Below are 72,089 nucleotides of genomic sequence, written 5' to 3'. Positions count from 1 at the left end.
AGAGAAGTTAAGCATGAGATCAAACTTGTTGCAGGAGCTGATCTAGTTGCAAAAAGACCTTACAAAATGTCTATTCCTGAAGCCATCGAAATAAAAGAGCAACTCAAATAACTGCTAGAACAAGGGTATATTCAGCCAAATAGTTCACCATGGGGAGCCCAGTATTATTCCAAAAGAAGAAAGATGGAACTCTTCATCTTTGTACCGACTTCTGAGGGCTAAACCAAGTAACAATGAAGAATAAGTACTCGATCCTAAGGATAGACGATCTTCTTGATCACCTATAAGGAGCAAGGGAGAACACACAAGTTGTATGCCAAGAAGAAGAAATGTGCCTTCTTCAAAAGGAAGATTGAATACTTGGGATTCATAGTGTCTGCTGAAGGTATATCAGTAGATCCTACCAAGGTAAAAAATGTTCAAGATTGGCCACCCCCAACCACTATCAAGGAAGTGAGAAGTTTTCTATGTATAACAGGATGGTAGAGGATATTCATCGAAAAGTATGCCCAAATTGCAGCACCTCTTACAGACCTACTCAAAAAGCAAGTTGCTATTATCTAGATGCCAATTGAAGAATCTAGCTTTGAGCAACTAAAGTATAGTTTGATAACAAATCCTATCTTAAGGCTACTTGACTTAAGCAAGGAATATGAAGTTGTTACAGATGCCAACTCTCTTGCATTGGGATGCGTACTAATGCATGAAGGTCATCTTGTAGCTTACTCTTCAAGAAAGTTGAAAGCCCATAAAAAGAGTTATGCTACTCATGACCCAGAGTTGTTAGCTGTGATTCATGCTCTCAAATTATGGATACATTACTTGCTTGGAAATAAGTTTTCCTTAGTCACATATCATAAAACTCTTAAGTGGATTTTTACTCAGCCTGATCTTAATATGAGGCAACGACAATGGATTGAAATTTTGCAAGAGTATGACTTTGAAATTAAGTTCAGACCTAGTAAAGAAAATGTAATAGTAGATGTCCTTAGTCATAAAGCCTTCCTTAACGCTCTTATAGTTGAAGAACCATCTAGGGCAGAAACTCTGGCTACAATGGTATAAATGCTGACTAATCCTATCATCAAGTTGACTAAGGATGAAGCAAATAAGGGCCCAAATGATCAATAATTGTTTTGGGAAGTTTAGAATAAGGAACAAGATCCCAAATTCAAGACTAAGTATCAAGAATTCTCTACAAATGAAGATGAAGGACTTATTTATTTCAGAATCAGACTATGCATTTCTTCAAGTTAGACTCTCAAGAGAAGAATACTTTGGGAAGCACATGACTCTCCTTTTTCAGGACACCTAGGGTATGCAAAAACTCTTAATGCTATCAAGAAAAGCTATTACTATCAAAGACTTAAGGATGATGTACTTAAGTATGCCATTGAATATCTAAATTGCCAAAGGGTAAAATCTGAATGTGTCAAGTTGCCAGGAAAACTCCAGCCACTTGAAATTCCCCAAATGAAATGGGAGTTTATTAGCATGGACTTTGTAGTTGGGTTACCTTGTGTGCAAGGAGGATATAACTCAATGATGGTGATAGTAGACATGCTAACAAAGGTCACTCATCTTATTCCAAAAAAAACCAATTACAAAGCTTCAGATATTGTAAGATTTTTTGTAAAAGATATTTTTAGGTTACATGGGTTAGTTAAAAGGATCATTAGTGATCGTGATTCTCTTTTCACATCACATTTCTGGAAAATTTTATTTGAAGCCATTGGAACCCAACTTTGTTTCAGCATTGCTTATCATCCACAAACTGATGGGTAGACACAATGAGTTAACCAGGTGATTGAGGATATTCTGTGTGCATGTTGCAGCAAAGAAACCAAAAATGTGAATTCAATGTCTACCCTTAGTGGAATTTTCTTATAATGTCTCCTATCATTGAAGTATTCAGATGACTCCATTTCAAGCACTATATGGGCAAGATTTGTAATATCTCCCCTCCCCCCCTCCCCCCCCCCCCGGGTGCCTCCCCGCCCATGAGAACCCCCCTTTAAAAGATTTTTTAAAAATTTAGTACAAATTTTTTTACTCTCCCTCTCTCTCCCCGCTGATAGCATGTCGAGGAGAGAGAGTGTGTGTGTGAGTAAAGAGAGAAAGGAGGGCATGCAGCCCCCCCCAGGTGGAGGGGTGGCGGCCGTTAACAGCCATTCCCCCCCCCCCCCCCCCCATATACCACCCCTCCCCCCCACTTTAAAATGGGAGCCCTCCCCTCCCTTGTGGCCCTGGACAGCAGCCCCCCCTCCCTCGTCGCCTATCCATCACGCCCCCCTCCGTCGTCAGGAAATGCAGCTGCCACCCCCCCCTCTGTGATAAAAAAAACCCCCCTCTCCTCATCATCATCACAAGAGAGAGAGAGAGAGAGAGAGAGAGAGAGAGAGAGAGAGAGAGAGAGAGAGAGAGAGAGAGTGAGTGAGTGAGTGAGAGTGAGAGAGAGTGAGTGAGAGTGAGTGAGAGAGAAAGAGAGAGAGGGAAGTTTTTGGAAGTTTAAAGGGAGGTCACACACCCCTCTATTATTTTTGAAAATACACTCCCCTTCATTATCTTTTCTCCATTCAAGGAGAGGCGGTGAGAATTTTGCATAGGAGAGTGTGAGAATTCTACCTCTCATACACACATCTTTGAGTATGGCCCCAAAGCGTAGTTCCACAAGGATGGTCGGAAACCCTGCAAGTGTGGATGGCGGTTCGAATCAAGATGGCACCGCAACCGCAAACGGTTTATCAGGCATAAATAACACTGGAATCAAGACATCACTCCAAACCCAGGTTTCTCTATTATTAAATCATAGATTATAATTATCGTGGTGAAAATCATATTCACATGCATCACATTAATTGCGTGATTGATAATTTTCTAGGTATGAACTTGGTTGTGATGTATGTAACAAACAAGATAATTTTCGTTGTAAGATGACTTCATAATAGGTGAAATTGATTAGATAATTGCATCGTAAATTACCAAAAACGTCTTGCATGAATTCCTGCATAAAGTGCATTGCTCCTTGCACAAGTTCTTGCAAAATACATTTCAGAGGACATCAAAAGAAGTAAAGTGCATCTCCATATTGCAAGATGGATTCTAAGGTACATATAATAAACTGCAGAAAAGATTAGAGTGTAGCTAGACTCATACAATAATCATATAAAGTTATAAAGATCAGATCATTCAAGAATATTATAGATCGAGTAAATAATTACATAGAGGATAATATTAAGACTGCATGCATAGAAAGTACCTTTCCATGTGTGGCATAAAAATATCGTATGGATTATATCAAAATTGTAAGCATTGAAATGAAGGCATGTCATTACGTTGCGTGCATTAAAGTTGTTGGAAAAATTCAACGTTTTTTGTAATTTACCAAATGGGTCTACAATCCATGAGTCCCATGTCAAAGCCCTTGGTGACTTCAAGAGGGATAGATAAAAGCTTAGTGCATGTGAGGATTATTAAGAGGGCTTAAGAGGATTATACTTAAGACGAAGTAGGAACTGTTCTAAATAGAACCATCTTGACCAACCATAGTCAAGGGAATAGACAATCGTGACCAATTAAGATCAAAGATAAAGGTACATAGGTACTTCAAGGGATCTAGGAGATAACCAGCAAGTTGGCCAACCGAGGACGATGGGGTCGTCCATGATCTATTTCACAAGGAGACCTAAGGTAATGACAATTAGGGTCGGTAGGGTACAAACCCTAACCCAAAGAAAAAGGAAAAATAAGAAACCTAGCTTCCTAAGCCCCTGGAATCTTGCCAAGTCACGAATGATCCAGGATCGAATGCTGGGAGTATTCGGCGAAAAGGAATCACACCTTAGCAGTTGGTCGTACGAACAACCATAGAAATGATCGTGATTGTACACTTAGGTACATTGTTTGAACTTCTTTTCTCAAGGAACTAATTCAAGGCCAAACACTTAATGCTTTAGGTTAATAGCTTGGAGGGAGAGGCAGGTTCAGTTACCTCCGACTACTTGCTTGGCCCTATCCAAGGGGGTTGATAGCCGCGCTGGGTATATGGACCGAACTCACCGCGAGAGGTCTCTCCATGGTGTTGAGATGACAAGCTCAACACATGCGGACATTAATGATGGACCGCCTGGTTAGATGGGTCCACACATCTACACTTAGCACGTCGGTGGTCATTATGACTCTCACATGGCCACTGACTCATTACTTATTATATTCAGGTTGTTACACCTATTTACAGCTGGCATAGTTATAGCGCCAGTCAACTAGTGTAGTTGGTTATGCATTGTTTGACTTAGTAGGCCACTTTCCTTTATGTTATATCTTATCTATACTTTGTGTACATTGTAAAGTGTATGGAAGAAGAAGAAGAAACTAGCAAGAAAACGTTTTGGCCTCCATCTCTCTTCTTGTCTCTTGAGTGAGCTTCTCCTTGTGCATTCTGTGTGAGTTCCACGTAGCATCTTGAGCAAGTCCCCCCACCACACGATTCTTGACATGGTATCAGAGCCGCGCCATTGAGAGAGGCTAATTTCAAAGGCTGAAGTGAAGGAAAAGAAGCAAGGTTTGAGCAAGCAAACCACGGGTAAGAAGCTCTCCCATTCTTCCACTCTTTCTCTTGGACAGTGCCTGTGGAGGCACCAGAAGCAGGACTGAGCAAAAATCTCAGATTGCAATGAGATTTGGTGTGCACGAAGAGCACGGCGTATTCTACAGATTATCCCTTCAAGGCTCTCCTGCTGCTATTTTGGCCATCCGAGGTCATTTCAGGACCCATTTTAGAGCCGCAAGGTTGCACGGATAGCAGTTCCAGATACCCTGCAATTTTAGCTGTGTCTACCATATACAGGTGCACAGGTTACAGATTTCAGATCTGTAAGTTCAAAGGTGTTTACCAGCGAATAAACACAAAGTTTATCTGCAAACTAGTTGCAGATTGCATGTATTGTTGAGCAGACAGTAAAAAAGACAGTCTGGTGTATTGTTGTGCACTACAGGTCGAGGGTTGCAGAAGATTTGCTTGTTGTTTGGTATTAGTTTTGTGATAATGGCAGAGAACAGTGGAAACCCCATCATTGAGAAGCTCAACAAGAACAACTAGCCTTCATGGAAGTTCTATGTCACGAACTTCCTTCTTGGAAAAGGCCTCTACGAGTTTGTGTCAGGTAAAGAAAAGGAGCTGGAGGTGAGTGATCCTCCAGCTGCAGAAGAGACAAAGGCACGAAATGAATGGAATGCAAAAGACAAAAAGGTCATGTATTGGCTATCTACAGTAATTGAAAATAATATGCTAGGACATATTAGAAATGTAGAGAATTCATATGCAGCTTGGACCATACTTGAAAGTATGTTTTTCGTAAATACAAAGGCATGAAAGATTCAATTCAAGCAAGAGTTGAATACATTGAAGAAAGGGAAGTTGTCTATCAATGAGTATGCACTGAAGGTAAGGAGCATTGCATATGCCTTGGCAGCGATTGATGCAATGCCCGATGATGATGATTTGGTGTCATCTACCTTGGGTGGACTTAACAATGAAAAGGCTTGGAAGTCTTTTGTAACTTTTGTATATGTCAGAAAGCCATTTCCAGATTTCGATGAGTTGGTCTCCCTTATGATCACTGAAGAGATCAACATGCAGAGTGAGACATCTGAAAGAAGTAGTGAACAGGTCCAAGCTTTCTACTCCACTTCAGGAAGGGGATGTGGCAGGTTCTCTTCAAGAGGCCATGGTACAGGACGTGGTAGTGACAACCAACAAAATAGATTGAATCAGCAATTTGGCGATATGCAGGTTTCAGGAGGTCGTGGTAACTTTAGAGGCAAGGGGAGCTTTAGAGAAAGAGGTGGATGACAAAACAGAGGCTCTAATAACTCTGCTATTATGTGCCACTACTGTGGCAAAACAAGTCATATTGCAGCCCAACGTTATGCTAAGAAAGATGATATTCGTAGTGGTACGTTGCAACAAGGAAACTATGCATCGTCTTCACGACAGAATGAAGACAAAAATGAACGTTTGTTTGTTATGCAGCATATGCTGAATGCTCTTACAGAAAAGAGAACACATGATGATATTTGGTATGTTGATTCAGGTGCATCCAATCATATGACCAGCCATGCAGAATGGTTTGGAGAGATGCAAGATTTGCAAAATACAGGTTATGTGCAGACGGGTGATGATTCATGCCATCCAATTTCACACATTGGAAAAGTTCCCTTGTCCTTGCATGATGGTAAGACAAAGAGTCTTTCAGATGTATTACATGTGCCATCTATTACAAAGAACTTGGTGTCAGTCAGTCAGATGGTAGAGCAAGGGCTGCAAGTTAGATTTAATGCAAAGGGCTACTTTGTAGAAGACTTCAATGACAAGTGCAGGTTGGTTGCAAAGGGAAGTAGAGTTGGACGTATGTTTACTTTGGGTACTCGAATTCCTACTATGAATGCTGCTATGTATGCTAAAGGAAAAGGTGTTGTTGCAGATATTGAAATTTGGCACAAACGCATTGGACATGCAAATGTACAAAGGCTGAAATAAATGCAGTCCAAAGGGTTGGTTACAGGGTTACCTACATTTAGAGTTGCAAAATTTCATAAGGTATGCGAAGCATATCAGTTTGATAAGCAGGCAAGACAACCCTTTTCACATAACAGAGATGTAAGCAGAAATATCCGTGATGTTGTGCATACAGACATTTGGGGGCCTACACAAAATGTGTCTCTTGGAGGTAGTTCATACTTTGTCACATCCATTGATGATTGTTCTAGAAAGCTGTGGGTATATTTTATAAAGGAAAAGTGTGAAGTGTTTGAGCACTTTAGAACTTTCAAGGCTGCAGTTGAAAGAGAAACAGGCTTGAAAGTAAAGTGCTTGAGGTCAGATGGAGGGGGAGAGTACCTTTCAAATGAGTTCAGTGATTTTCTGAGGTCTCATGGGATAAAGAGACAGTCCACATGTAGGTATACCCCACAACAAAATGGGATTGCAGAAAGGAAAAACAGGCATATTGCAGAAGTTGCACTTGCCTTGATGGCTGAAAAGAATATGCCTAAGCATTTTTTGTCTGAGGCTGTTCATACTGTTGTTTATATTATGAACAGAACTCCCACAGCTGCAGTTCATGGTATGACCCCCGAAGAATGTTTTATAGGTAAGAAGCCTGATGTCTCACACTTGAAAGTGTTTGGTTGTATTGCGTATGTTCATGTGCCAGATGAGTTGCGGAAGAAAGTGGATCCAAAGGCTAAAAAGTGTGTCTTTATTGGATACTCTTTAGAGCAAAAAGGGTATCGTTGTTATAACCCTATCACATGTAAGTTCAGAGTGAGCAGGGATGTCATCTTTGATGAAATGAGCAGTTGGTATGCATCTAGTGGTGATGCATTGGATGATGATGATGATCATGACACTCATGTGCAGGCTGAAAAGCAAGAATCACAGACTCTTAGTGGACCAGAGACATCATCTGGTAATCCTTGGTCTGGGAGACTAAGAAGTAGCTCAACATCTTCAGGTGCATCTAGTAGCACTATAGTTAAAGACAAAGGAAAGAATAAAGTGTCAGATGGCATTGATGCAGTTCTTGATGGAGACTCGAGTGGCTCAGAGAGCTTGGATGATGAGCTTGGTATTCCTTCTGTCAGAACACCAGGTGTACAGAGAGCTCATAGTAATGTAAAGGCTCCATTGAGTGATCCAGTGGTACGCAGATCTAGCAGGGTCAGATACCCTGTTAAAAGGTTTGGTTTTGAAGGTTATGCAGCTCACCATTATGCTCATATGGTGAAACTAGTTGAGGATGTTGAGCCCACTTGTTTTGAGGATGATGTTGGTCATAGTCATTGGGATGCAACAATGGATGAGGAAATGGCTGCATTAGAGGCCAATAAGACTTGGGATCTAGTATCATTGCCGAAGGGCAAGAAAGCTATTGGATGTAAGTGGGTTTATAAGATTAAGCACAATGCAGATGGTTCTCTTAGTAGGTACAAACCTAGGCTGGTTGCAAAAGGCTATGCTGAGAGTGGAGTTTTGAGCCCGGGATGTGCCTAAAATTTGCCAAAAAATATGGAATTTAGGGAAAAATTATATTAACATCGAAGGCAGCGGCTCCAGCTAAAACGGTTTTAAGCACCAAGTGAAAGACGACTTTTAAAAGGCGCCCGAGTGACACTTGTGGATTTTTGATAATTTTTCAGACTGTTGTGCGGGTTGTCAAGAGTTTCCAGTCAATGCGGGACTTCAAGCCGGACGCCCAGGATTTTTCAGAGCTCGAATTGGATGCCGGACGGGGAAATGGCCACAAATTGGGCAAGATTTAAAAAGGTGGACTTGTTTTTGCCAAAGTGGGTAGTGACCTTTGGGGCTTGGGGGCATTTTATGCCACATAAAATCGTGGTGAGAGAGAGGAGATGAAAAAAATGTGAGAAAGAAAGCGCCATGTCTGCGCCCGAAATTTTGCTTGATGGAGATGGAGAGGGTGATTGCTGCCTGTGAACAACCTACCCAATCTCGATGATACCCCCGATCTTCTCCTTCCTTGCTAATCATATCGCTGTCCTTCACTCATCCAATGGTGGCCTGAATGCAAAGATGGAAATCTAGTCTTTCTCTCTCCTCCCTCCTAAGGGGTTGTTCTTGTGTGCAAGAGGAAAATGAAGAATGGTGAAGGAAAGCTTGTCCGGTTGGGACTGGATTGCTTCCGGATCGATGTAGATATGAAGATTGTTGATTGTGAAGATGCAAAACATTGAATGTGGGCTGACCCGCAGTCCCGCACCAAAACCGAGATCCCGAAACACGGAACCTAAGCGGTAATTCAATTTTTATGAAGAAAAAATGAGTTTTTTTGCTATTTGATTGATGAAACATTGTTCCCATGGGCTGATTATGCATCATGATGATGTTTTCTATGAGTTTCAACAATTTTTAATCTAAAAATCAGAAAATCATAAGTGATATGGCTGAAATTAATGTTATAAAACCCGAAAAACACGCGTTTAAGGGATAAAAATGGAGTTTTTGCAAAACGGGAAATAGGAGACACAATACCTACAAAACCTGAAATTTTGCTGTCAAGGAACCTAAGGGCCACAGCCCACAATCAATCTTAATTTTTAGTCATTTTTTATTGAAGAAAATAGAGGAAAAATACCAAAAATGGTGAAAAATGGTTTTAAATGGGAGAAAATTAGGAAACGGTAAAAGAAGAATTCCAGAGAATTACATTTGTGTTTGTGCAGCGTATAATGACGGTAAAGCACGAGGTCGGCCTCAGTTTACCCTTGTTTTTATGTTTTCGTTCATGTTTATTGCTTTCTTTGTAAGGAAATACACATAAAATGACCCTTTCACCTATTAACGAATGCAAAACATTAAACGATAGGGTGAGAGGGGAGGTTGAGTGTCAAAATATCAAATCTGGTTTATGTATTGCATCATGCCTATAGGATGTTGTTTTAAATTAAAGAGAAAGGCAGCATGAGAGTAAGGCTTGGTGTCTTTTCTCTTTGCATTACATAAACGCTAGCATGGAAATCTTGAAAAGATTGGTTTCGCACGATGCACAATGCTGATTTTCTTTTGTTTGTGCACTAAACCGTTCACATTATGCACTATGCATAGTTCATGGTATCAATGGAAAAGCTCCTGGACTGCATAGCAATTGTTTTCCTAGGAATTTGACCCACGATTGAGAGTATAAGGTTATCCCTTACTGTAGGGTAGAGGGTCGGTTTCCTAAGGGACTGTTAAGTAAGGACACATGGTACATCTCCTGGATTCAAAATGAAGAGTGGAGTGTGTTCAATTGTTTTATATAATGAGCAGCGCATCAAGGGGCCAATCCCTTGCGATGTAGGAGAGTTGCAGTGGGGCCGCAGTGTTTCAACCGAGAGGTTGCCTCCATGTATGTGATCGTGGTATTTATTGCCAATGTGTATGGATTCTCCCTGTATGGAGTTTAGAAAGGAAAACGTTGGACTATAAAACGATGAAACTATCAACGCATAGATTAGGCTTTAGGGCAGTTTGTCCTTTAGCATTAGATTGACGCTCCTGGTCCACGAGGCCGTGAGGGTGTGTTTGTCTGTTATGAGCATGAGGTCTGGCTAGTGCCATAGCCAGTGCCGGCCCATGTCAGGTCCCATCATATGCCTAGACATATGGTATAGATTATGAAGAAACCTTCAGTCCAATTGCTAGGATGGCAAGTGTCAGATGTATGATTGCTTTGGCAGCAGCCAAAGGTTGGAGGTTGCAGCAAATGGATGTGAAGAATGCCTTCTTGCATGGTGATTTGCAGGAAGAAGTGTATATGGATCAGCCAGTAGGTTATGAAGATTTAGAGCATCCCACGTATGTGTGCAGGTTGAAGAAGGCGCTCTATGGGCTCAAGCAAGCACCTAGATCATGGTCTGACAAGATCAGAGAGTATCTTGTTAATATTGGCTTTTATGTTTTTGATGCTAATCACTCACTTTATCTGAGAAAGAGAGATGCAGGTCTGGTCATCATAGTCATCTATGTGGATGACTTGATTATTACAGGTGATAGTGATAGTGTGATTGCTGAAGTCAAGGACTTTTTGAAGAAGAAGTTTGAGATGAAGGATTTCAGTGAGCTAAGGTACTTCCTTGGCATTGAGGTGATCAGATGTGATGATGGTATATGGCTGTCCCAAAGATAGTATGTCTTGGATATGTTGTCCAAGTATGGTATGACAGCATGCAAACCACTTTCAGTCCCATTGGAGCAGAATGTAAAGTTGAGTGCTAATGTTGGGGAGGAGATAGAAGACCCTACTATGTTCAGGAGGATAGTGGGGAGTTTGATCTACATGACCATTACAAGGCCAGACTTGAGCTACGTTGTTGGTCTTGTGAGTCAGTTTATGCAAGTACCTAGAAAGCCACATTTGGATGCAGTTAGACACATATTGAGGTATGTGAAGTCCACATTACATTATGGACTTTTCTATGAGGCAGGTACAGATGTACAGCTGTTTGGATACATAGATGCAGATTGGGCTGGTAGTATGTCTGATAGAAGATCTACCAGCGGATACATGTTCTCTCTTGGTAGTGCAGCAGTTACTTGGAGTAGCAAAAAGCAATCTACACTTGCTTTATCGAGTACGAAGGCTGAATATAGAGGTGTTGCTATTGCAGCATGTGAGGTAGTATGGCTGCAAAAGTTATTGGCTGATTTAGATGTGCAGGTGGAAGATTCGGTTGTCATTTATTGTGACAACATGAGCGGTATACAGTTGGCTAGGAACCCTGTGTTCCATGCCAGGACAAAACATATTGAGGTACACTACCACTTTGTGAGAGAGAAGGTACTAGCAGGTGAGATTGACTTGGCGTATGTCAGCACACAGGATCAGATAGCTAACATCTTCATGAAGGCATTGGGTACAGAGAAGCTTCAAAAGTTTCGAAGCTTACTTGGAGTTGCAGAGATGCAGTTGAGCTTGAGGGGGAGTGTTGAGATAACGAGCTCAACACATGCGGACATTAATGATGGACCGCCTGGTTAGATAGGTCCACATGTCTACACTTAGCATGTCCGTGGTCATTATGACTCTCACATGGCCACTGACTCATTACTTATTATATTCAGGTTGTTACACCTATTTACAGTTGGCATAGTTATAGCACCAGTCGACTAGTGTAGTCGGTTATGCATTGTTTGACTTAGTAGGCCACTTTCCTTTATGTTGTATCTTATCTATACTTTGTGTACATTGTAAAGTGTATGGAAGAAGAAGAAGAAACTAGCAAGAAAACATTTCGGCCTCCATCTCTCTTATTGTCTCTTGAGTGAGCTTCTCCTTGTGCATTCTGTGTGAGTTTGGCATAGCATCTTGAGCAAGTCCCCCCACCACGCGATTCTTAACACATTTGTGCTGCTTGGAGCGGGAGGATGCTTGGGTGCCAGGGGAGGCTCTGGCTGTAAATTCCTTGCCTCCGAATCCCGCACAAGAGGCCAACGTGACTCGAGATGGGATCTCGAGGCCTGTGTACTAGTCTACGGGCAAAACTTGGAGCAACAATCCTGTTGATTGTTGCTAGGATAGCCTTCGGGCATGATACTTGATGTATTCCAGGACTATGATAAATAAAGATCAGATATTTGAAAAAGAAACTTGCTTGACATTGTTTTTGTGTCAGTGCCTAAGTTACGTGAAGGAACTCGTGTTTAAATTGATTAATTAAGGAAGCTGCCTTTGCATGTCAAACATAATGTGGTAGGTAATTAGATAACTAAGCAAACCGAGGAAAGTGCAGTGGACGTGACTTGGGTCCATCCTATGGAAGGGTGGTCCTGGTTAGCTGGGAAATTTTCTCAAAAGGCATGATAATGAAACTGTGAAGACCTAGTGTTAGTAGATTTAGAATCCTGATTTATGCTATTTTAGGGGAGCGGAATGGGACTATGCCTTATGGGTAAAGAGGTTAAGCTTCGCATCCCTCTCGCTTCCCTTTCTCCATGAACCAAGTGCAGCATAAATTCGCTTTGACTCTGTTGTTCCTACTCAAAGTGGGTCATCTGGAGCTCAATGCTAGCTACTTCTTATTGCTGATAGGAAAGAAACCTTGACTTCAAGTTGGTCCTAAGTGAAAACGGTCGGATACTTTCGCTCAGGGTAGACTTAGAAAAACCTAGATCACAAACCCTATGACATTCCTTGCGAGTGCCAGGTGGTGCTTTCTAGACTCTCTTCCCGATGGGCTGCTAAAACATATCCCACAAGTGGACGAGCGAACATGTTACAGTTGGTATCAGAGCGAACCAACAAGATCTAAAGATTATAAGGGTGCGTAATGGAGGAAAATAAACGGAATAAGGGGATAAATAGGGAAAGGTGAGTAGAACAGAGTAGTGTTTTCTGTTGAAAATATTTCTTTACTCACTTATGTATGCTGGGCTGCAGAGTCACGAAGCATGGAGCAAGTTCTTGGTGTTCCAGGTCATGTACATGACTGTAAGGCATGCTTCAAATTATCATCAGAGGCTTGGCATGATGGATATTCTGGACCACATCTATAATCCTTCGCCCCTGTATGCGGAGCGGAGATGGACGGGAGACTCAGGAATATACTATATAGCAGACCACTGACTCGCGTACCTTCAAACCAACTTGAAGAGAATCAAGTGGATGGAGGATTTAAAGATAGCTGTTCATCTTTGTCGAAGCTCGCGTAAATGCAACCTTGCATGTTAGCGGTCAGAAAGTCAAGCAGAACAAGTATGTCTATGAAGAAGTGACCCGGGTAATCTCTGCTGGACAGAATCAAAGTGTTAGGGCGCTATGAGAAGAATGGATATCAAAGGAAGGGATACCCCAAGCTTCCTATGACTTACCATTTCCTGAAAATCCATGACTCCACTCCATATTATTATTACGTCCCTGTAGCCGATTGTAACACAATCCTATTTTCCCCAAACTAATGTATCAATTAGCCTATCCTACTTATCCAAAATAATGTACTCAATGGGTTATGCCTTCATGAATAAAATAGACTTTTTACAATTATCTATCTTGATCATAAATGTTAACTGAGGTGTTAAGTGATTAAATCACTTAGCTAAAAAGCTGTGCTAGTTATATTTAACATAATATGGGAACGTATGATAAGATGGGAATGTATGATAAGATGTTAACATAAGGAATCTTATTGTTCAGATGCAACCCCAAGCACAGATTCCAAATCCGACTCCTGCACTAAGTCCAGCTATGATTCAAGAGAAGAAATTCCTTCTCAAATAAATTAAGCCACCCGAGTTTGATGGCAAGGGAAGGACTGTTCAAGCCAACGCCGAGATCTGGATTGAGTCCATGGAGGAAAATTTTGAGGCAGTAGGAACTGCACCTACTAACCAAGCCATGCTCGCCAAACTTAAGCTTACAGGCGAAGCGAGACTTTGGTGGAAACAGTGGTGCAGAGACCAAGCAATCTCGGAGGGGACAGCCACTTGGGATAAGCTTAAGGAAGCTGTGCGAGGGAGGTATCTGCCACCTGTCTATCACACACAAAAGATGAATGAATTCTATGACTTGAAGCAGCTAGGATTATCCCAGGAAGCATATTATTCAAAGTTTATTTCACTCCTAAAGTATGCATCCCCAATGGATATGACACAACAGGTGTCAAAATTCTGTGTTGGGTTGAATCCATCTATATACACTCGATTGGAATTAATGCGCCCAACAGACCTACAAGACGCACTCATTCAAGTTGCTCCAATAATACAGGAGATGCAGACCAAACCAAGGAACAACAGGATTTGGCCTTACAAAGATCAGAATAAGGGTATGTCTAAGGCTCACACTAAGAGAGCACAGGGTCAAAATCAGGGCCAAAGAAAGAAAGCTAGGGTCAATGATGTTAACAACTTTGTTTCAACACGAAGCAATGATCGTAACCCACATTGCTTCCATTGCAATGAGCCTAGACACTTCAAGAGGGAGTGTCCCAAGCTTGGTAGAGGCCATCGCCAGGGGCAATTCCAAGGTCAAAATAGAGCTACTCATGGCCAAGGAACCACCGTTATGGCCAGAGGGAGAACCTCCAGTGTTTCCAACAAGGAGCTAGACAATGAAAAAGATCCATCCATGGATGCTAACATTGAGAGGGCAACAGTTCACGGCACTCTTCACAAGAAGGGTCCAAATCGCCAATTCTATGTGATTCAAACTCCATCAGAATATCGAGGTAAAAGCTTCAAAACCTTGATTGACTGTGGCAGTACGCATTCCTTCATCTCACCAATCTGTGCAAAAAGATTAGGGATAGCCACGATAGATGCACCTACCTTACTTGTGGAATTAGCAAATGGTCATGAGGTCACTTGTACTAGGCAAACTACTAATGTGAAATTCCTACTAGGTGGGAAGCCAACTTCTATGAGATTCAGGGTAATGAACCTAGGTGTCCATGAATGTTTACTCGAAATGGATTGGCTAATATCCAATGATGCCCACATCCACTGTGGGAAGGGCCAAGTCTCCTTTCACAATTCTGAAGGGGAACTAGTCATGACTCAAGGTGAGGCTGGTAAGCCAAAAATATAGTTGGCAAAAGCAACACGGATAATAAAAGGTGTTCAAAAGAGTCTACCTGTCTATCTGATTAAACTAAATAAGCTAGATCAGAATCAAGAATCTGGAGAAGAACCTTCATGGTTAAAGGAATACGTAGACGTATTCCCTAAAGATCTTACGAAACTTCCTCCCCAAAGGGAAGTCGACCACGAAATCAAACTTGTGCCAGGAGATGCACTGGTCGCAAAGAGACTGTATAAGATGTCCATTCCGGAAGCTATCGAATTGAAAGAGCAACTCAAGCAACTTTTAGACCAAGGCTACATCCGTCCTAGCAGTTCTCCATGGGGAGCTCCAGTGTTGTTCCAAAAGAAGAAAGATGGAACGCTTCGCCTATGCATTGACTACAGAGGGTTGAATCAAGCAACCATACAAAATAAATACCCCATTCCAAGAATAGATGAGTTACATGACCGTCTTCAAGGGGCAAAGATCTTCTCAAAGATAGATCTTAGATCTGGATATTATCAGATAAGGATCAAAGAAGAAGATATTCCGAAGACTGCATTCAGTACAAGGTATGGACACTTCGAATTCCTAGTGATGTCATTCAAGCTGACGAATGCTCCTGCTACCTTCAATAGGTTAATGCAGGATATCTTTAGACCCTATCTTGATGACTTCGTACTCGTCTTTTTTAGATCATGAACCCTAGTTTCACATTGTTCTTGAAACAATGAGAGCACACAAGCTTTATGCCAAGAAGAAGAAGTGCGCATTTTTCAAGAGATAGATTGAATATCTGGGATTCATTGTATCAGCAGAAGAAATTTCAGTAGATCCAGCTAAGGTCAGAGACATTTTGGAATGGCCAACACCAACTTTTGTCAAAGAAATACGAATTTTTCTTGGGTTGACAGGGTGATACAGAATTTTCATCAAAGATTATGCTTTGATTGTAGCACCTCTGAGACTGATCTACTAAAGAAGCAAGTAGCGATTGTACGGTCACCTGTGCTAAACAAACCAGCTTTGACAAACTAAAGCAAAGCTTAGTATCAACACCCATCCTAAAACTTCCTGATCTTAGTAAGGAGTTTGAAGTGGTAACTGATGCTAACTCACTTGCTTTAGGATGTGTACTTATGCAAGAAGGTCATCTCGTAGCATATTCTTCAAGGAAATTGAAGAGCCATGAAAGAAATTATGCTACCCACAACCGGGAGCTGTTGGCTGTCATTCACACTCTCAAACTTTGGAGACATTACTTGCTAGGAAACAAATTTTCCTTAATAACAGACCACAAGAGTCTTAAATGGATTTTCACTCAGAATGAGCTCAATATGAGGCAACGTCAATGGATCGAACTGCTGGAAGAATATGATTTTGAAATCAAATATAGGCCTGGAAAAGAGAATGTAGTTGCTGATGCACTCAGTTTGCAAGGCATTTCTAAATTCTCTCATTTTGCAAGATCCATCAATAGCAAGGTCTCTAGCCACAAAGGTATCAATGCCAAACAACCCGATTCTTGAGCTAGCAAAAGAAGGGGCATATCATGACCCAGTCTATCAAAAAATGCCAAGCGAGATCCCCATCAAGGATCAAGACCCGAAGCTAAAGATGAAGTATCAAGAATTCTCCATCACTAGTGGACTTGTCTAGTTTAGGACAAGATTATGTATCCCTGCAAGCCAAAATCTCAAGCAGAAGATACTTTGGGAAGCCCATGACTCCCCTTTCTCAGGACATCCTGGTTATGCCAAGACCCTTAACTCGGTTAAGAAGAGCTATTTTTGGGAAAGGCTCAAGGGAGACGTACTCAAACATGTCACAGAATGTTTGTCTTGTCAACGCATTAAGGCGAAAAATGTTAGAATGCCTGGGAAATTGCAACCACTTGACATTCCCCAAATGAAATGGGAATTCGTTAGTATGGACTTCATTGTTGGCTTACCCCAAGTTTAGGGAGGATATAACTCTATTATGGTTGTAGTAGATATGCTCACCAAGGTCGCACATCTCATCCCTATCAAGACGAACTATAAAGCCTTAGACATCGCAAGATTATTCATCAAGGAAATACTCAAAATTCATGGATTACCCAGAAGAATCATTAGTGATCGTGACTCTCTTTTCACATCACACTTCTGGAGGGCTATCTTTGAGGCTATTGGAACTCAACTCTGTTTCAATACAACATACTATCCCCAAACTGATGGTCAAACAGAATGAGTCAATCAAGTCATTGAAGATATGCTTAGGGCATACTGCTGTCGCGAACCCAAAAAGTGGATTCAATACTTACCCTTGGTTGAGTTTGCCTACAATGCTTCTTACCAACAGAGTATTCAGATGACCCCTTTCCACGCATTGTATGGGCTTGATTGTCATACCCCTTTGAACTTCTCGGATCCAACTTTGAGGATAGAAGCTTCAAGACAGATGCTGGAAGACATGGATGATCAAATCAAATCAATAAGACAAGACATTCAAGCTGCCAAGGATAGACAAAAGGCCTACGCTGACTTGAAATGACAATAAAGATCCTTCGTTGAAGGTGATATGGTCTTCTATCCCTGGGAGAGTACAAGAAGCTAAGTCCGAGGTATTGTGGATCTTATAAGATCACCAAGTGCCTAGGGCCTAATGCTTATAGACTACAACTGCCTGCAACTCTAAAGATTCATAATGTATTCCACGTTTTCCTATTGAAAAATTATCTACCTAATCTGAATCATGTACTTGATGATCAGCAAATTGTAATGCCTAGCTAAGGAGTCCTTGAGCTACGGCGTGATAGAATCCTAGATGTTAGGGAGAGGCATTTGAGATCAAGGACCTTGAGAGAATACCTCATCCAGTGGAAAGATTATCCAAAAGAGGATGCCACTTGGATGGACGAAGATACTCTCAACCAACAATACCCCTAGGTCTTCTCGAGATGAGGACATCTCGATTCCTCTAAGGGGGAGAGGATGTAATATCTTCCCCCCCCATGCCTCCCCCCCATTTAAAATATTTTTTTAAAATTTAGTACAAATTTTTTTACTCTCCCTCTCTCAGAGAGAGAGTGAGTAAAGAGAGAGAGGGGACATGCAACCCCCCCAGGTGGAGGGGTGGTGGCCGTTTAACGGCCGTCCCCCCCATATACCACCCCTCCCCCCACTTTAAAAGGGGAGCCCTCCCCTCCCTTGTGGCCTTGGACAGTAGACCCCCCTCCCTCGTCGCTTACCCATCACACCCCCCTCCGTCTTTGACCGCAGTCCCCCCCCCCCCCCCGTCGTCAGGAAACATAGCCCCCCCTCCTCATCATCATCACGAGAGAGAGAGAGAGAGAGAGAGAGAGAGAGAGAGAGAGAGAGAGGGAGAGAGAGAGAGAGAGAGAGAGAGAGAGAGAGGAAAGTTTCTAGAAGTTTCTTCTCTCCCCCTCTTAAAGGGAGGTCACACACCCCTCTATTATTTCTGAACTTATACTCCCCTTCATTAACTTTTCTCCACTCAAGGAGAGGCGGTGAGAATTTTTCATAGGAGAGTGTGAGAATTCTACCTCTCATACACGCATCTTCGAGTATGGCCCCAAAGTGTAGTTCCACAAGGACGGTCGAAAACCCCGCAAGTGTGGATGGTGGTTTGAATTAAGATGGCACCACAACCGCAAATGATTTATCTGGCATAGAAAGTACCTTCCCATGTGTGGCATAAAAATATCGTATGGATTATATCAAAATTGTAAGCATTGAAATGAAGGCATGGAATTACGTTGCGTGCATTAAAGTTGTTAAGAAAATTCAACGTTGTTTGTAATTTACCAAATGGGACTACAATCCATGAGTCTCATGTCAAAGCCCTTGGTGACTTCAAGAGGGATAGGTAAAAGCTTAGTGCATGTGAGCACTATTAGGAGGGCTTAAGAGGATTATACTTAAGACGGAGTAGGAACTGTTCTAAACAAAACCATCTTGACCAACCACGGTCAAGGGGATAGACAATCGTGACCAATTAAGATCAAAGATAAAGGTACATAGGTACTTTAAGGGATCTAGGAGATAACCAGCAAGTTGACCAATCGAGGATGACAGGGTCGTCCATGATCTATTTCGCAAGGAGACCTAAGGTAATGACAATTAGGGTCGGTAGGGTATAAACCCTAACCCAAAGAAAAGGGGAAAATAAGCAACCTAGCTTGCCAAGCCCCTAGAATCTTGCCAAGTCACGAATGATCCGGGATCGAATGCTGGGAGTATTCGGAAAAAAGGAATCACACCTTAGCAGTTGCTCGTACGAACGACCACAGAAATGATCGTGATTGTACACTTAGGTACATTGTTTGAACTTTTTTTCTCAAGGAACTAATTCAAGGCCAAACACTTCATGCTTCAGGTTAGTAGCTTGGAGGGAGAGGCAGGTTCAGTTACCTTTGACTGCCTGCCTGGCCCTATCCAAGGGGGTTGATAGCCGTGCCTGTTAGCATATCAAGCTCATACTATTCTCCTGTTAGTATGTATGACCGACATTAGCCTTGTCCAACTGTATCAGCAAAGTGTGGGACATTAAATAAGTCGGTGGTCTTAGACCCAGTGTGAATGGTCCTATGGACCTTAGTACTATTGTATACACTTACTCTATGTGTGTGGTGAAGTGAGAATGAATGAATGAAGAAGAAGAGAGCATGCTTGCTCCTCACTCCATCTCTGCCTCTCTCAATCTCAACATGCTATCAGAGCCATGCTAGGCGGGCTCTCTAGAGCAGGAGGAAGTCAAGAAGACCTGCAGGAGTTGAAGATCAAGACTTCTCAAGACCAAACAGGCTGCCATTGTTTCTCCAAGGTATGCATTTGTTCATGTGAGACTCTATGCTTCATGGCAGTGGTGAAGACTTGTCTAGGAGTCTTTGGGAGCATCCTTGAGCACATTTGAGTGCTCATCATCATCATTATCATCAACATTAGCTGTTGGTCCAAGATCTGAAAACAACGTGACTACGCCTGTTTGTGTTGATACCTCCATGGTCTGCAAATCATCATCTCTATCATCCATAGACTAACACACAGCTTGTCTATGCTCTTTGGAAGGTCATTGAAGCTCTGGATATGTCAGTACTTGATCATGGACTCATTAATGAGCTTGAAGGACTGTTCACAGATCTGGAATAAATAATGGACTGCTGTATACAAGTAACATACAGCAGGTGTGCATCTCTAACATGAGACATGAGCATTCAAACATGCTCAGAAGCATCATTGAAGCACAGGTATACGCCAAGAATACATATAGACTTGATGTCATGCATTGGAGCTGAAACTATTTGAGATCTGTGAGTTTATGATAGGCTGAAAACTTTCATAAACTGTCATCAATATATACTCATTCGCCTTGAAGAAGTACATGCCTTTTGTTACCTACAGGGAGTTGTATGGTACGGGATATGACTGTTGAATGCTATAAGCATTGATATGAGCATTGAAAGCTCTTAAAAACTGAATTTTGAATCTGGAAACAAATATATTCATAGGGTATTGGCTGGTCATAAACAATGAATGCATTATATGACATTGCCTCTTACAGATAGAGTGTCTGCGGATGCTTGTTTGGTCATGTATTGACCTGTACACACAGTGGCATATGTATGAAGTGGTTTGAGGTTCTCTTGGGCTGAAATACATAATGGTTTGACATTTTATTGGTTGTATACAATCTGTAAGTAGATTTATGTCACTTGTACTTGCTAGATATGCACTGTTTTGTACCTGTATGCTTATGACTGGACTACCACATGTACCAGCAGATATTCTGGAGGGTTTGGAACATGTATGACATGTATACACATTGATTTTGGCCTTGAAATTGCTACTGGTTACTCACAGTTTACAGTTTTTAGACTGTATGTATTTACCCTGGTAGTGAGATTGCAGGAGTTTAAGCTGAAGAAACTCCATAGCATATGTATTGACTGTTATACTTATGAGTTATACCACTGGTTTGTGGACTATTTTAAGCTGTCATTGGGCTGAAATACCCTGGTTTTTTTACTGCAATTAATTGCAGAAAACTGTCATGAACAGTTGATTATTGAACTTGGTCAGTCATACTTGTTGGTTTCAGGCAGTGACTAAATAGTGTCTGGTACAACATGGCTAATGCAAAAAGGACTGACAACATAACCCAGATAGTGGGGGAAAAGCTTGACAGTAACAATTATGCCATATGGAAGTTCCGCATGGAGAACTTCTTAATAGGGAAAGGCTATTGGGAGTTGGTGACTGGAGTGAAAGCTGAACCTGATCTCCCAGATCGACCTACGGCTGATCAGAGACGAGTACACCGAGCTTGGACAGAAAGAGATCGTAGAGTCTTGCATTGGCTCTCTTTATGTATCTCAGATGCCATGGTAATGTAGATAATGAATTGCAGCTCCCCTAAGGTTGCATGTGACATTTTGGTCAAGTATTATGGCACAACCATAAGTGCCAGGAAGATACAGTTGAAGCAGAAGTTCAACAGCATGGAGAGGAAGAGCAGATCTATACAGGATTATGTCACGGAGGTTAAGACCATTGCGGATCAGTTGGCAATGACTGCTGGAAGAAGCAGGGCAATCAGAAAGGCAAACAACATGTACATTTTGCTACATCTAGTCAGGCAGATGATACTTCAGGAGATAGATTGTTTGCCATGCAGTATGTAAAAGACAGAGTTGCTAAAAAATGCACTGATGATGCAGTTTGGTACATTGATTGAGGAGCATCGAACCATATGACTCCTCATGGTGATTGGTTCACTGATATGGTGGCTGAAAAAAATGGCTATATGTGTACAAGTGATGACACGCAACATAGCATTGAGCATAAAGGCAAAGTGCCTCTTGTGGTTCATGATAGCAAAAAGAAAAATTTTCATGATGTATTGCATGTTCCTTCAATTACGAAGAACATACTGTCTGTTGGTCAGACGATGGAGCAGAACTTGCAGGTTAGATTCAACAAGCATGGTTGCTTTATTGAAGAGTTTGGTAATGGATGCAAGTTGATAGCTCGCGGTCACAGGAATGGCAGAATGTTTACTCTTGATGCTACCTTGTCAGAGCTGAATTCAGCTATGTTTGCCCATGGTTATGGCACTATCAGAGACTTGAAAATTTGGCATAAGAGAGTGGGGCATGTAAATTTGCAAAGGCTGCAAATTATGCAGAAAAAATAGCTTGTTACAGGTTTACCCAAGTTCCAATATTCAGATATTGGTCATGTATGTGATGCTTGCTAGTTTGGTAAGCAGTCAAGGTTGCCATTTGTCAGGCATGTAAGGCAGAGTACACGTCCGTTGTAGTTAGTGCACTCTGATGTTTGGGGGCCAGCCCATAATGCATCCATGGGAGGCTCGAAGTATTATGTGACATTCATTGATAATTACAGTCGCTATACTTGGGTTTACATTCTGAAGACAAAGGATGAGGAGTTTGCTATTTTTCAGCAGTTTAAAAAGCAGGTTGAAAAGGAAGTTGACTGTTATATCTCTTGCTTGAGATCAGATAGCGGTGGGGAGTATGTATCAAATGAGTTTGATAACTTTTTGGCTCAAAATGGCATACGTAGGCAGCTTACCTGCAGCTACACTCCGAAGGGCATACAGCATGTAATGAAGATGCTGAAATCTGAATTTGACATGAAAGATCTCGGTGAGTTGAAGTACTTTTTGGGTATTGAGGTAATCAAGGCTGAAAATGGTTTATGGCTGATGCAGAAACATTATGCCATGGAAATGCTGAAGAAGTATGGCATGCCTGAATGCAAACCATTGGATACACCCCTTGATCAGAATGTTAAGTTGGACATTAGCACTGGAGCTGAAATTCAGGATGTGACTATGTACAGACAGATGGTTGGAAGTCTGATCTATTTTACCATCACTAGGCCAGATTTGAGTTATGCAGTTGGGCTCATAAGTCAGTTTATGCAAAAGCCCAGGAAGCCACATTTGGATGCTGTTAGGCGGATTATGAGATATGGTAAGTCCACTGTAGATTATGGGTTGCTCTATATGAGAGATAAGCCCTTGAAACTAGTTGGATACACAGATGCAGATTGGGAAGTACGCTCATATGATCATAGATCTACGAGTGGTTATGCTTTTGGCTTTGGAAGTGGCATGATCAGCTGGAGCAGCAAGAAGCAACCAACGGTTGCATTGTCTAGTACTGAGGTAGAGTACAGGGGTGCTGCATTGGCAGCATGTGAGATTTCATGGCTGCTCAAGCTTATGGCTGATTTGGATATTCAGGTGGATGCTCCAGTGACCTTATTGTGTGACAATCTTAGTAGTGTACTCCTGGCAATGAATCCAATATACCATGCTAGGACAAAACACATAGAGGTACACTACCATTTTATCAGAGAGATGGTTCTTGTAGGGAGAGTAGATCTTATGCATGTGAAGACTGATGAACAGGTTGCAGATATCTTTACCAAGTCCTTGGGTAAAGATAAGTTTAGTAGTTCTCAACAAGAACAACTACCCTTCATGGAAGTTCCGTGTGACGAACTTTCTCATTGGAAAGGGCCTTTATAAGTTTGTCTCAGGTGAAGAAAAGGAGCCAGAGCTGGGTATCCCTCTGACTACAAATGAGTTAAAAGCATGGAAAGAGTGGAATGCGAAAGACAAAAGGTGATGTACTGGCTATCTGTAGTAATTGATAATACTATGCTGGGACATATCAGGAATGCAGAAAATTCACATGTAGCTTGGACGATTTTTGAGAGTATATTTTCAGTAAACACAAAGGCACGAAAGATTCAACTCAAGCAAGAGTTGAATGCCTTGAAGAAAGGGAAAATGTCTGTCAATGAGTATGTGTTGAAGGTGAGGAGCATTGCAGATGCTTTAGCAATGATTGATGCAATGCGGGATGATGATGATTTGGTTTCATCCACTCTAAGTGGCCTTAACAATGAGAAAGCATGGAAATCATTTGTTACTTCAGTATATGTACGAAGCCATTTCCAGATTTTGATGAGCTGATCTCTCTCATGATTGCTGAAGAGATCAATATGCAGGATGATTCGTCTGAAAGAAATGGTGAACATGTCCAAGCATTTTACTCGATTTCAGGAAGGGGACGTGCGAGATCCTCTTCAAGAGGCCGTGGTACAGGACGTGGTAGTGACAACCAACAAAACAAATTGAATCAGCAATTTGGTGATGTACAGGTTTAAGGAGGTCGTGGTAACTTTAGAGGCAGGGGGAGCTTTAGAGAAAGAGGTGGATGGCAGAACAGAGGTTCTAACAACTCTGGTATTGTGTGTCACTACTATGTCAAAACAGGTCATATTGCAACCCAATGTTATGTTAAGAAAAATGATATTCGCAGTGGTAAGTTGCAGCAAGGAAACTATACATCGTCTTCATGACAGAATGAAGACAAAAATGAACGTCTGTTTGTTATGCAACATATGCTTAATGCTGTTACAGGAAAGGGAACACATGATGATGTTTAGTATGTCTATTCAGATGCATCCAATCATATGACCAGCCATGCAGAATGGTTTGGAGAGATGCAGGATTTGCAAAATACAGGTTATGTGCAGATGGGTGATGATTCATACCACCCAATTTCACACATTGGAAAAGTTTCCTTGTCCTTGCATGATGGTAAGACAAAGAGTCTTTCAGATGTATTACATGTGCCATCTATTACAAAGAACTTGGTGTCAGTCGGTCAAATGGTAGAGCAAGGGCTGCAAGTCAGATTTAATACAAAGGGCTGCTTTGTAGAAGACTTCAATGACAAGTGTAGGTTGGTTGCAAAGGGAATTAGAGTTGGACGTATGTTTACTCTGGATGCTGGAATTCCTACTATGAATGCTGCTATGTATGCTAAACAAAAAGGTGTTGTTGCAGATATTGAAATTTGGCACAAACGCATTGGACATGCAAATGTACAAAGGCTGAAATTAATGCAATCCAAAGGGTTAGTTACAGGTTTGCCTACATTTAGAATTGCAGAATTTCATAAGGTATGCAAAGCATGCCAGTTTGGTAAGCAGGCAAGACAACCCTTTTCACATGACATAGATGTAAGCAGAAATATCCTTGATGTTGTGCATACAGATATTTGGGGGCCTACACAAAATGTATCTCTTGGAGGCAATTCATACTTTGTCACATTCATTGATGATTGTTCTAGAAAGCTGTGGGTATATTTTATGAAGGAAAAGAATGAAGCGTTTGAGCACTTTAGAACTTTCAAGGCTGCAGTTGAAAGAGAAACAGGCTTGAAAGTAACGTGCTTGAGGTCAGATGGAGGGGGAAGAGTACCTCTCGAATGAGTTCAGTGATTTTCTAAGGTCTCATGGGATAAAGAGACAGTTCACATGTAGGTATACCCCACAACAAAATGGGGTTGCAGAAAGGAAAAACAAGCATATTGCAGAAGTTGCATGTGTCTTGATGGCTGAAAAGAATATGCCTAAGCATTTTTTGTATGAGGCTATTCATACTGTTGTTTATATTATGAACAGAACTCCCACAGCTGCAGTTCATGGTATGACCCCCGAAGAATGTTTTATAGGTAAGAAGCCTGATGTCTCACACTTGAAAGTGTTTGGTTGTATTGCGTATGTTCATGTGCCAGATGAGTTGCGGAAGAAAGTGGATCCAAAGGGTAAAAATGTGTTTTTATTGGATACTCTTTAGAGCAAAAAGGGTATCGTTGTTATAACCCTGTCACATGTAAGTTCAGAGTAAGCAGGGATGTCATCTTTGATGAAATGAGCAGTTGGTATGCATCTACTGGTGATGCATTGGATGATGATGATGATCATGACACTCATGTGCAGGCTAAAAAGCAAGAATCACGGACTCTTAGTGGACCAGAGACATCATCTGGTAGTCCTTGGTCTGGGAGACTAAGGAGCATCTTCAGATGCATCTAGTAGAACTACAGGTAAAGACAAAGGAAAGAATAAAGTGTCAGATGGCATTGATGTAGTTCTTGATGGAGACTCGAGTGGCTCAGAGAGCTTGGATGATGAGCTTGGCATTCCTTCAGTGAGGACTCCAGGTGTGTAGAGAGCACGCGTCAATGCAAAGACTCCATTGAGTGATCTAGTGGTACGCAAGTCTAGCAGGGTGAGGTACCCTATTAACAGATTTGGTTTTGAAGGTTATGCAGCTCACCATTATGCTTATATGGTGAAAGTAATTGAGGATGTTGAGCCCACATGTTTTAAAGAAGATGTTGGTCATGCTCATTGGGATGCAGCAATGGATGAGGAGATAGCTGCATTAGAGGCCAATAAGACTTGGGATCTAGTATCATTGCCGAAGGGTAAGAAAGCTATTGGATGTAAGTGGGTTTATAAGATTAAGCACAATGCAAATGGTTCTATTAGTAGGTACAAAGCTAGGATGGTTGCAAAAGGCTATGCCCAGACATATGGCATAGATTATGAAGAAACCTTCAGTCCAGTTGCTAGGATGGCAACTATCAGATATGTGATTGCTTTGGCAGCAGCCAAAGGTTGGAGGTTGCAGCAAATGGATGTGAAGAATGCCTTCTTGCATGGTGATTTGCAAGAAGAAGTGTATATGAATCAGCTAGTAGGTTATGAAGATTTAGAGCATCCCACGTATGTGTGCAGGTTGAAGAAGGCGCTCTATGGGCTCAAGCAAGCACCTAGAGCATGGTCTGACAAGATCAGAGAGTATCTTGTCAATATTGGCTTTTATGTTTTTGATGCTGATCACTCACTTTATGTGAGAAAGGGAGATGCAGGTTTGGTCATCATAGTCATCTATGTGGATGACTTGATTATTACAGGTGATAGTGATAGTGGGATTGTTGAAGTTAAGGACTTTTTGAAGAAGAAGTTTGAGATGAAGGATTTAGGTGAGCTAAGGTACTTCCTTGGCATTGAGGTGATCAGATGTGATGATGGTATATGGCTATCCCAAAGACAGTATGGCTTGGATATGTTGTCCAAGTATGGTATGACAGCATGCAAACCACTTTCAGTCCCATTGGAGCAGAATGTAAAGTTGATGCTGATGTTGGGGATGAGATACAAGACCCTACTATTTTCAGGAGGATAGTGGGGAGTTTGATCTACATGACCATTATAAGGTCATACTTGAGCTATGCTGTTGGTCTTGTGAATCAGTTTATGCAAGTACCTAGAAAGCCACATTTGGATGCAATCAGACGCATATTGAGATATGTGAAGTCCACATTACATTATGGACTTTTCTATGAGGTAGGTACAGATGTACAGGTGTTTGGATACACAGATGCAGATTGGGCTGGTAGTATGTCTGATAGAAGATCTACCAGCGGATACATGTTCTCTCTTGGTAGTGCAGCAGTTACTTGGAGCAGCAAAAAGCAATCTACAGTTGCTTTGTCGAGTACAGAAGCTGAGTATAGAGGTGCTGTTGTTGCAGCATGTGAGGTAGTATGGCTGCAAAAGTTATTGGTTGATTTAGATGTGAAGGTGAAAGGTCCATTTGTCATTTATTGTGACAACATGAGTGGTATACAGTTGGCTAGGAACCCTGTGTTCCATGCTAGGACAAAACATATTAAGGTGCACTACCACTTTGTGAGAGAGAAGGTACTAGCAGATGAGATTGACTTGGTGTATGTCAACACATAGGATCAGATAGCTGACATCTTCACTAAGGAATTGGGTACAGAGAAGCTTCAAAAGTTTCGAAGCTTACTTGGAGTTGCAGAGATACAGTTGAGCTTGAGGGGGAGTATTGAGATGACAAGCTCAACACATGCAGACATTAATGATGGACCGCGTGGTTAGATGGGTCCACACATCTACACTTAGCATGTCGATGGACATTATGACTCTCACATGGCCACTGACTCATTACTTATTATATTCAGGTTGTTACACCTATTTACAGCTGGCATAGTTATAGCGTCAGTCGACTAGTGTAGTCAATTATGCATTGTTTGACTTAGTTGGCCACTTATCTTTATGTTGTATCTTATCTATACTTTATGTACATTGTAAAGTATGTGGAAGAAGAAGAAGAAACCAACAAGAAAACGTTTTGGCCTCCATCTCTCTTCTTGTCTCTTGAGTGAGCTTCTCCTTGTGCATTCTGTGTGTGTTCGGTGCAGCATCTTGAGCAAGTCCCCCCACCACGCCATTCTTGACACATATTTCCACTCGGGGAAGACTCGGAAAGACATAGATCGCAAACCCTGTGGCATTCCTTGTGAGTGCCAGGTGGCACTTTCTAGACTCTCTTCCCGATGGGCTACTAAGACGTTTCCCACAAGTGGACAAGTGGACACGTTACAAGATTGCCGTATGCCACTAAATTTTTCGGATGATAGTCTAAGGATAGAAGCTTCAAGAAAAATGTTACAAGAAATGGATGATCAAGTCAAGATTATTAGACAAGATATTCAAGCTGCCAAGGACCGACAAAAGGCATATGCTAATCTAGAAAGGCAAGAACGAATCTTTAAAGAAGGAGACATGGTCTTTGTCCGTGTCCATCCAAAGAAGAGTTCCTTGTCTTTATGAGAATTGAAGAAGCTAAGTCCAAGATATTGTGGACCCTACAAGGTTCTCAAGTGCTTAGGACCAAGTGCTTTATAAGATAAAACTCCTTGAGAATTTAAAAATCCACAATGTATTTCATGTTAGCTTATCGAAAGTATATGTAGCTAACCCTAACCATATCCTTGATGATCAACAAGTCATAATACCTAGCCAAGGAGTCCTTGAGCTACAACTTGACAGAGTAATTGATGTAAGAGAGAGAAAATTGAGAAGTAGAACCCTTAGAGAATACCTTGACTAGTGGAAAGATTATTCTGAAGAAGATGCTACATGGATAGATAAGAATGTTCTTTGTCAACAATACCCACGGTTTCTCTCAAGATGAGGTCATCTCGATTCCTCTAAGGGGAGAAGGATGTAATATTCACGCACAAATATAAGTTAGTGGAGTCAATTGGTAAGTTAGTTCATAAGTTAGTTAGTTTGTAAGTTAGTAAAGTCAATTAGTTAGTAAGTTAGTTAGTTAGTTTATACATTAGTTCATAAGGTTAATAGTTAGTAAGTTATATAGCTTATATATATTATAGTTACAAACGTTAAAAAAACTTAACGTTAAAAAAAAAGATAAAAAAAGAGAATCAAACTAATCGTTGTCGGAAAGAAGGGCCGCCTCATCAAATAGGCCGCGGGCCTTATGATCATCACCATTGTCATCATCATCATCATAATAAGCATCATCATCTTCTTCATTGTCATCTTCTTTATCATAATCATTGGCTTTATCACCAAAAATGGCATTGACAGCCTCATGACCTTCTTTTTTTTCTAAATTAGTTAAAGAGAAAATAAAGTAATAAAGAGAGAGAGAGAGAGAGAGAGAGAGAGAGAAGCTCCCACTCTGAGTAAAGGAGCTATCTTAACACAAAGAGAGGAGAAAGAGAGGGGAAGGGAGAGGTAGCATGCACTCCCTTCTGCCTATATAAAGGCATGCCCTCTACTTAGTTTAGAGGTGGAAGGAGACCCCGAGAGGCTATGAGAGGGAGCTAGAGAGAGGGAAGTAGAAGGATACCCCCTCCCCCTCCCTCAAGAGGTTGCAAGAGAGAGAGAGAGAGAGAGAGAGAGAGAGAGAGAGAGAGAGAGAGAGAGAAAGTTACCCCAAGAGACTGCAAGAGAGTGAATTAAGATAGGGCAAGAGAGGGAAAAAAAAAACTCAACCCCTCTGTCTCGGTCTTCAACTCGGCAATCTTCTCTCACGCTCTCCCATCCTAAATTCATTCCCTCTTCTCTATCTCTCGAACCCACTTGCAAACAAAGGCTCCAAAGCAACAAGGTGCAAAGACCATGAAATCCACTGCAACTGGTCAAAGAGCGGTTATTGCTAGAGATATGCGAGTGTTTGAGGTTGTCAGAGTTGCTACTACCAACGGAACATTGAGTGTGGTGAATGCGTGTTAGCAAAGATGAAATTCCGAATGTCGTCATGCCAAACTAGGTTATTCACAACTCAAAAATAGGCTATTATATGGCCACATAAAATAATAAGATTTTTGTTGAAACTTTACAAAAAATGTTAGCTTTTGCTTTAAATAGTACAATAACTACTTGTTAAATTGCATGGACAAAATCCATACAAAAATTAAGTACATAAAATATTAGCTTCCATATTTACATTTACACGAAATGACAGCTTTCATCTAGAGAGCATAATTAATACATGCATAAACTGTTAATTGCTATATATGATTTGTAGCTAGATTAATCGAGATTATAATCCATAGAATTATGATGGAAATAATTGTAGGTGGATGCTGCAAAAAATAAGTAAAGGATTATATGCACATGCAAGATTAGTTAAATAAAATAACTCGATATATATACTATCAAACATGGTAAGGTTAAATATTGATTAACACTTGCAAAATTCAATTTTTAAAATCCATGTAAATCATCTCATCACCATATTTTTACTAGGAATTTTGCTATTTCTTAGGACAGATGAATGCTAAGAAGATATTAAATGGAATCTAAAAATATGAAGAACAACTTAGACCCTCCCAATCTATTGTATTACCTACAAACTCTCGAAAATTAAAATAGTAGGATATTGGATATTCTTCATAAATAGTTTGTGCAATGGTATTGCTTATGTTGGGTAAGTTAGCCTAAATAGGAAATTAATATGTTGCTTAACAAAGTTGAAAGAATTATACTCATCACTTATTTATGGGGACGATGATACTCATTAGATTGTAAGGTTACTCTAAACCTCTACTTCCTACCATCTCAAGGAAAATAAAGAGTTATCTAATGATCAAGGATTAGTTGGATCACTCTCTAAAGCCCCTACTTTTCACCATCTTAAGGCAAAGGAAAAGAAAATGAATAGTTATTCCCAAAGTACAACACCTAGGGTCCTCAAGTTGAGGGTGTTTTGTCATTTTGATCGATAGGCTCTATCTTCAAACCCCTAGCCCCTTCCCCCAAAGTGTCATGGGTGAATCTCTGGCACAAGATTCTGGTTCACAATCTCTAGCATGCATAGAACATGCTATATTATAGTATCTCATCTTCATATAAAGATAATAACAATGTTATTGTTGATAGTTTTGTGCCTAATAACCCACACAAAATAGAGAATGATGATTATGAATATTTATTGATTTCTCACCTCAATGTTTCAAAATCTCCAAAAAAAAAAAGCATGATTCCCTCAATGCAAACTACAAAAACATGATCATGATTCTAATAGTGATTCCAAGCTCAAACTAGATAAAATGGATGTTCTAACCAAAGCTAACAATTTTTCAATATGGTCCATTGATGCTAAGTCACTTGATGAGTAAAAATGCTAATTTATATTATGTAGATTTATGTTGAACAAAAATGGTTAGACAAGCCCACATCGAATAGACTTGACATCCTCAATGCCATGGCTCATGGTTTTTTTAGTGGTTTGGGCCAATGGTGAACTTCTATATATACTAAGATTAAAGCAATGATTGTTGGTGGTTTGTGTCAATGGGGGACTTCCATATATCCCTAGATTAAAGAAATGATTGTGTCACAATAAGATCTAGTTAATCTCTTTTTTGAGTTACTATGTGGAGAGCTTGTTGGAAAAAATCTTGATGAAGTTATGGAAGCTAGGAAGCTTTCTTTACAACACAGCTTTGTAATCCAAGGAAATATAGAAAATATCTCATCTACATGAGAGATCTCCGTTATGAAGGAATGGGAGCACATGATAATAGTATGAAAGAAAATCTTATTTGTTATTTTCCTAAATATATTTCTTTTTTTTTTGTAAATGGAAGATGCAATTTGAACGTGTAGATTTTTCTGATAGTGTTGGACAAATTATACAGACAATAAAGCAAACTATCAAAGGTGTCTATAATCAACAAAAGCTCAATGCTTGAGAACAAATTTTTCCTAGGGAGGTGTGTCATCACACTTTGAAATATTACAACAATTTTGGATGTGATGACTAATGGTGTAATTATTCACGTAAGAGTGCTTCTAAGTCAACTTGGATTTCTTCAAAGCTAGATTGCATAACTACAACATACAAATAAACTAATACAATCCATTCAAGCATAACATGTATTATACTCTTCAAAAGAAATCAAAGGCACCTCCAAAGCCACAAAAATCCTTGAAAACAATAGAAAAACGTGAAATGTTATATCTATGGTGATTCCAACCACCTTGCCAATCAATGCCCTCAAAAGGAAAAAAGCCACACTAATGGAGCAACAACAATGAAGGCAAAAAACAAACATACATCACTATTTATCTGATGAATCTTTTTCAGATTTCAGTGATGACCTCTATGAAGAGTATGATTATGATTATCAATATGAAGATTCCAATTCTATTTGGTTTGATACTAATTTTTGAATGGTCTCATGATATAGAAGACTACATTCTGCTAATTCAAGCATCTCTAGTAAAGTCTCGTACTCTTCCCTCGATGATTTGAGTAATTATGTGTAGATTGGTGTCTACGACTTGCAGAACTTAGATAAAAGTATCATTGATCCTTTTTCTCACAACCTCTCAAAATATGGGATCTCTTTCCAAGGATTTCCACTCACTTGGGTTGTTGGAAAAAAATTCCATAACTTCGCCAAGCAAGCAAAAAATTTCCAAACAATAGATAAAGCAAGAGAGGACTTATTAGCTGTTGTAGGTTACAATTCACCAATGAGCTCCCAAGCTCTATATTGATTCCATCAAACTCACAATCTCTAGGCTCTGTCGATCTTGATCCCACAAGTTTGCACAAGAGTCTTCTATCTTGCTTGAACCTCAACTCCATGCTAGCACCTCTCTCCCCCCAATCTCCCTCTCTCTATCTCCTTATCACTTAACCTCTCAAGTCCTACTTCTCTATTACAAGAGTCTCGATCTCTCTACCTCTCAAACTTGTGTTGCACTCAAGAAGGTGAGGAGATGAGATTAAGATGCTCACAATAGAGAGAAGGGATATCAAGAAGAGAGCTAAGCTATGACACCCATATAGAGCTTCTCTTCCCAAGCTTGCATGTGATGGCTGAGTTATCAAGTAGGATAGAGCAAAGAGAGTTGATAGAAAAAAAGAAAAGATAAGACTCTAGATTTGAAAATCATGGGATGACTTTGATTAAGGTTTTTACCATCTTAAATATGGGCTCTCTTTTTACAAATTTCATGCATGCGCATCCTCAGGCCCATAGTGACCTATCAAACATTCTCATTAAAATTCCCAACTCACTCCTCTTACACACTTTTAAATGTGCATTAAATCAAATAACAATTTTCAAGGGAGTGAGCCCAACACTCAGAAATCATTTAAATGTTTACAAAATACTAACCACTCAAATTTACAATTCAACATGTTTTTAGGATCATTGCTATCTTTAGTATTCACTTGTTTTTTTGGCAAATCCTGCATCTTTCACTTCTTAGACTTTGAATTTTATGGTTTTTTTCCATCTTCCATCTTACTTCCTTGATCAACTTCCTTTTTGTTTTTAATTTTCATATATGACATTGACCACATGTGCCTTGCTGAACCTACATAAAGTTAATATTACCCCCTCACTATTTAGCATCAGTCCCATGGCACTTGTAAAGGCACATGGAACTTGCATGAAATGGTAGAAGGGAGGGTAAGAGGTTATGTAATGACAAAAAATAGATGGAGGTTGAAGATTCTTCTTAGCTCTTGAGTGTACCTATGACGAAAAGTTGTGTGCTTGTAATGAAAAGTTGTGTGCATGTAACCAAAGATTGAAGGTTCTTCTAAGCTCTTGGAGGTTGAAGGTTCTTCTTAGCTCTTAATTGTACCTATAATAAACAATTGTGTGTAGTGCATGAAGTGTAAGTGAGTGAGAGGTGTAATTGGAAGATGGGTCTGCACTAAGAATTTGAGGCCCCCTAGGTTTGTTCCATACTTGAGGACCCAATTGGTGGAGGGTTATTTTTCTAGTGCTATAATGTGGTATTCAAGGTGATAGGTCTGCCAAATTTTTTGGTTGCCCTACCATTGAGGACAATGATCCAAGTACTACTTCCTTCTGCTGCATAGATTTCAGCTTTTGTACATTGACATGTCCAATCCGCTTGTGCCAAATCTCTACATCCCGAATGGCACTCTCATCATGAGCAAACACGGCTGCCTTAAGTCCCGGAATGGTCGCATCCAATGTAAACATCCTGCCATCCCTTCTGCCCTTAGCAATTAACTTGCAGCCATTTCTATACTCCTCAATGAAACATCCATCTTTGTTAAATCTCACTTGCAGATTCTATTCTACCATTTGACCCACAGACAAAAGATTCTTTGTTATGGTTGATACATGTAATACATCAAGCAGGCCTTTCTTCTTGCCATCAGGCATCATGAGAGGAACAATCCCTTTATGCTTTATGTCATGTTGGGTGTCATCCCCAGTACACACATGACCATGTGTACCTGCAACCATCTCATCAAACCACTCTCCATGCGGTGTAATGTGGTTTGACGCTCCAGAGTCAATGTATCATCTATCATCTCTATTATGTCGTGATGCATTTTTGGATACATGCTGCATGGCAAAGAGTCTATCAACTTGCTCATCATGAGCACCACTAGAAGATGCATAGTGCCCATACTGTCTGCCCTTTGCCTCCATATCTCCCTGCTTCTTGTAGCAATCCTTTGCAATGTGCCCATACCTGCCACAATAATGGCAATTCTTGTCCCTGTTGGACTGATCAGATGACTGCCATGAACCAGATCCACCACCCCTACCTTGGGGTGATCTCCCCCTGCCTCTAAACCCGCCAGATCCACACTGGCCTTGTGTATTTGCACCATGCCAATTACCCTGCTGCTGCTGTTGTCCATAAGCATTACGAGTGTCACCACGACCTCGAAATGAACCATGACCTCTAAATCCTCTGCCACGCTGGCTAGAATATAACATAGTGTCTCTACTTTGAGATACACTAGAACCTGTATTCAAACCAAGTTTGACCTCCTCATGCAGCAACAAAGCAACTAGCTCTTCCCAGGTAGGGGGCTCTTCTCTAACAGAAATGGATGTGTCAAAAGCTTTGTACTCTTTCCCTAATCCATTCAAGGCAACAACAATCATATCATCTTCTGATACACTTGAGACAATGGTAGCAAGTTGATTAGCTATGGTCTTAATCTCCGTGGTATACACCTGGATGCTCCTGCCATTCCTAGACATGTTGTTGAACTGTTGTTTCAACTAGATCTTTCATGCATGTGTCATGGTTCCATAATTTTTCATCAGTATGTCCCAAGCATCCTTCGGAGTCTCACAACCAGTTATTTGAATTACCATAGCATCAGATATACATAGAGAAAACCAATCCAGCACATTGCATGCTCTCCCATTCCATAGCCTATGAGCTCTTTTCTGTTCATTAGTTGGATTCGTTGCAGGCAACTCAGGAGCAGCCTCATCTCTTGTATATAGATCCCAATAACCCCTGCCAACTAGAAAGTTCTTCATTCTGAATTTCCATAATGCAAATTTCTTGTTGTCTAACTTCTCTCCAACTATCTGAGTGATATTATCAGTCCCATGTGCATTAGCCATGATGCAATAGACTGTCTGTTAGATGTTTAACTACCTGCAAACCAATAAGTATGACTGACCAAGTTCAGTCCACAACAATTTATGACAATTTTCTGCAACTAATTGCAGTAAAAAACCAAGGTATTTCAGCCCACTGATAACCCAAAAAAGTCCCAAAACAAATGGTCTAATCCGTAGGTAAAATAGTCAATACATATGCTATGTATTTGCTTCAGTTTAAACTCCTGCAACCTCACTGCCAGGGACCAAAGATGCAGTCTAAAAACTGTAGACTGTGTATAACCAGCAACAAAAACAACATGCATACATGTCATACATGTCCCAGAACTTCCCAGATAGCTGCTAGTACATGTGTCAAGCCATACATAGGCATAGAAGCACAAAACAGTGCATAACCAGCAAGTTCAAGTGTCAACTAATTTGGTTGCAGATTGCAGTCAACCAAAAATCAGCATAACAAGCTTTAAGCAGCTCCAAAATGTCTTCAAATCATGTCATACATTTGCTCCAGTGTGACAGAGTCAATACATGACTATGCGGGTAACTCTAGGCTTCCTGCCTTCAATGAGCCAAGTCATACATTGCATTTACAGTCTATATTCAGCCAAGAATATGAACTTGCATTTGCTTCAGCTCCAAAACTTCAGCATTCAGTAATATCCAAAGCTCTCTTTGATCCTCTAAGAACTCATCATACATATGTCACCTCATGTAGATGACGGGTGCCCAAGGTAGCATATAATGCTTCAATGGAAAGTGATGCTTGTTGTCCACTATTTAATGATAGTTTCCAGCCTATCAATGGCTTTCAGATCTGAGTGTTCTGAGCAAAAAATCTCAGCTCCAAGACATTAGATCCAATGTATACATGCTTTGACACATTCTTGTGCTTTAATGATGCCTTCTGAGTGAACACAATATTAGTGAGTTTGGGAATCTCCCAATTCCCATTTTTTGAATACTAAAAAGGTGGCACGCGGATAACATGCCCATAAGTTTCTCAAAAGCATATGATGTGGCCTATCATTAGAAAGCACTTGAAAAATGGAATCTATTGAACTATAGAGCGCTCGATTTGGAGTTATAGTATTCAAGTTATGACAAATCCAAAGATTTGACCATGTGTCCCAAACTTATGGGAAATTCCCATATTTCCCAATATGGTGTTAGTGTAACACAAAGCTCCTCTATGTCAATAATGACCGAATGCATGCTATCCATTCATTTTCAGAGCAATTCAAAACTAATTACAGGTCTGTGTCTGATTACTCCAGCTCATAATAGAGCTCCCACACAAGCATTTGCTTCTTGTACTCTTCAAGTACCTTCAAAGTGAGCATTCATGCTTTATGGGTCTTGTTCATGTGCCCCATTTGATGTTTCACACGTTGCAGTCCATTCTACCCTACAGGCGCAGTTCACGCAGAATGAGCAGGGGTTGCTGCTATACACGATGACTAATATGAGCCTATACAAGGCTTGCATAGGCTCAATAAGGCCTTTCAAATGCTTCAGCAGGGTCACCAACAACCTCTTGATCAATGGCTAGTCTCCTTCAACAATGCATACCTCTGTGTGACCAAATGGTAAAAATGGCAGTCAGTCCTCTTCTTTTTCCAGCCCTTCAGGTCAGTCTTGAAGTCATCTTCTGCAATGCTCTACTCCACAGAGCCCAGTCTTATGGGTGCTTTGATACCATGTTCAAAGATGAGAGAGAGAGAGATAGGGAAAACTCCATATCCATGAGCCTTCAGGCTCTCATTGTGTTTTCTTCAGTATACAGAATAACACTAAACCACACAATACAATGTAAAGTAAACTAGACTGACTAGACTGACTAACTCTAGTCAAGTCCACTGACTAACTACTAATCCGACTTATTTAAAGTAGTCACATGGAGACAGTTGTACACAGTAGCTATCACAGATGTCGATTACACACCAAGACAAACTGACGCGTGGAGCTTGATTTCTAACATAGATGTCATCTTTGTCTGCATCATTTGGAGCAACCTTGAGAGGCATGGATTGAAGAGTCTATCTTCTTTTCCTACTTATATTTTTTCCACAAAGCTATCAATGTCATCAAATGCTTTTGTGTACTCTTCATTTATCCAATTATCTAAGGACATGAGCATCTTAATGTACTCATCTGTTTGAGTGATGGGTTTGGAATATTGGTTATTAAGAGGAAGTATAGTAGCTTTGCCCATACAATTAGTCTATGTAGATGAAGAACTTACATCATCATCATTGTTGGCCATCCTTGGTTGATACAAAATCTCTTCATCTTTTGAAGATGAAAGGGAGACTCATTCCCATTGAACATAATCATGGTTTGACACAATATGAGGGATATAAATGTGTTGAATGCTTTGGAGAAGTGCATCCATTGTTTTCTTCAACTTCCTTTCCTTTTAATGAGTTTTGAATGACAAAGTGTACATTCAAAGAACGCCTAGTGGTAGTACTGAAGAGAGGTTCCCAACCTTTCTTTAATATTTTTCCTCAAAAATGATCTAGTCTATTGCAACAATGGTATGTATTAATGAAGACTTAGCTTTTGATGTACCTTAAGTAGTTGGAGGCTACATTATGGGTTTTGCATATGTGGAGTGAAATTGTTTCACATGCTTGTTTCCAATTTCTATAGTTGGTGTTGCAAATCTTCGCATAAGAGATATACCTTAAAGGCACACATGCCAGACTTAATAGAATGCTTATTGTTTCAAGCCTATCGAGCAACACGGCTATGACTATCTCTCACATAACCATTGCATGCTCTAGAAGGAAGTATAGTAAATGCATTGATTTACATTCTCCATGTAGTCTATCCATAAAAGGGTTGATGATGGATCCATGATTCAAGCAATGCACCTCAAGCAATCCCCACCTACATAGCTTTGATTGCCATGCAATCTTTGCGTTGGAGGAGGAGGAGAAGAAGAAGAAGAAGAAGCAAGAACTTCTCCCACATTGATATCTCAGTCCACCACACACACACACACACACACTCTCTCTCTCTCTCTCTCTCTCTCTCTCAAAAAAAAAAAATGCAAGTAAGAAGCAAGAAGAGAGCTCCCAATGTCATTTTTTTACTTTTATACATGGCCTTAGTTTTCTTGGGTATCCTTTCATTTCATTTGCTTAGATCAGTCTTCTCTTATCTTGCATACACTCTTTGATTTTTTATAACTCTTTTCCAATTTATTAGGTCGAGTTTTTATGCTCGTGCCTAGCTCAACATTTTATTACAATTTTCATAGGAGTGAGCCAATCGATTCTCTTTACAAAATAGTTGTTTGTCAAAAATTACAAACGCTAGAGAGACACACTATTTTCCATTTCATTCTAAAAAATTTCCTTTCTTTTGCTAGCTCCTTTGTCATGCCTTCCTAGAAGGGATTGACACTATCATTGTCTAAGTATTATATTGGTGTGCACAGGTGGGTGCTATGCATAGATGAAAGGTGTGGGTTGTAAATGTAATGTGGTGCCTAGTTTTAATGTGCATATGTGTGAGGTACTCTTCTTTAATGTACTTATATTAGGGCTATGCATGCTTTGTATGAATGAGTGCTTGTGTAGTTACAAGTGCAAGTCTATTGTTCTTAGGAGTGCATCTTGCACTCAACTACATGTGAAAAAGTGCCTAATTAATGTGAGCTAGTGAAGGGAGGTGAGCCCTAAAGAAGTAGAAGCACGTAAGTGGAAGCAAGAGCTATGGTGAAAAGGAGAGAGAGAAAGAGAGAGAGAGAGAGAGAGAGAGGCTGTGGGAACTCCAACAGTCACAATGTGTGACTGGTCTTCGCTTTATTCAAATGTCACTGAAAGAATAAAGAATAAAGTGATAGTGATGGGTGGCCACCACCAATAGTGTAGGAAAGATAATGGCGATAATTGGATTTAAGATAAGTACTATAAGTTGGATTGGATTTTGATGCACCCAAGTACTCGAGGGGGTTTTAAGGTCGAGTATAAGGATGTTGCAAACCCCATTAAACATCGAAAAGGTAGAGTTTTAAAGTTTAGAAAAGTGTTTAGTGGAATAAGTATAGTAACAAAAGTGTTGATCCAACATGTTTATATGCACCAACAAATATTTGTACACGATGAGAACTACATTGAAAATTATAAACAAAACAATAAGTTTTTAAATTTTATCATTGTTTATTCTTTTGCATCAGAGTTGTTTTTAAAAATCTTTGCAGTGTTCTAATTCAATTTTGTTTTACTAACATCTCTATATCCATCAACTTTGCATTAATGGTAGAATGTGGAATGTTTGAGCGGCAAGATGCATGTTTAGCATGAAGATATAGGTTCTTTGATCTATGATAATAACTCTGCAAGTCAACTTGCAACTCAAAATATTTTTTCAAATAATTCATTGTATGTAGTAGAAAGTGAGCGATTGTAGCATGCCCCATTGCTACCACTATTAGTGGTAAATGGTCGATTGGTAGCTTGGAGTTGTTAGGAGCATGTAAGTCCAAGATAAAATTTGACATCAATATTGCTATGAAAACCACCACATGCTCCAAAGATGTGCATCTTAGTTGGTTTATTCCATTCTCATTGTTTGCACATTTGATTCATGTGATGTTCTGAAGAAAAAAAAGATTACTTATCAATGCAAGTGTCCATTTAAGGAATGGATAAGTCAGTGGATGAGTCTTGCTAAGTCAAAAGAACACATTTTGATGAGACGATAGAGTGCTAGGTCAACCAATCTGGTCTCACATTCAGGTAAATCTTTTTTACTACTTTGTATGCCTTGATTTAATTGACATAGTTTTTGCTTAGATGAATTGTTGTGTTAGTTGCATTTACTTACTATTATTTTTGTTTTTATTATAGGCATTTCATCACTAGAAAAACTCTATGCATTTGCATATGATATAGAAGATGGCGACTTTTGCGCGAGGGGAGTGGATCAGCTTGGATCAAGATACCCAAGATGAGTCACATACAACTCTTATAGATGTGGTTATCATATGGAATGGTCATAATCCTTTTATGGTTAGCGCAGAGAGTCATTGGCCCATTTCTTTTCTGAGATAAGAAATCCAATTAATGTCCAATAAGCCCCTCTACAACTTCTATTTTAAGTTAGATAATAGAAAAGTTAGGATTCCTAGTGAGCAATGCATGACATGTAAACAATGTGCTTCTCCACATATCCTTGAGATAGTGGAATCCTTGTAAAATTTTTAATAAAGAATGAATACAAACTTTTTTGAAATTTTTGAGTACTTTCAATTTGGATAATCTTAGTTTACTGTGATCTAAGCATGCAATAATACATACTGTAATTAGTTAATCGTGATGGTTAAAATCATAATTAAATTACAAGTGCTGGAGTTCTATAATCTATGCAATATTGTCTTTGCATAATGATATATTGTAGCTCATCTCTTCTACTCATTTCTTACATTTAAATATTAAATTGGATCCAAATGAATTTTGAAGGTTTTTTAGATTTATTTTCTTTTTAAAAAATCTATATTTTCTCTAGTTGGATTTGAATATACTGAGCAATCCAAACATATTCGAGGATATAATAATGTAGAATGAAGCATTTGTCTGTATGAGTAATTTAACGGTGACTTTAAAGTATTGAAATAAAGAAATTAAGGTAAGAGTTTTAATTTGAAACTTTAGGGTTAAAAAAGAACCTTTATTTAAAACCCTAGATACATAAAATCTATAACTCCAAACTCATTTTCACTTTCATTCTCTACTTCCCTACACTTGTGCTCTCCTTCCTTCTCTCGTTGTGTACCATGGCTACCACTCTCGTCTTCGCTGCATGGATTAGCTCCACACACTACACACACATAGGAGACCAGACGTACACTAGGTTTTGCATGACCTTGAGTCTAGAGAGCTCACTTTCCGCCACCGTAGACCCTAGCTCTAGCATAGTGGCATCATTTTGTGATGCAACAAACCCTCTCACTTGCTCTATTCTAAACTCTACTCTCAAGTGGGTCCCCATAGATTTCTTGTATAGTTTACATGTTGGATCGAGCCATGCAAAGGTGATAAATTGAGCCGCCCTGGTGCATGTGGGCTAGCATCTTTGTGCCCTAGAGCAGTGCCCACCTCATCCCAGGACCACGCCATGAATTTGCAGATTCAGATTCAGGCCCCTAGATGTGAGCCTTTGGCTAGGGTTGCTTTGGGGGCCCGATCCCGATGTAGATTCAGGCCCCTAGATGCAAGTCTCTGGCTAGGGCTATTGCTCTAGGGACCCAATCCTGACAAAAATTTATCCCAAGGGTCCTAGTGGTGAAGTTGCACGTGAATCCGATGTATATATCTTTAGCACACTCCATGCATAGCGAGTCTGACACAGTGAGTCTGACACTAAACTTGTCTAATGCAGGACATTGTCTATATAGATGAGTTTTCATCTAGGCAAGGTGGCCGATTTTGTAGCCAAGGAAGGGTGCAGGACTCGGCATTGAAGGAGTTCATCAGCCATCTTGTGAGCGACATTATTGTATTTCATAAGACATGATCTTCGACTTTTGTTGAGAACTTCCTGAAGTTGAGGACACTAACAAAGGGCATGGCCCTTTATTAAGACCATCCCAACCAACTCCAGCTTGGAGAAAGTAGTGTTGCTTCGATGTTCGAAGCTACTCTACTTATTCTCTAGTACTAGGTTTGGGCTAATTTTTTCCATGGTGGCCCGCCGTGGCATGGTTGCTAGTGTTCAAGACCCCAATGTCATTAATAGGCAGGAACTACTAGGGCAAAATGTATTGCTACCTATGATCAAGAATAGCTCTAACCATGGGGAGTGTAGCTCGAAGAAGCCTAGGAGAGAGTAGATGTACTTATTGCCAAATGATATCTCATCACCAATGTAATGCACTTTGTAATCTTCTCTTGAAGTAATGAAAACCAATGTTTGTTGGATTTGCATGCAATGTAGTTTGTCATACATGCCATTTATTATTGTTTTTTACTTGAATATTATGTTTATTTATCGGATTTATACGCAACACTATTCGTACCCTAAATTTAATATACATTACTTTATCGAATTCATGCGCAACATGTATTCATTTGAACTCATATAATGATAATTCAAAGACACAAATAAAACAAATAACAAGCAAATAAATAAAAATAAGACGTGTTAAAAAATTTGTATTCATATTCATAACATTTTACATGGGATCTATTATAACAGGGTTTACAAAATCTCTTTGAAAGCTACATTTCATATATGTTTAAGTAGTACACCCCTATCATTGTTGATCTCTGTGAGGACTATCTTTCCATTGCCAGAAGAACCTCACTATTGTAGATTCCTGTCAGTGGACGGTGACTCTCCTTGTATGCATTGCTGCATAGATTGAGTCTCGAAACAAGTTGATGAGGTAAGCTTCGACAACTCGTTGTAGTGCAAGGAGGGCTTGGGTAGCCTAGTGATTGGGTTGTTGCAAGCATGATCCATCTGGGAAGTGCCTCATGCTATTCTTAATCAGTATGTTATCCACAATCTCCTCTGCACCAGCTTCTAGAATGAAGCCTTTGGTATTACGAGGAGGTGTGTGGTCTTCTGGTTCCCGAAGAGCCAATGTGCTTGGCCTCCATTGATGCTTGCAATGTTGGGGTGGTGGTGGAGCTAGGGGAAGTGGCTTGTGCATGGGATTTCTAGGGGGGTGTCTTCGGGCCACTTGCTTGGTGCATGCCATATCTTCTAGGAGAGAAAAGTCAAAACTTAAAAGTGTAAAATGAGGTTAAACTTTAAACTTATAGCCAAACTTTTTAAAAATACTTCAACTTAAATTAATGTATCTAGGCTTTGATAGTGTGTTATGATGTTTATAGTCCATGCCTCCACCATGGACTTATGAAATTTAGCAACTGTCTCTTTAAATGTATTGGCATCACCATTCCTAAATCTCAACTTTTGTAAGAGAGTTGCTAATCTATCTAGGTGTATCCACACTTCTACCTTCGCAATCCTTGTTCATCCCCCCTTGCTCTAATCCGGAACAACAAGCTGCAACTTTTCCATGCTTCACATATATTGTCTTCATCATCTCGAGGTGGAGATATACACTTCCTAGCCTTGCATTCGCCAAAGAATGGTTTACAAGGGATATTTCCACTCTTGCTCGATTTTTTCTCATTCTTTTTTATTTCTACTTGGCCGACGTGCAATCCAACTTTAGATAGGACTTGTTCTACCTTCTTGCATGTAGCATCAGCTTTTGATACAAGCTACATCTTGTATGCAAGGCATATATATTCATATACTAGCTTCTCAATTATTCTAACCAAACAATGCAATGTGCAAAAGTGAATCCTTGTTAGTGGTATTTCCAAAATAGGGCACTAGTTTGGATCCACTGGAACTAGCATTCCATTTCTCATGACTTTTTGATCACGTGTTGGAGCACCTTGTTGTCTTGCCTTGGCAAGCCATTCTTTCTTTCCATCTCTCCCTTTCTTCCTAGTTTACATGCAGTATATGCACGGAAATTTTGCATTCGTTGCATTTGATAAATCAAATATACACTTCAATGTTTTTAAATCACCTGCAAAATGCCATTCAACTTGATAGTCTCCAAACCCCTCAATGTGTAAAATTACTCCATTATTTTTCTGTTGAATAATACTCAGTATATTAGTTGAGGTTTAAAAAAGCTTTTAAGTACTTTATGGTCCTCCTTTGGTACTTCAAATGTTGCAAGCCACCATATTTCATTCTATGATTGCACATTGAAGTATAAAGGATAGTTTTCATCGATGTTGGGATCCAATGCTCGATTCATGAGTGTTATACTCACATGTTCAAGTTTTTTCCCCTTAATAATCTCACTCTCCTCAAGTTTGAGAACAAACTTAAGCTTGTCTCTACATTCTTCCATAGACATATTGTAGAACTTGATCATAGCAATCTGAACCCTATATATATATAATACAAAGTTGTTGGATGCATTCAATACAAAGGCAACTTCTTTGGAACTATACTTCAATATGCGTGTGTTTTCCACATGTGTCGGCTCACCAATTTGTTCTAAACCTTTCTCATTTAGTTGTTTTTGAGCCTTCTTCATGTGAAATGGTTTTGTCATAGGCATTACTCACTTAGTTTTGAAGACTTGCTTAAAACCTATATCCAATTGTTGATAGAGCATATTGTATGACTCAAAACTTATTCCCACCTTGTCACATAATCCTTGTCTGTAGCAATAAACAAGTTGCTCACATCCCTAAGATGTTTACTTGCAACACTATCTACAATGTCCCTAAATTTATGATTTTCCAATGTATTTTTGGACATATCCTTGCTTAGGACTTTGGCAATAGTATCATTCTCTGCATGAGGGAACATATTTCTCATTGTAGCAGATTGAGCATATATCTGTCTATGATATTGTCCACTTCCTTTGGTTAATTGGTGAATTGGTTTAACTAATTAGATGCACTGACGTGCTTCTTTGGTTTTTAAAGTTGGCCCAATCTCCAAAGTTTTTGTGAGCTTACTCTTTATGTTTTAATTCTCCTTCTCTAAGTCCATAACTTTAAAATGTAACTCCATATTCTACACATATTTAGCATGCATAGCATCTTCAATGAGAGACATTTCTTGTTGTAGACTCTAGTTCTCCCTATCCTTCTCAGGCAATAATCTATCATTTTCCATCAAAGACTGCATATTCCCTTGTAATCTTGTCTGCGTATTTGTCAAGGCTTGATGAACCCCTACTAATCCTTGTGTGACAAGTCTGTATGTGTATCCATAAAATCCTTCATTGCCTTCACAAACAAACTTTACAAATGATATAAGCCCTTCAAATTGTGGTGGCCTTTGAGTGAGTGGATCAAGTGGATAAATGCACCCATCAACCCAAAGGTCCACATTTTTTTCCCTTGCATTTCTTTCTTGTTGCATCTTGTATCTTATTGCATCATCCCTTTCCATAGTTCTTTTGAACATTGGTGCATATTCATCCTCCAATTGAAAGTGAATATCTCTCTTTTTCTTGGTATGTCATCCTGCACCTGCATTCTGTAAAGAAAAATAAATGCCAATTTTAACGTAGATTAACATTCAGATCACACAATTACACCCCTTTGATTCACTACATTTGTGTTCTTTTTTACCCAGTTGGATCTTGTCTCTTTCTCTTGATTTCAGTCATGATAAACCCTAATCAACCCCTAATTGGCTTGTAATCTTAGCTTTTAATCTACCTCTAATAAGAATCAAATCTTATCTTCTGCTCTATCCAAAATATTCACACACACACACACACACACACACACACACACACACACACACACACACATACACACACACAATAATTGATCAAAGATATTTAACTTACACATTTATACATAAGCTTGGCTAGTGGAGAATAATAACATCATCTTATATTTTGCCCTAATTTACTCTATGTCACTCTATCACTTATTTTATTAGTTCATCTCACACAATTCTCTCTCTTCCCTCCCCTTCTCCCTCTCTCTCTCTCTCCCCCTCTCTCTCTATGAATTGATGCTTAAGGATTAAACAACAACTGTGAATAATAATAACATCACAGAGATTAAAAAAATAAAGATACCTCCATTATCACTTGATTGCTTCTAGTATAGACTGTTGAAGAGGAAGATATCTTATAGCATAGTACTAAAGAGGGAGTCTGCTTGTAGTAGGGTAGAGAGTATTGTAGATAGAGATTATTTGATTTTAGCAAATGCTATCAAAACCACTCCTGAGATTGCTTGTAGCAGGGTAGAGAGTGTTGTAGATAGTATTGAGTGCTACTTTAGAAGAATTCATATGCAAGAAACCATATTTTGAAGGGAAAGATAAGAGTACACAAAATTTGGAACAAAACTAGAGCTTTGAGAGGAAATGAAAAAATGCCCAAAAATAGGCATATGCTTGTACAAAAAAGATAAAATTTACAAGGAAACTCTCGAGTAAAAAATGTGTCTTTGGATTTAAAATAATCTAAAAATATAATGTGTACATCATTTTATATCATTTTTAAACTTCTGCGCTTTTAAGAAGTGAGAATGATTCTAATATATTTTAATATTGAAAAGTCATGAGGGCATTAAAGAGTTGTATATCAATGATTGGCTCCCTTTTTAGAGAAAATAGAATTACATTGTTTTAGTTATGAGGATTTTGAGAAAAAGTGACATCCTACAATTTGGGAATAAAATAATGGGTGAAATCTATTGAAAACACAAATACGAGATTTACTTGATTGTAGAAGATCTCTTTTTATAATATTAATTTGGAATCTCTTTTTTGTGAGAGAGAGACAAAGGTGAGAGAAACCCTTGAAGGGGCAAAAAAGAGAGTCTATATTTCTCCTAATGCTATGCACAAGCACTTTTACCCCCAATTTAATATTGAAAAGTCATGAGGACATTAAAGAGTTGTATATCAATGATTGGCTCCCTTTTTTAGAGAAAATAGAATTACATTTTTTAAGTTATGAGGATATTGAGAAAAAGTGACATCCTACAATTTGGAAATAAAATAATAGGTGAAATCTATTGAAAACACAAATATGAGATTTACTTGATTGTAGAAGATCTCTTTTTATAATATTATTTTGGAATCTCTTTTTAGTGAGAGAGAGACAGAGGTGAGAGAAACCCTTGAAGGGGCAAAAAAGAGAGTCTATATTTCTCCTAATGCTATGCACAAGCACTTTTCCCCCCAATTTAATATTGAAAAGTCATGAGGGCATTAAAGAGTTGTATATCAATGATTGGCTCCCATTTTAGAAAAAATAGAATTACATTTTTTTAGTTATGAAGATTTTGAGAAAAAGTGACATCTTACAATTTGGGAATAAAATAATAGGTGAAATCTATTGAAAACACAAATATGAGATTTACTTGATTGTAGAAGATCTGTTTTTGTAATATTATTTTGGAATCTCTTTTTGGTGAGTGGAGCCCCAAGAGGAACACCAAGGAAAAGGGAATTCTCTTGCAAGAAAATCTATCTTGTAACATCAACAAGCTTGTTTATCATGTTTCATATGGTCACAATGAAAAAAAGAACACCAGGCACAACAAATCTTCATACAACATCATGTAGATCTCCCAGGGATTTGATAGAATCACAAAATCCATCAATAGAACAAAGAAAGCAAAGGAATACACCATCTTTGAATGGAAATACATCACATAGTATTCATCTTCAATATCTTCATAGTCTTCTCTCTCAATCTCTCATATACAATCACTCTGTTTTAGTAGAATTGGCTATCTCTGACTCTCTCTCTCTCTCTCTCCATCAATAATACATCATATCCTCACTACAATCTCTCAAAATCACTCTCAATAATCCTTCTTAGGTCGTGGATACCCCTCCCAAGAGGTATGTCTGATATGAAGAGTCACCAGAGCCACTACAGTGTCCTTTCATAGCTCACTATTGTCACTTCACTCTAGTCTTCACTTGAGTCTTCAGCAGCTACTTCTTTCACTTCTTTCAGCTCTTTTGCGCTTGTATTCACCTCTTTCCAAGGCTAGAAAACTTTTCCAAGGTACACTCTCATCCATCAGAACACATACAGAAGCATACAAAACAGTCACAGAACAGTACCAGAACAGCTATAGTACAGAACAGAACAGAGACAGAGACAGAGACAGAGGCTCTACAGAAGACCTACAGAAGGTTACAGAAGATCATCAAAACCACATAACTCATACTTAAACCATTCCAAACTTTCACAAACTATTCAATAAGCTTTCACAATATCTCAATCTTCATCAATCAATACTCCATCCCTCCTTACAGAAGACAATCAGAACAAAACAGACCAAAACAGAGCAAAACAGAAGATACAGAACCTATCAGAACCTATCAGAACATCACAGAACCACCAATAAACATCATAAACTTCCAAAACACAATCAATATCATCCAAAACACTCTCAAACCACTTCTAAACCAATCAATCATCTCATAAAATCAACCATTCAGCTCTCAAAAACAACAAAAATCAGCCAAAAAACAAGTCATTTCAACACTCAACATATCCCCACACTTAATAAGGAAGCGTCCTCGCGACCCAGGAAAAAGGGAATACAAGTTCAGGGAAAAGCTCAACTTTGATCGTCAATATATCTTCAAAAGAATCCATCCACCACGACCCCAACTTATAATCTGTATCTGATATAAAAATACAAAGAAAGGAAAACCCTTTATACATTAACACCTCTGATCAAACTAAAAAATCACAACAAATTTGTAAAGGATATAATAGTTTTCTTCTTCTTCAGCAGCATCAGCTTCAACGCTGCAACCACGAACCCATCACCACAATTCTCCAAAATGTAGCTCGCACACGAAATCCAATAGGAAACCACCACGTTCGTATTACATAAATGAACTCACAACACAAACACTAATACACAACACAACCATCTGAATGACTCCTCCAAAAAGAGAGATTTTCATTAAAAAGCATCCACCATACATTGGAAAGGTATCAATGAAGATGATCCCTCTTGAAAGATTGATGTTGTCGGAAACGATCCATAGACAAGGATTCATCTACAAAGTTTTTAGGAGGATTTTGAAAAAACTGAAGACAGCACATCCTTTCCAACAGGACCAGGTATCTGCTAGGCAAACAAAGGGCATGAAAATACAATATATCCAGCTGTTGGGAATCAATGGTCACATTGACATTCATGCACAACTTTGGAATAGGCTTGGAATCATTATGAGAGTGCCTATGCATATACGCCAGGTACCAAGCAAAGTGAGCAGTTAATCTCACTGAAGGATCTGCAGACTGTGAATACTGCTGAGCAAAATGAACATAGTTCTGATAAGCTTGACTGGAAGCTGTCCATTCTCCTGGAATTACTGGCCAATTGATCTGAGGTCCTGTAAGGGAATCATCCGAACTCCATCCCCTTCTTCTGGAAATCTGAGTATCAAACCCGTCACAGTCACTAACCAACTGAGGTGGTTGAGATATAGAAGTGTTAGGAGAGGGTAATGGAATAAGGAAAAGTGAATGAAGTGAGGGATAGGAAAAATCATAAAAGGAAGAAAAAGTTAAAGAAGGAGTGGCAGAAATTTGGAGGGAATCACTAAGGAAGGGTGTTAACTGATAAATAGGAAATGTGGAGGGTACATGAATGGATGGAGAAAGACAGGGTGGAGAAGGGGAAAATACCCTATCCTCAATAAAGGAACAGTATGTAAAAATGGGAATTTGAGGGAAAGATGAAGGTTGGAAAAGAAGGGGTAAAATAGTGGTGGAATTAGATTGACAAAGGAAAAGATATATAGCATAGCGGTGAGCCATTTGTTGGTAATAGAGGAGGGTAGGAACAGAAGGTCCTAAGAGAGATCGTCTATGATAGGCATCAAAGAAGGTAGCATCAAACGGATTATGTTTGGAAAGATAGGCTAAGAGATCCATCCTCAGTTGATTAGTACTATGGGCAGAGATAGGAGCTGTGTTTTGTCTTTGATTTAGAACCACAGAATCAATCATGGGATGCCAGAAATTATCATGACAATCAGCCACTTTGGAGGAGTAACTCTGGAACATGTCAGCTATGCGCAACTCCAAATGGTTGATATTCAAAACAGCCTGTAAGACCACATCCCCCACATACCATGCCATATCCACCTCATCTGGAATTAACAAGTCTCCTCGTAGATACATGTATGACATCAACATGGTAACTGTCGTGACAGAATCTTCAAACACCATCCTGACTACCTCTGTCAGCAACTCAGCAGACCAAGCCCCACTCCATCCATCCTCTGGAAGAGGTAAATCCATCGTGGAAAGCTTCATATAGAAGACCAACTTCTGTAAGTGGTAGTGGACAAAGAAAGAATGGTCTGGTGGAACATATTCCTGAAACTGGTCAAAGGTAGACCATAACAAGTCCATTCTGGACTGCAATCTTTCCACTTTATCTTGGAATAGAGGGCACAAAGTAGCCTGTCTCTGAAGAGCAGCCAAATCCTACTGTGAAAGAGAAGGAATCAAGGGAACATTAGAGCTTGGAGGAACAGAGCGTGACTTTGCCAGTTGATCTTGCAACTGCTTGATTTGGGAGGCTTGGGAGGCCATTGTGTTATTAGCAGTCTGTAAAGCTGAAAGTTTGTCATCTAAGAGAGCTTGGAACTCCTGCGCTTCTCTGGACATCCTCTCCTTCTCCTCTGAAAGGCTAGTAACCTGGGATTGAGCCTCTAGTAACTGGAGCTTCAAAGAAGAAATCTCATCGCTTTGGGTGGCAACCACTTGGGTTTGTTGTTCCATTTGCTTAAACAAATCTGCTAGGGTATCCTTAGCAGAAGCTAACTCGGATGTTGCCTTATGCAACTGGTCCTTAGACTGCATGAGTTCTTCATAAAAAGACGCGTACAGCTGTTGAACACAGGCTGTCACTGACAACTCAATGGAACTCTGAATATCTTTACAGAGGAAAGGAATGGCATCTCCTGAGACTAGACTGTGCAGGGAGGGAACTGATATCTCCAATGAGCCTTCTCGATGTGCTCTGAACAGGTTATTACAAGTGAGATACCCAGGGAGATCACTGCCAGAGGTAGCAGGGATGGGCACTGAAGGAAGTACTGAAGGAGCTTTATCCGCTACCCGTTTCAAGCGTTTGCGCTGTATGACCAGGGGAGGCGGAGAATCATCATCCTCTATGTCAATAGGTTCTGACTCATCTGAAGGTGGAGGAGGAGGTACTGGATCTGATGGAGGAGGTGGAGGAACAGTCTTCTATAAACCTGAATAGGTCAAGAAGGCAGACAAATATGATCCATATGTGACATTGGTAACATTACCCCTGGTGACTTTGACGAAATGTTGATCCATTTTAGTGAGGAGATAAGTGCTCTAATCAATAGCAACTCCTTTCAACACCATCCTGGAAGCTGTAAAAAGCTCTTTGGACAAGTACTGGGATGGCGTTTTGACAGGCATAAACCTGTCCTGGAGAAACTGACAGATCGTCTTCCATACGGGATCAGTGATCATGGAAAAGGAAACTCCTGAAGAGTTTATCACCTTCTTAACATCCAGCATTTCCCTTGTCTGCTTTTGCAACAGCTTCAGAATCTCTTCATTAGAGAAAAGCTGACGAGTGGTAACAAAAGGTTCACCTTTGGAGGGTAGAGACAGAGCCTTCCCTAAGCCTCGAGGTGTCAAAGTCATAGAAATTCCCTGGACTAGTCCTGTCTTCTTGCTGTAGGAGACCAAAAACTCATCACATAACGACGGATCCGCTGGAAGAAATGGAAAGGAAGTAGCCACAAAAGCAGCAAGTCCCGCCTTCGTGAGAGGCTCAAAAGTAAGTAGGGAAGAGTAATCCCTACTAACTAATGGGACGTACTGGATAGGGGGAGGAGCGTGAGAAGGCGCCATTCAGATGGTTACACACACACCACAAACACAGACAATCAAGGAGAATGCCTGCAAAGCAACAGACAAAAAACCAAGGATAAGAGAACAACCAAAACAATAAAACGTAACTCGACCAACTAACCCCAAGCAAATCACATCCTAGAAAAAAAATTCGACATGACCTCTAGACATATGCGACCGAAAGCTTCATGCGATGCATCAGACAAACACCCAGAACCCCGTATCAGGCAAGAAAAGAAAAAACTACATACCGTACCCTTAACCGTAACAAAGAAGTGGAACCAAAACAATACCGCATCCGACACATATCAAGACTACATCGTTGATAAACCAGGACGGGACCATGGAAATAACTCCAATGACTGCGCATACCCATCCCACGAAACGGTTCGTTAAAAAGGAGAATTAAGTGCAGTGAGGGGGAATTAATTTAATGAAGGGTTGATTTTAAGAAATTATTAAGAATGGGTGAATTTTTATTAAGTGATAAACCTTAGCAAGAAAACGGCGGTTCCTTCTTATAAATTTAATTACCAATTATTAGGTGAAAACGGTGTTTTAATTCGAATCCCGGACTTCGATACCCAGACTGGGTCTCTAAATGCAAGTTCATTGATTACAAATTAAGGTGATGTGGAGCGCTTTTTTGCCAGCGCGTGCTCTTGTGATGGCTGGTTCATTTTAATTAAAAATTAAAGTGCCTCTGTAGCGTATGTAGTGCGTGTTAAGTGAACGGCGGGTCTATTTTAATTAAAAAGTATGTGTGTGTAGCGCGAATGCGCGTGCCATGGTGGTAGGTAGATTTGATTTATGTTAAATATTGGTTTGTTTATTTGTGTGTTTTTTGTTGTTTTCCGTGGTTGTTTGTTTTTAGTTGTATATTAATCGTGGGTGTTGGGGTAGCTTGTGCATTTTTTTTAATTTTTGTTTTTTAAAAAAATGAATAAAAGGGAAATACCTGGTAGTGGGTGTATGAAAATGCAAAGAATGCGCTCTCCTCAATCCAAAAATATCTGGATTTTTTTCGAGACGGTTAGGGGGTGTGTTGGATGAAAAATGTTTTTTTTTTTGTTATGTTATGGATTTGTGTGATTTATTGTGAAAGAATTGAGGTGTGAAAGAAAATATTATGACAGCTGAGAAAAATATGCCATCAAGTGCGAACAATCTCCAGCGCCCGCACGTGCGTACACACCGATGCGTGTGGCGATGTCGCGAGGGTGTCAATGGGTGGGACTGAGGTTGATGGAGGGGGTGTGGTGAGCTGCTGCGGGTCTACAGGGTAGGACAGGGGGCTTGTGTAGGGGAGTGTGTGTTAGGGGGGCACGTGGGTAATGGGGGGAATGAGGGTGGAGAAGGGGGGAAAGTGAGGGGATGGTGGGAATGGGGGTTAGATAGGGTTGGGTGTTAGTGGGGGTGGGAAAGTAGATGATGAGGGGCTTAGTGGGAGGAATGGGGGTTTAGGTGGGGGAATGGGAGTTAGTGTGGAGGTGAGGAGAAAGTGTGTGTTTGTGGGGGGTGAATGGGGGTTTGTGTGGGGATAGGGGGAAAGTGGGTTTATGGTTGAGTGGGTGGGAAAAGGGGCTAGTGGGGGGAAGGGGGGCTTAGACAGGGGGGTGGGGTTAGGGACACGTGGTGGAAATGGCGTGGCAGGGGGGCCTGATAGGGCAGGCGACAACGACGCCACGAGGAGACGGCAAGGGCGTGGCAGGGCCGGCGCGGGCAGGGCGAGGTGTCAGGCGACAGGGCGGGCGGCAGGAGGGTACGGCGCCGCGAGAGCGCGGGCGGCGCTGCGACGGGCAGGGCGGCAGGAGGGGACGGCGGCACTTCGACGGTGAGGAGGAGGCCACAGGGCACGTGGCAGCGAGGGGGGAAGGTCAACGGTCTGCGTCCAGGGCGGCCACGTTGGCGATGATGGCACAGGGCAGGGCGCGGGTGCCGAGGTGGGGAGGGGGAGTACACGTCGTGGAGGAGGGGGCGTAGGAGAGGAGCAGAGCAGGAGGGGGGAATGGAGGAGGAGGGGAGGGGGGAAGCACACAGAGGGAGAGGGAGAACGGGAGGCGGTTGGGGGGGAATGGGTCGTGAGAGGGGAGGGGGGATAGGGAAAGGTAGGGGTGGGAAGGGCCATGGGCAGGGTAGGGGTAGGGGTTGGGTTAGTGGAAGGGTTAGGGTTAGGGGGTCATGGGGGAGGCATACCCCGTTCCGCGCGCGTGCTCGGAGCGGGGTAAAAAAATTTACCGTGACGGGATTGAAAGAGCGCCGGAACGACGGTCCGGGTCACGCGGACACGACCGGGGCGCGTTAAGACGCGTAAAATCGAAAACGGGCGCGTTCACGCGCGGGACGGGTGCGCGTAAAAACACATAAAAATAAAGAAAAATTAATAACTCCCAATCCGGACGTCAAAACGAAATAGCGTAAAAATAAAAAGTGGGCAGGATGACAGGGGGAAAACAAGGAAAATATGTGACGGAGGTTCCGGGGGGGTAAAGGGCAGTCATGTGCAAAAAACCCAAAAAAGAACCAAAAACACAATTAAAAATTAATATCGGAAGATCCGTGCATCGGAACGAGGTGCAAGAAAAAGGAAAACTATGCAGAAAGACGTGCCCGACAATCCTATCACATCAAAACATAGTTCCGATGGAGATAAGACACGTTCACATGAGAAAACCCAAAAAACAAACCTGAAAATGGGATCGGAAATTAATACTGGACGAACCGTTCACCGGAATGTCATGTAGTAAGAAGGAAAAATGTCTGTAGGAAGGCATTGCACCGGGTTGGCATGTTAAACCGCAGTTCCGGTGGAAGTAGGAGGGGTTCACATGCAAAAAACTCCAAAAATACGCCCGAAAACTCATTTAAAAATTAATAAGTAAAAATCCGAAAGTCGAAAGAGGGGGGAGGAAAAAGGAAAAAGGTGGGGGAAGACACAAAGGACACGGCTGTCAAATCAAATTGGAATTCCGATGCAAACAGGGCAGGTTCACATGGAAAAATGTCAAAAAAGTCGCACGAAAAAGTTGTAAAAAACCGGAAATTTAATATTGGACAAACCATGTATCGGAAGGACACGGACTAAAAAGAAAAAATGTCAGGGGAAAAGTGGTTGTCAGAGCGATGACGTCAGATCATGGTTCTGAAGCAAGCAAAGCGCGTTCACATGGAAAACCGGCTATTTTGCAGAAAATGCTTCAAAAATTAATAACTCGAAAACCGTGCACCGGAAAAGGGGTAGGTAAAAAGGAAAAATGGTCATTGCAAAGAGAGGAACAGGGCTATAAGGTTGGATTTGGACTTCGGTGAACGTAGGGTGCATTCACATGGCAGGACCTCAAAATCAGGGAATGAAGGAAAACTGCAAGGGAACAGTCCCAAGGGTGGGTGGAAAATGAACGCTTGGGTGGGAAGGGACCCCATCAAGGTAAAAGCAAGGCATGGCATAGAGGCATTAGCAGGTTGAGGCATATGCAGAAGGGTATGTAATGTAGACGCGCAGGGACGCGTCCCCACACTTAAGACCTCAATGGATAGGGTTAACCAAGCAACAGGGACCTAGGACCACGCCACAGACCATCCACTAACTTCCCCACACTTAAAACATGACCGTCACGAAGAAACCAAAGTGGGAGGGTTAGAAAAACTTGGCCCATTTTGTTGAGAAGCAAGGTTGAGTGTCGATGGCACGTCCAGTGTTGTTGTCGGCGCTGGAGGTACCAAAAAATTTTCTCGGCACACGTCCGTCATGGAAGGGACCACGCGGCAGCACCCAGGGAGGTAGCTGATGGAAAGAATCGCAGGAAATTTATCGATGATGAGGGATACTACACTCAACTCACAGTCACTCAAATGAAATGAAAGAACAGTCACTCGCCCCATGACTAATATCACTCGAGGAATAAGGATTGAAACCCATATCTCGTACCCGGTTGAGGTATCGACAAGGGGGAATGGTGCAGAAGGAGTATGCCAGGGTGCACAGTTGATGGTGCATTAGTGCGTCCAACCCGTCTGGCATAAGTGCAAGGAGAAAGGCAAGGGAGCCTTACAGTGCAGTGTACAGAACAGGGTGACGTGTCTTGTGTTGACGGTAAAGACCCATCCCGTGGGTGCATAGGGAAACGGGAACATACCTGACTCCAAGTGTCGTAACGTCCCTCAATCTCACCTCTCGGTAATTGATTAAAGAAACTCCAGTCACACTCAACCCTCCCTCTGTCTCACGCTCTATTGATAGTTACAGAAGGGCAGCCTTTTCCTGAAACCCGTTGATGTAATCCTCACGGTCACTTGTGCGAAGGTTGTATGCCTTGTGCGCATTTGATGGTGCAACTGTGCATCCCGCCCTGTGCCGGCATACGGTGCGAGAAGGAAGGCCAGGGAGCCTTATAGTGCAGTGTACAGAACAAATTGTGTTTTGTGCATTGAGAGGCCCATCCCGTGCGTGCAACACTGCATTCACACTTCTCACCTCTCATTTGATTTGAAGGGAAAAGACTGGTCACTTGCCCCACCCTCTGTCTCACGCTCTGTTGATAATTACAGAGGGCAACCATACTCACTTCCCCATCCGGTTAGGATGAAAGCTCACATCACTTGATTAAAAAGTCAAACATTGTGTTAGATAGGACATGTCGTCTACGAGAGGACAGGTAGACACTCTGCAGAAAGAGTCAGGACACAGCGTACCAAGGGAGGCAGCTTCGGAATTGGATCCTGAAAATTTCAAGTGATGAATCCACTTTCTGGACTGCTGGGTGTTACCACCTTTTCCACAGCCAGCTTCTCGCCTAAGGGTGTTTGCCACCTTTTCTTGGAACGAGGCCTGCTATGACAGGGAAGTTCTTCCTTTTCTCTCATAACAGATTTGTTTTTTTTTTTTCTTGTTTTCCCCTATTTCCGAGGATGTTTCCACCTTTTCTCGAAGAATAGGTCGGCATGACAGGGACCTAAGTCCTTTTCTCCCATGACCGATATGTATATATATATATATATATATATATAGTTTTTTTTTTCGAATTAAGCAAGGGAATGGTAGAAAGATCATTTGTCAGAACCAACCTCGCCACTGTCGCTGGTGGAAAATAGAGGATAAGAGATCAAGGCTGGAGGGGGGATTTGAGAGGACAGAGGGTTGCGTCCACTTCATCAGGAGTGACTGAAGAATGGCTATCAGAAGTAGCATCATAAGAAGTACAGTGCCGCGCCAATGAGGGAAAAGATCAAGTGACCGTAATTGTCAAGATCCCCAAGGAGGGAAGTACTTCTTCAGGCGATATCCATTAATCAGAAAGGAATCATCAGAGGCATCAACAGTCTGTACTTGGACAGAGCCGTTAGGGTTGACGGCAAGTACCTTATAGGGGCCCATCCACCACTGTTGGAGCTTGCCAGGAAACTTACCAAATCATGAATCATAGGCTAGGACCAAATCACCTTCTTGGAACTCCTTGTGCTTGATGAAGCTGTCATGATAAGCCTTGCATCGAGCTTGTGTGGCTTCCATGCACTGTAGAGCCATCCTACGAATTTCGTCCAAACATTCCAGGTGCAGGAGACGGCGTTGCAGTGAATCATCGTCCCCCAAACGCTCTTTGATAGCCACTCTCAAAGAGGGTAATTCCAGTTCAACAGGAAAAACAGCTTCTGTACCATACACCAGCTGGAAAGGTGTCTGTCTTGTTGCTGCTTTATGGGAGGTTCTGTACGCCCAGAGGGCCTCTGTAAGTCGATCATCCCAATCACGACGATGTGCGGCAATCGTTCTTGTCAGAATCGAGCAGAGGATGCGATTGGTGACTTCGACTTGGCCGTTGGCTCTAGGGTAATAAGGAGTGGACTTGCGATGGCGGATCTTATACAATTCTGTCAATTCTTCCATGACTTTATTAATGAAATGAGTGCCTCTGTCACTTACCAGCTCTAAGGGACTGCCAAAACGGGTGATGATATTCTCGTATATGAACAGGGCCACGCTGTTACCATCGTCCCGCTTTAGGGCTTTAGCTTCACACCACTTTGTGACATAATCCGTACATACGAGGATGTATCGGTTCTGTTTCCTTCTGGTAGGAGGATCGATCGGACCTACGAAGTCGATGCCCCACTTCTCAAAAGGCTTCAAAGGAAGGATAGGTTGCAGTGGCATGGCACTTGTCTTCGTGGGTTTCCCCATTCTCTAACAAGCATCACATCTTTTACAGTAATCATAGGCATCTGTGTGAATTGTAGGCCACCAATATCCTGCTAGCAGAGCCTTCCTGGCTGTAGCTTCTCCTGCAAAGTGACCTCCACATGGCTCGTCATGGCAAGCCTTCAGAACAATCCCAATCTCATCTCCTGCAACACACCTTCTGAGCACTTCATCTTTGCCTTTCTTGTACAGTGCACCGCCTAGCAGGGTGTATGGGGCTGATTCTAGCATGAGCTTCTTCCTCTCCCGACTAGAAATACCAGGAGGATACTGTTGGGTTGCCAGCAGATTGGCAATGTCTGCATACCAGGGAGTGCCAGTTTCTACCAAGAATAGGGAAGCATCAGGGAGGTCTGGGTCATCCTGCTCCTCGTCTGCAGTTTGTGGGATACACGACAGATGATCAGCCAGAACATGGGAACGACCAGGCTTAGTAATCACCTCAAAGTCGAACTCTTGGAATAAAAGAAGGCATCTCATCATTCGTCCTTTCACATCTGCTTTGTTCATCAAGAAGGACAGGGCCTCATGATCCACATAAAATTTAAAGTGGGTGGACAGGAGGTAATGGCGAAACTTCTCTAGGGCAAACACCATTGCCAAGCACTCCAGCTCTGTCACTGTATAGTTCCATTCCCTATCAATGACTTTTCGGCTTGCATAATAGATCGGTTGATCCAGCTTCGAGGAGCCCTTCTGGCAGAGAACTGCGCCTAAGCCTTCAATTGATGCATCAGTGTATACATGGAACTCTTTCGTCCAATCAGGAGGTTGGAGAATGGGTGCCTCAATCAGACACTGCTTCAGAGTGTGGAAGGCTTTGTCACATTCTTCCGTCCAAGTAAACTCTGCATCTTTCCTCAGAAGCTTGTGCAAGGAGGTTGCCTTTGTTGCAAAATGGGCTATGAACCTTCTGTAGTAACCCACATGGCCTAGGAATCCCCTCAACTGTTTGAGGTTGGTGGGTGCTGTCAGAGCTGCGATCTTTTCGATCTTTGCAGGGTCTGTTGATATCCCTTGTGCAGAGACAATGTGGCCCAACAAAACTCCAGAAGAGACCCAAAAGATGCATTTGTCGAGGTTGAGGGAAATCCCATACTCCCAGCATCGGTCAAAGCATTGTTCCAGGTGCTCCCAATGTTCACGGATCAAACTATAGACACAGAAGTCATCCAAATATACCTCAATAAAGTCGTGTAGATGATTTTGAAATGCGGCCATCATGACTTGTTGGAAAGTAGCAGGGGCATTGCAGAGTCCAAATGGCATCACTCGGTAAGCGTAGGTCCCCCATTCTGTGGTGAAGGTTGTTTTGGACTGGTCTTCTTCTGCGATTTGGACTTGGTTGTATCCACTGAATCCATCCAGAAGGGAATAAAGCTCATGTCCTACCACTGTGTCCAACAGTTGGTCTGTGAAAGGGATAGGAAAGTGATCCTTCTTTGTTTTAGAATCGAGCTTTCGGAAATCCACACATATTCGCAATTTGCCATTCTTCTTGGGTACAACCACGATGGGTGAAACCCATTTACTATTTGCCACTGGATAGATGAACTCGGCTTCCAGAAGCTTCAGCAGCTCTGCTTTCACCAATGTGGAATAATTCGGGTTCATTCGCCTCGGTCATTGCCGTACTGGCTTGGCATCAGGCTCCAGGTCAATATGATGTTGACATATTGTGGGATCAATCCCCTTTAGGTCTTTGTAAGACCACGCAAACACGTCCAAATTTTCTTTCAACAAGTTGTACAAGGTTGACAACTCCTCTTCTGGGAGGCTGCTACCCACCTTCAAGTGGCGTTCAGTGCCTTCTGCATCCACAAAGGTTAACTGCCTTTCACCTTCTACTTCACAGATGAAGGTCCCACGGACTGCTTCTGGATACAGATCCGACTCCTTCAAGGGAGTGGTGTCCTCTTCTGATGTCCCACTAGAACCAACTTCTTCTTTTGGTGGAGACTGAGGTTGCTTCTTAAGATGTTGAAATGGGATTAGGGCCGTTTTGGGTTTGATTTCAAAATTAATTACCTCTTGGCTTGAAGACTACTCTTCTGAAGATGACACATCCAGGAACGTCACATAACAGGGACCCTCTGATGCCTGTTGGGTTGGTGGGATTGGTGCTTGTTGGCACGGTGCATCATCATCATCTTTCTTTGGCATGGATGGGTGAGGATGGCATGAGCCACTGTTGAAAGACGGCTTGTTCTTCTTAACCCACGTCTTATAAGAATTTTGCATATAAGAAGATCCATTTACCAAACCAAATGGTACCATTGCCATTCTGTCCCATAGCATGAGCTCGTCTGCTTCTGATGCTTCTGAAACTTCTTCTCCAAATGTATCCTTTTCGGGTGGAATAGACTCTTCTAGCTCACTTTCATAACCTTCTTCGTCAATATCATATTCATCCTCTTCTGTCTCTGTCTCTGCTTCTGTCTCTGCTTCTGTCTCTGTCTCTGCTTCTGCTTCTGCGTCTGTCTCTGCTTCTGTCTCTGTAGGCGCTCTGTAACAGAAGAACAGATTCTCTGTTTCCTCTCCTGCCTCTGTCTCTGTCTCTGCTATGGCCATGTAACAGGGAGAGCAGTACATCCATGCTTCTATCTCACTGTCAGAAGTGATTTCAGAAGTCATTCCTGGTTCAGGCAGGAAGTATTCACCCATTGATAATGACTTTGCATCTTTTGGAAGTCGACTTACAGTATCCACTGTTAAGGAACATGCCACTGTTTTCTTGGGAAGGATCTGTTTGACAGCATCTTCATCTGCTGATGTTCCATCTGTAGCCTCATTAGGGGAGTCAGAAGATAATTCCAAGGAGGTGGATCCATGTCCTTTTTGAGAACCATATAGCTTCAGCACCACTTTATTGGGTCCTCTACCCAAGGTCATGGTTCCTTTGAACCAATCCGTCCTTGCTCGGGCTTCAAAAAGCCATGGTCTGCCCAGTAACAGAGGGTAGGATGTGCCATAAGAGTTTGGCTTCACCACCAGATAGGTTAGCCAATAATCTTTTCCAGCCACTGTAGTCTTCACATATGGGAGAATGCCCAAAGGCTTGATTCTGCTCTGATCCGCCAGTCTGATGAGCCATTGGATGGGTTGCACACCTTGTAGGCCTAGATCCTTCATTGTCACATCCGTCATAATGTTCACTGATGAACCACCATCAATCAGTGCATTTGCAATAAAACAGCCTTCTATCCACACGCCAGTCTCTGGAGTACCCGGATCTAGAAAGGCGTTAGCTACGTCCACTTCTTTGACAGGCTCTGGAGCCTTATTGGACTTTGTTGCTGTTGAGGGAGCAATCCTTAAACCACGTCTTCTTGTCAGTATACTTTTGAACCTTTTCCGACAACTGGGAGACAATATTAATAATTGTCGGAATGTGAGATTTGGTTTAAAGGTATCTAGATCTCTGACCAGATCGTATTCCTTAATAGGATCCACTGGCTTCTCTAATCGGTTAGGGAATGGGGCAACACCCATTTTCATTTTCCCTCTTTCTTCCAACAGAGGCATCATGGGAACTTCTTCTGTCACTTGTGGCACTTCCTCCTCTTCTGTATCCTGGACCTCTGGTCCTGTCTCTGTAACTGTCTCTGTAACTCTCTGTGGCACTGTAGTGCTCTATACGGCACTGTTAGGCTCTGTTCTGTTCTGTTCTTCTGGTGGAAGATTGAACTTCACTGTTCTGGCTGGAGGGTTATTTTCTTTCTGGATAGGTGGTTCCTTCTGCTTTGCACGCGTGATGGCAGCAACTTCCAATTCCACTAAATTGGAGGTAGGCTCTTGAGCCTTGGCCGGACTATCAGTAGCACTGTTTTTCACTGGGGCTGGGCTTGGACAGTCTTTTGCAGTGTGGCCTTCTCCTTTGCATCGACTGCATAAGGGCTTGTAATCCACTGACCTTCTAGGATTTGGACAATTTGGTGAGATGTGTCCCTTTTCTCCACATCTATAACACTCCACTTCTGATCTCTGACCACCGCCAGACTGTCTTCCTCTGTAACTTTGAGAGGGAAATCTTCTGGGTCCGAAATTAGGACCAAACTCTCTAGGCTTGGGTCCAATATCATGTGTTGTCATTTTGGATTCCAGCAAGTTGAATCTTGCGTCTTCTTCCTTCCTTCTCCGATCATGCATCTCCTTCAGAGAGCAAATGTCCTCTGTATGGTTCTTCCGCAAACAGTAGGAACAGAAAGCTCCAGGAATGGTTGGTTTGCGTGTACATTCAGTGGCTAAATGGCCTGCTTGATGACACTTACCACACCAAGTATTTGACCGCATCACATCTCTTCCTGCTCCTGCAATGTTGGATATGCTAGAAGTATTCACTTTCAGCGTCTGTAGCTGCTCTGTAATCACATCCATCAACTCCTTTTTGATGTTTGCAACTGAGTTGGATAAGTAATCCTTCAAGCTTTCTCCTCCGGAGGTACTAGCAGGAGGGTTTTGAGGAGTCTCTGTAATCACTGCATAAACCGGTTGGGCTGGTACAGAGGGATCTCTGTTCTGGTTCTGATTCAGAGCTCCTGTTTGAACTGTTGGCTGTTGGCTCCAGTTGGTAGGGTTCCACTGTTGCTGCTGATTTGGCATTGAGGAAATTGGTTGGGACCATTGTTGTTGTGGTTGAACCACCATTTGAGGCATGGATTGTGGCCACTGTGGATTTGGTACACTGTACTGTGATACTGGGGGCATCTGTTGGTAAGAGTAGGGAACAGTCCCTGGAATTGCATTTGGTGGGTACATCATTCCTGGCATCAGAGGAGGTAGGACTCATTTTCCTGAATTCATCGCTAGTCTAGCTTCCACTTCATCATACAGTCTTGCACCTTCTGTTGCAGCTTGCAGGGTGGCTGGTCTTTGCAGCTCCACAAACTTACGGACTTCTGGTTGTAATCCTCTGAGAAACACCCCCTTCTGAATGCCATCATCTAGATTATGGTTAGTCCATCTCTTCAGGATGGATTCGATTCGTGAGATATAAGCTTCTACTCTTTCTCCAGAGGACTGACTTAGGTTCATAAATTCCTCTCGCATCCGCTCTTCAAAACCTTCACGCCTGAATTTAGTGAGGAAGGCCAACTTGAGGTCATCCCATGTGCCAAAAGTTCCTGCTGCTTGTCTCTCATACCACTGAAACGCCGCGCCCTTGAAAGTGGCGGGGAATATTGCTAACCAATGCTCAGGGGTTCTGGCATTGTTAGCCACACACGCTACCATAAACTCTGCTACATGAAGATCGGGGTCTTCATTGTACTCTCCCTTAAAAACTGGCAATGGGACTACATTCGCTGGCCTGTCATCAATATTTCCAGGACGGATTTGGCTTGGAAGTGGACCTCCAGCAGGAGGAGGAAGGGCTTGATGTGCCATTGGGACTTCTGTAAAGAGTTCCGCAAGGGCGTCAAAGGTGACTTCTGCTGCGAGCTCGTTCTCGGCTTTGATTTTTTCTTTCTCTCTTCTCACGTACCTCTGGACTCGTTCTAACGCTTGCCTCTTTATTGCATCATTCATCAGGGGGGTTAGCTCCACTATGTTGTTAGTGCTCCACAGAGGGTTAACAGAAGGCTTCAGTCTCTGGAGGACTCTCTTGCCAACATTTCTTCTACTTCTTTCTTTTCAACGTCCCTGAATTCTGCTTTCATTCCACTGCACAGAGGAAGGTATTCGGTTCTGAAGGTGTCAAAATGCATACGTCTGAGCATTGTGGTGGTGCCATCATCATAGTAATGCCAGCTTCTGATGGTTTTAACAGTGTATGTTGTGAAAAACACTCTGTCTACCAACTTCCAGTGGGTTACTAATTGAATAAACAGAAGGTTATCAGTGCACCAAGCATCCCATGTATCTTGCTGTTGAGCATCCACGAACAAATTCCAACTCTTTTCCTTCTTGTCTTTGTGAACCTCTACAGACCAAGACTCCTGAAGCTTCTTCACAATCTCCCACTTGATGTTATCTGGAAACTTCTCAATGAATGCCAAATCTTCCATGGATGGTCATTCTCTCTGTTTCTTCTCTTCAGTTTATTCCCAAACAATTTGCCACTAAGATGCAAGTTTCTGCTGCTTCAACAGGAAGAGGAAACTGTCCACTACATAGAGCATGCATCATGATGGTGATGTGTTTCCGCCATTGTGGGATGAACTTCTTGTGGAAGGTGGCTTTGATTATGAGGAATTCCAACTCTTCAATGGAAGAAGGAACTTTACAAACATCCATTGAATTCTTCTCTTCTTGGCAATGCCATTTCCTTCATTTTCAGCCTCTTCTGGTGCTTGTTGATGGCAAGATTCCTCGGCTGCACACCAAAAACATGGAGCCCCAAGAGGAACACCAAGGAAAAGGGAATTCTCTTGCAAGAAAATCTATCTTGTAACATCAACAAGCTTGTTTATCATGTTTCATATAGTCACAATGAAAAAAAGAACACCAGGCACAACAAATCTTCATACAACATCATGTAGATCTCCCATCATGTAGATCTCCCACGGATTTGATAGAATCAACCATATTCTTTAACATCTTCACAAAATCCATCAATAGAACAAAGAAAGCAAAGGAATACACCATCTTTGAATGGAAATACATCACATAGTATTCATCTTCAATATCTTCATAGTCTTCTCTCTCAATCTCTCATATACAATCACTCTGTTTTAGTAGAATTGGCTATCTCTGACTCTCTCTCTCTCTCTCTCCATCAATAATACATCATATCCTCACTACAATCTCTCAAAATCACTCTCAATAATCCTTCTTAGGTCTTGGATACCCCTCCCAAGAGGTATGTCTGATATGAAGAGTCACCAGAGCCACTACAGTGTCCTTTCATAGCTCACTATTGTCACTTCACTCTAGTCTTCACTTGAGTCTTCAGCAGCTACTTCTTTCACTTCTTTCAGCTCTTTTGCGCTTGTATTCACCTCTTTCCAAGGCTAGAAAACTTTCCCAAGCTACACTCTCATCCATCAGAACACATACAGAAGCATACAGAACAGTACCAGAACAGCTACAGTACAGAACAGAACAGAGACAGAGACAGAGACAGAGGCTCTACAGAAGACCTACAGAAGGTTACAGAAGATCATCAAAACCACATAACTCATACTTAAACCATTCCAAACTTTCACAAACCATTCAATAAGCTTTCACAATATCTCAGTCTTGATCAATCAATACTCCATCCCTCCTTACAGAAGACAATCAGAACAAAACAGACCAAAACAGAGCAAAACAGAAGGTATACAGAACCTATCAGAACCTATCAGAACATCACAGAACCACCAATAAACATCATAAACTTCCAAAACACAATCAATATCATCCAAAACACTCTCAAACCACTTCTAAACCAATCAATCATCTCATAACATCAACCATTCAGCTCTCAAAAACAACAAAAATCAGCCAAAAAACAAGTCATTTCAACACTCAACAGTGAGAGAGAGAGAGAGGTGAGAGAAACCCTTGAAGGGGCAAAAAAGAGAGTTTATATTTCTCCTAATGCTATGCATAAGAACTTTTACCCCCAACAACCTCCCACTTCAAGGCGAATGTGCCCCTAGTGAGGAGAGAACAAAAAAAAGTGACAAAGTACAAATGTATATAAGTACAATAGGGAGGAAAGACATCATCTCATCCAACGCCCATCAATTTTCTAAGGAAGGAAAAGTGCTCTGTTGAGAGACTTTTAGTGAGTAGATCTATAGGATTTTGATTAGTTGAGATCTTGACAAGCTCAATGGACTTGTCTTCAATGACCTCTTGAATAAATTGGTAAACCTCAATGTGCTTCATCTTCTTATGGAAGACTAAATTCTTGGCCAACTAAATAGCACTCATAGAATCCGAATGTAGTGTAGGGACCACTCAATAATGCCAAAACTGCCACCAAAAGACCTAACCAGAGAGTCTCCTTGCAAGCCTCATTGCTGCAACATACTCTATCTCTATAGTAGGTAGGGACGTGCATTTTTGCACCATGACATCTAAGAAATGGTATCTCTAGTGAAAGTGAAAACATAGCTAGAGGTGGATTTCCTAGTTTACATGTCCCGCATAATTAGAGTCAGTGTACCCCACGACTCCTGTATCCTGGCCACCATGACATATACACATAGCTACTGTGCTCTTTAGGTACCACATGATACCCTTGAAGGCATCCCAATTTTGTTTGCCAAGTGTAGCCATATAGCATGCCACAATTCCCACTGCAAATATTATATCAGGACAAGTGGCTATCATGGCATACATCAAACTACCCACCACAAATGCGTAAGTTATCTTGGCCATCTTGACCTTCTGCTCATCAAACTGTAGACAATTGTCTTGACTAACTTTCATATGTGAAGGTAGAGGACAACCAATAGGCTTAATATCCTACACATGCAACTGCTCAAGAACCTTCTGAATGTACTTCTTCTATGATAAGTAAAAGAGTCCCTTAGAGAAATTGTGTGTAATGTGTATCCCAAGAATATGCAAGGCCTGTCCCATATCTTTAATCTCAAAGCTCTTCTTGAGCTGAACTTTCAAGGGATCTAGCTCATCATGAGTGCTCCCAACAACTAACATATCATCCACGTAGAGTGCCAAAATCATAAGGCTGTCATCACATGTCTTCTTTGTGTATAAATACGGATCAATAGAGCTACGGGAATATCCTTGTGAATGCATAAAAGCATCAAACGTGTGGCACCATTCCCTAGGTGCCTGCCTAAGGTCATAAAGGCTCTTTCTCAATCTACACACTAAGTGGTCCCTACGAGGTTTCTACAAAGTCCTTAGGATGATCCATGTAAATCTCATCATACAAGTTCCCATGAAGTGTAATATTCCCGATTGAAAAATATTACTAAACCAACCTCCCGCGCACTGAAAACTCGCGCAAAGGTTATCCCCAGTGCCGGCAGCTAATCTATAACTGCACTCGAGAAATGGAGAAACTCTGCCTTGGCAAAAGAGGCCGGGGATTCAAACCCGCATAGCCGCGGGGAAACATCCTCTTGGGAGGAGGTTAAGAGGATAATGTTGAAATAAATTTCAAATTTTTTTCCTTGTCCCCCAGTCGTTGCACGGCTGGAGGAGACAGAGTGTGGGGGGATGGGCTAGTAGGGCTGTACGAGGAAGGGGGGAAGAGAGCCATTCAAGGGGGCCATGTGGGGGGAGGTCTCCTCTCCCCCCTAGACTATAAAAACCCCCCCTTAGGGGGGGCAAGGGAAGATGTGAGAAGAGGGAGAGGCTGCGTCAGACTGCAGGAGAACGTCGTATGAGAAAAGGCGAAGCTAGGACTATCGTGGAGAGGGGGTGGAAAGAGCACAAAGGAGGGAGACTACAGAGCTGTTGTCGTTGACTCTTGGGAGGAGGAAGTCACCGTTGTGCCTACCGTAGGCTGCCTTAGGCTTGATAGCCGCCGCCAGCCCTGCCACAGGCTATCATGCCGCCACCATCCCCGTCAAACCCACCCTACTTCCTCTCGCGAACGGCGTCATCTATTCTCCACGCCCTTACGTAGCTGTCAGAAGCTTCATAGAAGCTTCTCTAGAAAGCTTCTAAGGGGCTTCTCTAAGCCCCCCTTCCCATTAGATCCTCAATAAGCCCATCCCAAGCTTTGAAGAGAAGAAGGGGAAGCCTATAAGGGCCTTCCCACTGATCACTCAATAAGCCCACCTCGGGACTTTGAAGGAGAGGAAGCTACAAAGCCCCTTCCCACCAATCACCCACAAGCCCCCTAGGCTCAGGATTTAAAGTCTCCACTCCCGCAAGGTCCATCACAGGAACCCTTTCACGAATCCTCTCTTTTTCCGAAAGAAAGAAGGCCCAAGCTCCGAACCGTAAGACATTCCATAAGCCAAATTCCGCAAGTCGGTACTTCTATCGAGGAGCCGTACTTCAAAGGGAATTTCTGTGTACGAGGGAGACGGGCAAAGATCATAAGACTGCAAACCAAGGCAAGTAATTCCAATCCGCGAAGGCAAACCAGAAGTCAAAATAGCGATGGCCCCTAAAAAGTCACAAGGCGCACCTGCAGGAGGATCATCTCCTAGTATTCATGTGGATATCTCACCAAAACCCACAAGTCCACGTTTTCTTCCTATTTTTGATTTACGTAGAAGTATTGCAATTATGCATGGTTATTTCATGGAACTAGGATGCACTTATGCTTGTCAAATCCACCTAGTTAATTGCGATTGAAATAAAATTGCTATTTGAAATTTACTTGAAGTAACTCACGATACGAAGTTGGTCATGTGTACTTTCAATGGAATGAACGAAAAAATAACATAAGGTGTCTATGCATTTTATACCTTATTAGCAAGTTGCCTTTTGTGTATTGCAAAGTGACGAGTCTAGAATAACTAATGACTACCATTACAACGTAGAAATTATTGTAGTACATCTTTGATTATGCATGGAAAGATTAAATCGCATGTCGTAATTTTTTTTAATAGACAAATGTTCTTCGTAATGATTCATTAAGAAAGTCGTTATCAACCGTAGGAAATTGCAAAGCATGGAAAAGATTCTAAGGGTTGCATGAAATAGGTTAATTCTAGCTTCAAATTGGCATGAATCTCATTTAACTACGTAGTAGTTAGGAAAAGGTTGCATGTTGCACATTCGACGTACGCAAGAAATTCATTCATCAAGGGTACACTTAAGGAAAGGCTGCATGGTTCATTTAAGTGTAAAATCTTAAAATCTTAGTGGCATGATTCATGAATGCAAGTCCTAGTAGGATCAATGGAAATTATGCCATAATTTAACATGTGCTTTGGTCTTAACATGAAAAGTTAGGGTTTGTGAATCTAATCATACATAGAGCCAATGAATCGCGTGCTTACGTGAATTGCGATGTAATGCAACTAGTTCCCCTTTTATATCAAACTAACATCCCTAGGATTGGTTCGTCCTTGTCGTAAGACAAGTAAACTGGATTACCTAAAACACCTAAACCCCAAAGGATTCGCATAGGATGGTTTAATCGATACAATATACTCAAAGTGCTAACTAGGGTTTAGCACGTTAAGGACTTGGCCTAGTTTCGCACTTGTTGCCAAGTCGAAACCCTCATACCCAAAGGTCCTACCCACATTCACAGAATGTAGGGGAAATTGGACGCGCTTGCAACAAACGATCTAGGGTTTCTACCTTAAGATTCACTCATTCAAAAGATGAAACTCGGACTGAGTTGGAACCCCTAGGACCGAACTTTGTCGGCCTAGCGCAATTGGGAATGGGTTGGATAAGAAGACACCCTAAACCCTGCTTCTTGTCTAATCATGATTCCGTGACTAGAAGATGCCGTTCGATGGGTGAAATGATCCCACAGAATAGATGTGACACTTGTATAATAAGTTGCAACGTCGCATGATCTTGTGGTTCGATCACAAGAGAGTTGCCAATTCCTTGGAATGAGATTGGCAGATTCTTGCGCAAGTTTATCTTGCAAGAGGATGAATAGTCATCCTGTTATATCACCTTTCTTGGGGATCTTGCCAAGTCGCAATTGATCCCGGATCGAATGCTGGATGCATTCGGAGAGAAGGATTCACTCCTTAGCAGTTGGCCAAATAAACGACTACTGGAAATGATTGTGCTTGTAACAGTTTAGGAACACTGTTTGCATTGTTTGCCCGAGGAACTAAAAGATGGAAAGATATTTAATGCTTCAAGTTGAAGGCCTAAAGGGAGAGGCAGTTTTAGTTACCCTCGACTATCTGCCTAACCCTAACCAAGGGTGTTGTTAGCCGCGCTGGAAACTACTTGGAGCAGGAGGACTCTTGGGTGCCAGGGGGGCTCTAGCCGTAAATCCCTCGACTTTCAGGACCTGCACAAGAGGCCAACGTGACGCAGGATTGGATCTCGAGGTCCGCATACTAGTCTACGGGTGGAATCTTGGATTAGTAATCCCTGTGGATTGCTGGATAGCCTTCGGGCGGATTATGGATAAGCCTGCGGGGGGCTGGACTTTATGAATGTATTCCAAAGATAAATATGATAACATGTTGAAAAGGAACTTGTTTGACACTTCTTTTCTATGTCAAGTGCTAAGATTACGTGAAGGAACCGGTGTCTAAAGGGCTAATTTAAGGAAGTTGCTTAATGCATGTCCAACTAAATGTGGTAGGTAATTAGACAACTAAAGCAACCTTGAGGAAAGTGCGGTGGATGTGGGTCCTACGGATGGGTGGTCCCGGTTGGCCGGGAACTTTTCTCAATCGTAATGGACAGCAAGGAGATCTTCTCAAAGAAAATGAACAACAAGGGCGCTGACCTAGAGTTAAGTAACAACGAAAATCCTGATTTATGTTGTTTTAGGGGAACAGAATGGGACTATGCCTTATGGGCGGAGAGGTCAAGTCTTGCATCCCTCTCATTTCCCATTCTCCTTGAACCAAGTGCAGCATGAATCTGCTTCATCCCTAGCGTTTCTGCGTAAAGTAGTTCGCTTGGGATTCGACGCTAGTTGTCGTTTAGGAAATCATCATTAGGGGAAACCTTGATTCAGGTCGGTCCTAAGTGGGAACGGCCGAATTACTTTTGCTACGTGGCAGACGCGGAAAGTCCTAGATTGCAAACCCCGTAACATTCCATAGGAGTGCCAGGCGGAGCTTTCTAGACTCTCTTTCCATTGAACTACTAAGACATGTCCTGAAAGGGAACAGTTGGACATGTTACAGTTGGTATCAAAGCGAACCAATGAAGGATTTGTTTTTTATAAGAAATCTTAATAAGAAGAAGTAAAGCAAATGTTGCTATTAAGAACATTTCCTTACTTTCGATGCTGTCTTGCAAAATTATGAAGCATGGAACAGGTTCTTAGTGTTCCGAGTCATGTTTATGACCACGATGCACTCCTCAGATTATTGACAAAGGATCGATATGATGAACATCCTAGACCGTATTTATAATCCATTGCCTTTGTACGTGGAACGGAGGTGGACGGGTGACTCAGGAATCTACTACATAGCTGCCCACTGTTTGCATACCTTCGAACCAACCTAAAGAGGATCAAGTGGTTGGAGAACCTGAAGATCGTGAAGCTATTCATTTTTGTTGAAGCTCACGTAAACACAACTTTACATGTCGAAGGTTGGAGGGTCAATCTGAACTCATATGTATACGAGGAAGTGACCCGCATAATCCCTGCCGACAGGATCAAGGTGTTGGGACGCTACGAGAAGAATGGGTACCAAAGGAAAGGATACCCTAATCTTCCAATGACTTATCGATTCCTAAAGATCCATGACCCGAAACCATACTATTATCCAGTTCCCGTAGCTAAATGTAATACAACATTATTCTCCCCGAACTAAATGTAACAGTTGCTCTATCATCCCAGGAAATATTGTACTCTGAAAGGGCTATGCCCATATAAATGAAATAAGACTTCTTTTTATCAATGTCTGTCTTGTCTATGAGAATTGATAAAAAGTTAAGTGGCTAGGGTTCTTGGATGATAGCTAAATTGGGTTCTTGGATGATAGCTAAATTGGGTATGAAGTATAATCATAAAAATTTGCAAGTTGTAACGTTAAAAAAAAATCCTCTATCCAGGCACAACCCCAGGTATAGATTCCCAGGTCGCCCCCTACATCAAGTACGGCTGTGATCCAAGAGAAGAAGTTTATTCTCAAGCAGATCAAGCCGCCAGAATTTGACAGGAAAGGTAGGACTGTTCAAACAGATGCTAAGATTTGGATAGAGTCCATGGAAAATTACTTTGAAGCAGCCGGTACTGCACCCGCCAACCAGGCTATGCTCACCAAGCTGAAGCTCACTGGCAAAGCC

This window comes from Lygodium microphyllum, chromosome 29 (genome assembly GCF_053477565.2).
Source record: "Lygodium microphyllum isolate KBCC chromosome 29, Lygodium_microphyllum_v1.1.10, whole genome shotgun sequence".
Taxonomy (NCBI): domain Eukaryota; kingdom Viridiplantae; phylum Streptophyta; class Polypodiopsida; order Schizaeales; family Lygodiaceae; genus Lygodium; species Lygodium microphyllum.
The sequence above is the reverse complement of the archived record's forward strand: the minus strand, read 5'-3'. Positions refer to the sequence as shown.